The sequence below is a fragment of the Vicugna pacos genome, chromosome 31, assembly GCF_048564905.1.
Source record: "Vicugna pacos chromosome 31, VicPac4, whole genome shotgun sequence".
Taxonomy (NCBI): domain Eukaryota; kingdom Metazoa; phylum Chordata; class Mammalia; order Artiodactyla; family Camelidae; genus Vicugna; species Vicugna pacos.
The window spans coordinates 9,442,561-9,514,261 of NC_133017.1; the positions used below are offsets into that span (position 1 = coordinate 9,442,561).

Genomic DNA, 71,701 nt, shown 5'->3' on the forward strand with positions numbered 1-71,701 from the left:
CTGGGCATGCACACTCCTGGGCCTGCACACTCCTGGATCTGTACACTCCTGGGCCTTCCCTGCATGGGCCTTCTCTGGCCTAGGCTTGCACACTGTTGGGCCCGCACACACCTGGATTGCACACTCATAGGCCTGCACACTCCAAGACATGCACAATGTTTAGCCTGAACACACCTGGGCCTGTATAATCCTGATTTTGCACACTCCTGGGCCTGAACACTGCTGGGCTGCACAGCCCAAGGCCTGTACAATCTTGGGCCTGCACAATCCTGTCTCTGCACACTGCGGAGTCTGCACACGCCTTGGCCTGCACACTCCTGGGCCTGTACACTCCAGGACCTACACCCTCCTTGGCCTGCACACACCTTTGTCTGCACACTCCTGGGCCTGCAATCTTCAGGACCTGCACACTCCTGGGACAGCAGACACCTGGGCCTTCATACTCCTGGACCTAAGAACACTCGGGCCTGCATGAACCTGGGCTTGTACACTCCTGGGCCTGCAAACTTCAGGACCTGCACACTCCTGGGACAGCAGACACCTGGGCCTTCACACTCCTGGACCTGCGCACACTTGGACCTGCATAAACCTGGGCTTGTACACTCCTGGGCCTGCTCCCATCTATGCCTGCACACTCCTAGCCCTGTTCCCACCTGTGCCGGCACACTCCTGGGCCTGCACACTCCTGTCTCTGCACACTCCAGTGTCTGCACACTCCTGCTCCTGCACACTCCTGGACCTGTACACTCCTGGGCCTTCCCTGGCATGGGCCTTCTCTGGCCTGGGCTTGCACACTACTGGACCCGCACACTCCTTGATTGCACACTCATGGGCCTGCACACTCCAGGACAGGCACAATCTTGAGCCTGAACACACCTGGGCCTGTATACTCCTGATTCTGCACACTCCTGGGCCTGAACACTGCTGGGACTCACAGCCCTGGGCATGCATACTCCTGGGCCTGCACACTCCAGGGTCTGTACCCTCTTAGGCCTGCCCTGGCCTGGGCCTGCACCCTCCTTGGCCTGCACACTCCTCTGTCTGCACATTCCTGGGCCTGCACAAGGTTGGTCCTGCACACACCTCGGCCTGTATACTCCTGGATCTGCACACTCCTGTGACTGATCCCTCCTGTGTCTGCACACTCCTGGGCCTGCACACTGCTGGGCCTGCCCTCTCCTGGGCCCGCACAATCCCTCGAGTGCACACTCTGGGCCTGCACACTCATGGGCCTGCACACCCCTGGATATGTACACTCCTGGGCCTTCCCTGGTATGGGCCTTCTCTGGCCCTGGCTTGCACACTACTGGGCCCGCACACTCCTGGATTGCACACTCATGGGCCTGCACACTCCAGGACATGCACAATCTTGAGCCTGAACACACCTGGGCCTGTATACTCCTGATTTTGCACACTCCTGGGCCTGGACACTGCTAGGCCTGCACAGCCCTAACCTGTACAGTCCTGGGCCTGCACACCCCTGTGTCTGCACACTCCGGAGTCTGCACACGCCTGGGGCTGCACACTCCTGGGCCTGTACACTCCTGGGCCTACACACTCCTGGGGGTGCTCACTGCTTGGCCTGCACACTCCTGGGCCTGCACATTCGAGGGCCTGTCCTCTCCAGGGCCTGCACTCTCCTGGGACTGCACACACCTGGGCCTGCATGCTCCTGGACCTGCGCACACCTGGGCCTGCACAAACCTGGGCTTCTACACTCCTGGGCCTGCACACTCCTGTACATGCTCACTCCTGGGACTGTATAATCCTCGGCAAGCACAGTCTTGACCTACACACCCCTGGCCATGCCCTATCCCGGGCCAGCCCCCACTTCGGCCGACCCTCTCATGGACCAGCACACTCCTGGCGCTGCACACTCCAGGGCCTGCTCGCATCTGTCCCTACACACTCCTTCGTCTGCAAACTCCTGGGCCTGCTCCCTCCTGTACCTACACACTCCTGGGCCTGCACATTCCAGGGCATGCCCTCTCCTGGGCCTGCACACTCCAAGGACTGCACACACCTGGGCCTGCTCACTCCTGTGACCGCATACTCCTCGGCCTACAAACTCCTTGTCCTGCACACTCCTTGGCCTGCCCCATTTGGCCCTGCCCTCTCCTGTGATGGCCCTCACCTTTCCTGCACTCTCCGGGGCCTGAACACTACTGGCCCTGCACACTCCTGGGCCTGCACACTTCTGTCCCTGCACACTCCTAGGCCTGCCCTCTCCTGGGCCCACACAATGCCTCGTCTGCACAGTCCTGGGCCTGCACACTCCTTGGCCTGCACACCAGCCCTCTGTGGGGCCCTTCCTTTGCTGAGTCTGTGCATGAGCTCCCTGTGATGCCAGCCCGCAGAGGTGACAGGTGCAGTAGGTGTTTGTGGTTCTAGAGACATGATGGCTTTCCTAGGAAGCCGGGTCCAGAATGATCCCCACTGCGCCGATGGGGGATTGGGGAGACCCTGAGAAGCAGGTGGCTTGTCCAGGGTGACAGCACTGCTGGCGGGGGAGCTGGGTCTGAAGCCAGCTGTGTCATCAGAGCTGTGACCCTGGCTGCATCCAGGCCTCCCCAGGGCTATAGGAGGGGCCGTGTTGGTGTCACTGGGTGGACATGGCATGGGGTGGGAAGTGAGCCATCAGCAGCCCAGAGAGGCCCTTGGGGAGCTTTGTGTAAGGAGGAAGCTTGGGGAAGGGGACCCCAGGAAGTGACCTCACTTCCCTGGCAACAGAGCCCAACAGAACTTGGGACCCAGGTCACCAGGCACCCGCTGTGTAGAGAAGGACACTTCTCAACCTACTTGGCTGGTGAACTCAGCTCAGCTCAGACATGTTTTGTTGCATCCCAAGATCCCGAGGTCGCGGCCCCCGGAAAGCCCGCAGCAACGGCCTTTGCCAACAGTGCCGACAGTGGGTCGGGTCTCACCCCAGGCGCCTCTGGCCTTTTGGCCAGAGGGACCGAAAGGTAACACAGGGAGGCCCAGGGCAGGCCCGCCCAGGCCAGGCCACCACTCAGACCCCACCCGGGTGGCCCCACAGCCCCTTCCTGACTGGTGGCGGTGGGGCAGTCATGTTGGGGGGGTCCTGCCTCAAGCAAGAGCAGGCTGAGGAAGGGTCAGAGGCCTGGGGGGCCGATCACGTCACCAACCTGGGTCCAAGCGGGCTGGCTGGGATGTGGAGAACCGGGGCAGGGCCCTGCTGCCCGAGGTGGCGCCCATGCCCTAGGGTGTGTCTCTTGCCTCCCGGGTGACTGAGATGACCAAGGTCCCAGTCTGATCAGGCAGCAGACGGTCGAGTGGGGCAGAAGCAGGAGTGGTCCTGGCCAGGCAGGGCTCTGAGACCTCCGGGCCGGGCCGGCTGCCGGTCACTGTCATTGCAGAGCCAGACACCGCAGGATCCGGGGAACCAGGACACTCATGCCAGCTCCCCAAGTGAGGGGCTGGTGTGCCACACTGTGGAAGGCCAGCACAGGCTCCGGAAGAGTCTGGGTATGAAGGGCTCCCCACCACCACGGCCTCCTGCCCAGACGTCGCCCAGGTCTCTCCCCAGGATCTTGCCCAGGGCTGAGGGGCAGCTCAGCACCCCCGGCTCTGACCTGGAGCACCGGGCCCACCACCCGGGGATTCAGGTAGAGGGCCAGGAGCCCCCCGAAGCACAGCCCAAAGGTGAGAAGGGCAGGGCCGGTGCGGGTGTGTAGGTGAGGGAGGGCGGAGGGCTGGGCCACACAGGGAGGCATTCCCAAAGTCTGCTGTTGGGACCAGAACAAAGACGGGCCTCAGACCACCTGTCTGGAAGAATTCAGTCACAGAACAAGTGCCTGTGGGCACTTGCTCGGTGGGAGCTGTCTGCAAAGCTCTGGGAAGATTTCTGTCCTTGAAAAGGCACGTGGAAAGGGAGCCATGTGGGTACCTTTTTCCAGGTTGTGCCTGAGCACAACCACTAGACTTAAAGCTCTCTCCACGTCCAACAGTTACAGGTCCAGAGCAGGCAGGGGCAGGGGAAGACGCCAGAGAACAAAAACAGGACCACCAGGGTCCAGCAGGAGAACGCGAACTCCCTCCAGCTGCTCCTGCTGAACATGAAGATCCTGCTGCTCCAACTGCATATGAAGAGCCCGCCGTTCCTGCTGATCTAGCCGCTCCTGAAGAGCCCGCTGCTCCTGAAGAGCCTGCCGCTCCTGCTGATCTAGCCGCTCCTGAAGAGCCTGCCTCTCCTGAAGAGCCTGCCTCTCCTGCTGATCTAGCCGCTCCTGAAGAGCCCACGGCTCCTGAAGAGCCTGCCATTCCTGAAGAGCCCGCCGCTCCTGAAGCGCCTGCCGTTCCTGCTGATCTAGACACTCCTGAAGAGCCCGCCATTCCTGCTGATCTAGCCGCTCCTGAAGAACCTGCCGTTCCTGCTGATCTAGCCGATCCTGAAGAGCCTGCAGCTCCTGAAGAGCCTGCCGCTCCTGCTGATCTTGCCACTCCTGAAGAGCCTGCAGCTCCTGCTGATCTTGCCACTCCTGAAGAGCCTGCAGCTCCTGCTGATCTTGCCACTCCTGAAGAGCCTGCTGCTCCTGCTGATCTTGCTGCTCCTGAGAAGCCTGCAGTTCCTGCACCTGCACCTGGGCCGCTGGGCAGTGGAGAACCATTTTAGGCATCATCACCCACTAGGGCTGTGCCCCTCTGCACCCTCCTACACCTTCTCCAAAATCCCACCATAAATCCCCTCCCCTACCCGAAGTTGACTTCCCTACCCCTGAATTTGCTTTTGTTTTGTTTTTCTTTAGTTTAGGTTATTTGTTTTACATCATTTATGGCATCCTATATTTTTCAATTTTCCACCTCCTTTAATAAAATACAGATTTTTTTCCCTTTTAAATTGTGCATTTCAGGAACATTAAGTGCATTCCCATGCTGTCCGACCATCACTATCATGTAGTTTTATGCTCTTTACGCTATTTATGCCTGTGAAGTACATCCCACCACGGCCTCAAACCCCTCCTCTGGACACTCCTGGGCATGCACACTCCTGGGCCTGCACACTCCTGGATCTGTACACTCCTGGGCCTTCCCTGGCATGGGCCTTCTCTGGCCCTGGCTTGCACACTACTGGGCCTGCACACTCCTGGATTGCACACTCATGGGCCTGCACACTCCAGGACATGCACAATCTTGAGCCTGAACACACCTGGACCTGTATAATCCTGATTTTGCACACTCCTGGGCCTGAACACTACTGGGCCTGCACACTGCTCGAACTGCACACTCATGGGTCTGCACACAACAGGACCTGCACAATCTTGGGCATTAACACACCTTGGCCTGTATACACCTGATTCTGTACACTCCAGGGCCTGAAAAATGCTGGGCCTCACAGCCCTGGGCATGCATACTCCTGGGTCTGCACACTCCAGGGTCTGTACCCTCCTGGGCCAGCCATGGCCTGGGCCTGCACATACCTGGGCCTGCACACTCCTGGGACTGCACAATGTTGGGCCTGCACACACCTGGGCCGGCACACTCCTGGACCTGCACACTCCTGTGACTGATCCCTACTGTGTCAGCACACTCCTGGGCCTGCAAACTTCAGGACCTGCACACTCCTGGGACAGCAGACACCTGGGCCTTCATACTCCTGGACCTGCGCACACTTGGACCTGCATAAACCTGGGCTTGTACACTCCTGGGCCTGCTCCCATCTATGCCTGCACACTCCTAGCCCTGTTCCCACCTGTGCCGGCACACTCCTGGGCCTGCACACTCCTGTCTCTGCACACTCCAGTGTCTGCACACTCCTGGTCCTGCACACTCCTGGGCCTGTACACTCCTCTGTCTGCTCACTCCTGGGCCTGCCCTCTCCTGGGTCCGCACAAATCCTCGTGTGCACATTCCAGAGCCTGCAAACTCCTGGGCCTTCCCTCTCCTGGGCCTGCCCCCTATTCGGCCGGCCCTCTCCAGGACCTACACATTCTTGGGCCTTCACACTACTGGGCCTGCTCCCACTTGTGCCTGCACACACCTGGCACTGCACACTCCTCGGCCTGCTCCCTCCTGTGCCTGCACACTCCTGGGCATGCACACTCCTGGGCCTGCACACTCCTGGATCTGTACACTCCTGGGCCTTCCCTGCATGGGCCTTCTCTGGCCTAGGCTTGCACACTGTTGGGCCCGCACACACCTGGATTGCACACTCATAGGCCTGCACACTCCAAGACATGCACAATGTTTAGCCTGAACACACCTGGGCCTGTATAATCCTGATTTTGCACACTCCTGGGCCTGAACACTGCTGGGCTGCACAGCCCAAGGCCTGTACAATCTTGGGCCTGCACAATCCTGTCTCTGCACACTGCGGAGTCTGCACACGCCTTGGCCTGCACACTCCTGGGCCTGTACACTCCAGGACCTACACCCTCCTTGGCCTGCACACACCTTTGTCTGCACACTCCTGGGCCTGCAATCTTCAGGACCTGCACACTCCTGGGACAGCAGACACCTGGGCCTTCATACTCCTGGACCTGCGAACACTCGGGCCTGCATGAACCTGGGCTTGTACACTCCTGGGCCTGCAAATTTCAGGACCTGCACACTCCTGGGACAGCAGACACCTGGGCCTTCACAATCCTGGACCTGCGCACACTTGGACCTGCATAAACCTGGGCTTGTACACTCCTGGGCCTGCTCCCATCTATGCCTGCACACTCCTAGCCCTGTTCCCACCGGTCCCGGCACACTCCTGGGCCTGCACACTCCTGTCTCTGCACACTCCAGTGTTTGCACACTCCTGGTCCTGCACACTCCTGGGCCTGTACACTCCTCTGTCTGCTCACTCCTGGGCCTGCCCTCTCCTGGGTCCGCACAAATCCTCGTGTGCACATTCCAGAGCCTGCAAACTCCTGGGCCTTCCCTCTCCTGGGCCTGCCCCCTATTCGGCCGGCCCTCTCCAGGACCTTCAATTTCTTGGGCCTTCACACTACTGGGCCTGCTCCCACTTGTGCCTGCACACACCTGGCACTGCACACTCCTCGGCCTGCTCCCTCCTGTGCCTGCACACTCCTGGGCATGCACACTCCTGGGCCTGCACCCTCCTGGATTTGTACACTCCTGGGCCTTCCCTGCATGGGCCTTCTCCGGCCTAGGCTTGCACACTGTTGGGCCCGCACACACCTGGATTGCACACTCATAGGCCTGCACACTCCAAGACATGCACAATGTTTAGCCTGAACACACCTGGGCCTGTATAATCCTGATTTTGCACACTCCTGGGCCTGAACACTGCTGGGCTGCACAGCCCAAGGCCTGTACAATCTTGGGCCTGCACAATCCTGTCTCTGCACACTGCGGAGTCTGCACACGCCTTGGCCTGCACACGCCTTGGCCTGTACACTCCAGGACCTACACCCTCCTTGGCCTGCACACACCTTTGTCTGCACACTCCTGGGCCTGCAATCTTCAGGACCTGCACACTCCTGGGACAGCAGACACCTGGGCCTTCATACTCCTGGACCTGCGAACACTCGGGCCTGCATGAACCTGGGCTTGTACACTCCTGGGCCTGCAAACTTCAGGACCTGCACACTCCTGGGACAGCAGACACCTGGGCCTTCATACTCCTGGACCTGCGCACACTAGGACCTGCATAAACCTGGGCTTGTACACGCCTGGGCCTGCTCCCATCTATGCCTGCACACTCCTAGCCCTGTTCCCACCTGTGCCGGCACACCCCTGGGCCTGCACACTCCTGTCTCTGCACACTCCAGTGTCTGCACACTCCTGGTCCTGCACACTCCTGGGCCTGTACACTCCTCTGTCTGCTCACTCCTGGGCCTGCCCTCTCCTAGGTCCACACAAATCCTCGTGTGCACATTCCAGAGCCTGCAAACTCCTGGGCCTTCCCTCTCCTGGGCCTGCCCCCTATTCGGCCGGCCCTCTCCAGGACCTACACATTCTTGGGCCTTCACACTACTGGGCCTGCTCCCACTTGTGCCTGCACACACCTGGCACTGCACACTCCTCGGCCTGCTCCCTCCTGTGCCTGCACACTCCTGGGCATGCACACTCCTGGGCCTGCACACTCCTGGATCTGTACACTCCTGGGCCTTCCGTGCATGGGCCTTCTCTGGCCTAGGCTTGCACACTGTTGGGCCCGCACACACCTGGATTGCACACTCATAGGCCTGCACACTCCAAGACATGCACAATGTTTAGCCTGAACACACCTGGGCCTGTATAATCCTGATTTTGCACACTCCTGGGCCTGAACACTGCTGGGCTGCACAGCCCAAGGCCTGTACAATCTTGGGCCTGCACAATCCTGTCTCTGCACACTGCGGAGTCTGCACACGCCTTGGCCTGCACACTCCTGGGCCTGTACACTCCAGGACCTACACCCTCCTTGGCCTGCACACACCTTTGTCTGCACACTCCTGGGCCTGCAATCTTCAGGACCTGCACACTCCTGGGACAGCAGACACCTGGGCCTTCATACTCCTGGACCTAAGAACACTCGGGCCTGCATGAACCTGGGCTTGTACACTCCTGGGCCTGCAAACTACAGGACCTGCACACTCCTGGGACAGCAGACACCTGGGCCTTCATACTCCTGGACCTGCGCACACTTGGACCTGCCTAAACCTGGGCTTGTACACTCCTGGGCCTGCTCCCATCTATGCCTGCACACTCCTAGCCCTGTTCCCACCTGTGCCGACACACTCCTGGGCCTGCACACTTCTGGGCCTGTACACTCCTCTGTCTGCTCACTCCTGGGCCTGCCCTCTCCTGGGTCCGCACAAATCCTCGTGTGCACATTCCAGAGCCTGCAAACTCCTGGGCCTTCCCTCTCCTGGGCCTGCCCCCTATTCGGCCGGCCCTCTCCAGGACCTGCACATTCTTGGGCCTTCACACTACTGGGCCTGCTCCCACTTTTGCCTGCACACACCTGGCACTGCACACTCCTCGGCCTGCTCCCTCCTGTGCCTGCACACTCCTGGGCATGCACACTCCTGGGCCTGCACACTCCTGGATCTGTACACTCCTGGGCCTTCCCTGCATGGGCCTTCTCTGGCCTAGGCTTGCACACTGTTGGGCCCGCACACACCTGGATTGCACACTCATAGGCCTGCACACTCCAAGATATGCACAATGTTTAGCCTGAACACACCTGGGCCTGTATAATCCTGATTTTGCACACTCCTGGGCCTGAACACTGCTGGGCTGCACAGCCCAAGGCCTGTACAATCTTGGGCCTGCACAATCCTGTCACTGCACACTGCGGAGTCTGCACACGCCATGGCCTGCACACTCCTGGGCCTGTACACTCCAGGACCTACACCCTCCTTGGCCTGCACACACCTTTGTCTGCACACTCCTGGGCCTGCAATCTTCAGGACCTGCACACTCCTGGGACAGCAGACACCTGGGCCTTCATAGTCCTGGACCTGAGAACACTCGGGCCTGCATGAACCTGGGCTTGTACACTCCTGGGCCTGCAAACATCAGGACCTGCACACTCCTGGGACAGCAGACACCTGGGCCTTCACACTCCTGGACCTGCGCACACTTGGACCTGCATAAACCTGGGCTTGTACACTCCTGGGCCTGCTCCCATCTATGCCTGCACACTCCTAGCCCTGTTCCCACCTGTGCCGGCACACTCCTGGGCCTGCACACTCCTGTCTCTGCACACTCCAGTGTCTGCACACTCCTGGTCCTGCACACTCCTGGGCCTGTACACTCCTGTCTGCTCACTCCTGGGCCTGCCCTCTCCTGGGTCCGCACAAATCCTCGTGTGCACATTCCAGAGCCTGCAAACTCCTGGGCCTTCCCTCTCCTGGGCCTGCCCCCTATTCGGCCGGCCCTCTCCAGGACCTGCACATTCTTGGGCCTTCACACTACTGGGCCTGCTCCCACTTGTGCCTGCACACACCTGGCACTGCACACTCCTCTGCCTGCTCCCTCCTGTGCCTGCACACTCCTGGGCATGCACACTCCTGGGCCTGCACACTCCTGGATCTGTACACTCCTGGGCCTTCCGTGCATGGGCCTTCTCTGGCCTAGGCTTGCACACTGTTGGGCCCGCACACACCTGGATTGCACACTCATAGGCCTGCACACTCCAAGACATGCACAATGTTTAGCCTGAACACACCTGGGCCTGTATAATCCTGATTTTGCACACTCCTGGGCCTGAACACTGCTGGGCTGAACAGCCCAAGGCCTGTACAATCTTGGGCCTGCACAATCCTGTCTCTGCACACTGCGGAGTCTGCACACGCCTTGGCCTGCACACTCCTGGGCCTGTACACTCCAGGACCTACACCCTCCTTGGCCTGCACACACCTTTGTCTGCACACTCCTGGGCCTGCAATCTTCAGGACCTGCACACTCCTGGGACAGCAGACACCTGGGCCTTCATACTCCTGGACCTAAGAACACTCGGGCCTGCATGAACCTGGGCTTGTACACTCCTGGGCCTGCAAACTTCAGGACCTGCACACTCCTGGGACAGCAGACACCTGGGCCTTCACACTCCTGGACCTGCGCACACTTGGACCTGCATAAACCTGGGCTTGTACACTCCTGGGCCTGCTCCCATCTATGCCTGCACACTCCTAGCCCTGTTCCCACCTGTGCCGGCACACTCCTGGGCCTGCACACTCCTGTCTCTGCACACTCCAGTGTCTGCACACTCCTGGTCCTGCACACTCCTGGGCCTGTACACTCCTCTGTCTGCTCACTCCTGGGCCTGCCCTCTCCTGGGTCCGCACAAATCCTCGTGTGCACATTCCAGAGCCTGCAAACTCCTGGGCCTTCCCTCTCCTGGGCCTGCCCCCTATTCGGCCGGCCCTCTCCAGGACCTGCACATTCTTGGGCCTTCACACTACTGGGCCTGCTCCCACTTGTGCCTGCACACACCTGGCACTGCACACTCCTCGGCCTGCTCCCTCCTGTGCCTGCACACTCCTGGGCATGCACACTCCTGGGCCTGCACACTCCTGGATCTGTACACTCCTGGGCCTTCCCTGCATGGGCCTTCTCTGGCCTAGGCTTGCACACTGTTGGGCCCGCACACACCTGGATTGCACACTCATAGGCCTGCACACTCCAAGACATGCACAATGTTTAGCCTGAACACACCTGGGCCTGTATAATCCTGATTTTGCACACTCCTGGGCCTGAACACTGCTGGGCTGCACAGCCCAAGGCCTGTACAATCTTGGGCCTGCACAATCCTGTCTCTGCACACTGCGGAGTCTGCACACGCCTTGGCCTGCACACTCCTGGGCCTGTACACTCCAGGACCTACACCCTCCTTGGCCTGCACACACCTTTGTCTGCACACTCCTGGGCCTGCAATCTTCAGGACCTGCACACTCCTGGGACAGCAGACACCTGGGCCTTCATACTCCTGGACCTGCGAACACTCGGGCCTGCATGAACCTGGGCTTGTACACTCCTGGGCCTGCAAACTTCAGGACCTGCACACTCCTGGGACAGCAGACACCTGGGCCTTCACACTCCTGGACCTGCGCACACTTGGACCTGCATAAACCTGGGCTTGTACACTCCTGGGCCTGCTCCCATCTATGCCTGCACACTCCTAGCCCTGTTCCCACCTGTGCCGGCACACTCCTGGGCCTGCACACTCCTGTCTCTGCACACTCCAGTGTCTGCACACTCCTGCTCCTGCACACTCCTGGACCTGTACACTCCTGGGCCTTCCCTGGCATGGGCCTTCTCTGGCCTGGGCTTGCACACTACTGGACCCGCACACTCCTTGATTGCACACTCATGGGCCTGCACACTCCAGGACAGGCACAATCTTGAGCCTGAACACACCTGGGCCTGTATACTCCTGATTCTGCACACTCCTGGGCCTGAACACTGCTGGGACTCACAGCCCTGGGCATGCATACTCCTGGGCCTGCACACTCCAGGGTCTGTACCCTCTTAGGCCTGCCCTGGCCTGGGCCTGCACCCTCCTTGGCCTGCACACTCCTCTGTCTGCACATTCCTGGGCCTGCACAAGGTTGGTCCTGCACACACCTCGGCCTGTATACTCCTGGATCTGCACACTCCTGTGACTGATCCCTCCTGTGTCTGCACACTCCTGGGCCTGCACACTGCTGGGCCTGCCCTCTCCTGGGCCCGCACAATCCCTCGAGTGCACACTCTGGGCCTGCACACTCATGGGCCTGCACACCCCTGGATATGTACACTCCTGGGCCTTCCCTGGTATGGGCCTTCTCTGGCCCTGGCTTGCACACTACTGGGCCCGCACACTCCTGGATTGCACACTCATGGGCCTGCACACTCCAGGACATGCACAATCTTGAGCCTGAACACACCTGGGCCTGTATACTCCTGATTTTGCACACTCCTGGGCCTGGACACTGCTAGGCCTGCACAGCCCTAACCTGTACAGTCCTGGGCCTGCACACCCCTGTGTCTGCACACTCCGGAGTCTGCACACGCCTGGGGCTGCACACTCCTGGGCCTGTACACTCCTGGGCCTACACACTCCTGGGGGTGCTCACTGCTTGGCCTGCACACTCCTGGGCCTGCACATTCGAGGGCCTGTCCTCTCCAGGGCCTGCACTCTCCTGGGACTGCACACACCTGGGCCTGCATGCTCCTGGACCTGCGCACACCTGGGCCTGCACAAACCTGGGCTTCTACACTCCTGGGCCTGCACACTCCTGTACATGCTCACTCCTGGGACTGTATAATCCTGGGCAAGCACAGTCTTGACCTACACACCCCTGGCCATGCCCTATCCCGGGCCAGCCCCCACTTCGGCCGACCCTCTCATGGACCAGCACACTCCTGGCGCTGCACACTCCAGGGCCTGCTCGCATCTGTCCCTACACACTCCTTCGTCTGCAAACTCCTGGGCCTGCTCCCTCCTGTACCTACACACTCCTGGGCCTGCACATTCCAGGGCATGCCCTCTCCTGGGCCTGCACACTCCAAGGACTGCACACACCTGGGCCTGCTCACTCCTGTGACCGCATACTCCTCGGCCTACAAACTCCTTGTCCTGCACACTCCTTGGCCTGCCCCATTTGGCCCTGCCCTCTCCTGTGATGGCCCTCACCTTTCCTGCACTCTCCGGGGCCTGAACACTACTGGCCCTGCACACTCCTGGGCCTGCACACTTCTGTCCCTGCACACTCCTAGGCCTGCCCTCTCCTGGGCCCACACAATGCCTCGTCTGCACAGTCCTGGGCCTGCACACTCCTTGGCCTGCACACCAGCCCTCTGTGGGGCCCTTCCTTTGCTGAGTCTGTGCATGAGCTCCCTGTGATGCCAGCCCGCAGAGGTGACAGGTGCAGTAGGTGTTTGTGGTTCTAGAGACATGATGGCTTTCCTAGGAAGCCGGGTCCAGAATGATCCCCACTGCGCCGATGGGGGATTGGGGAGACCCTGAGAAGCAGGTGGCTTGTCCAGGGTGACAGCACTGCTGGCGGGGGAGCTGGGTCTGAAGCCAGCTGTGTCATCAGAGCTGTGACCCTGGCTGCATCCAGGCCTCCCCAGGGCTATAGGAGGGGCCGTGTTGGTGTCACTGGGTGGACATGGCATGGGGTGGGAAGTGAGCCATCAGCAGCCCAGAGAGGCCCTTGGGGAGCTTTGTGTAAGGAGGAAGCTTGGGGAAGGGGACCCCAGGAAGTGACCTCACTTCCCTGGCAACAGAGCCCAACAGAACTTGGGACCCAGGTCACCAGGCACCCGCTGTGTAGAGAAGGACACTTCTCAACCTACTTGGCTGGTGAACTCAGCTCAGCTCAGACATGTTTTGTTGCATCCCAAGATCCCGAGGTCGCGGCCCCCGGAAAGCCCGCAGCAACGGCCTTTGCCAACAGTGCCGACAGTGGGTCGGGTCTCACCCCAGGCGCCTCTGGCCTTTTGGCCAGAGGGACCGAAAGGTAACACAGGGAGGCCCAGGGCAGGCCCGCCCAGGCCAGGCCACCACTCAGACCCCACCCGGGTGGCCCCACAGCCCCTTCCTGACTGGTGGCGGTGGGGCAGTCATGTTGGGGGGGTCCTGCCTCAAGCAAGAGCAGGCTGAGGAAGGGTCAGAGGCCTGGGGGGCCGATCACGTCACCAACCTGGGTCCAAGCGGGCTGGCTGGGATGTGGAGAACCGGGGCAGGGCCCTGCTGCCCGAGGTGGCGCCCATGCCCTAGGGTGTGTCTCTTGCCTCCCGGGTGACTGAGATGACCAAGGTCCCAGTCTGATCAGGCAGCAGACGGTCGAGTGGGGCAGAAGCAGGAGTGGTCCTGGCCAGGCAGGGCTCTGAGACCTGCGGGCCGGGCCGGCTGCCGGTCACTGTCATTGCAGAGCCAGACACCGCAGGATCCGGGGAACCAGGACACTCATGCCAGCTCCCCAAGTGAGGGGCTGGTGTGCCACACTGTGGAAGGCCAGCACAGGCTCCGGAAGAGTCTGGGTATGAAGGGCTCCCCACCACCACGGCCTCCTGCCCAGACGTCGCCCAGGTCTCTCCCCAGGATCTTGCCCAGGGCTGAGGGGCAGCTCAGCACCCCCGGCTCTGACCTGGAGCACCGGGCCCACCACCCGGGGATTCAGGTAGAGGGCCAGGAGCCCCCCGAAGCACAGCCCAAAGGTGAGAAGGGCAGGGCCGGTGCGGGTGTGTAGGTGAGGGAGGGCGGAGGGCTGGGCCACACAGGGAGGCATTCCCAAAGTCTGCTGTTGGGACCAGAACAAAGACGGGCCTCAGACCACCTGTCTGGAAGAATTCAGTCACAGAACAAGTGCCTGTGGGCACTTGCTCGGTGGGAGCTGTCTGCAAAGCTCTGGGAAGATTTCTGTCCTTGAAAAGGCACGTGGAAAGGGAGCCATGTGGGTACCTTTTTCCAGGTTGTGCCTGAGCACAACCACTAGACTTAAAGCTCTCTCCACATCCAACAGTTACAGGTCCAGAGCAGGCAGGGGCAGGGGAAGACGCCAGAGAACAAAAACAGGACCACCAGGGTCCAGCAGGAGAACGCGAACTCCCTCCAGCTGCTCCTGCTGAACATGAAGATCCTGCTGCTCCAACTGCATATGAAGAGCCTGCCATTCCTGCTGATCTAGCTGCTCCTGAAGAGCCCGCCGTTCCTGCTGATCTAGCCGCTCCTGAAGAGCCCGCCGCTCCTGAAGAGCCTGCCGCTCCTGCTGATCTAGCCGCTCCTGAAGAGCCTGCCTCTCCTGAAGAGCCTGCCTCTCCTGCTGATCTAGCCGCTCCTGAAGAGCCCACGGCTCCTGAAGAGCCTGCCATTCCTGAAGAGCCCGCCGCTCCTGAAGCGCCTGCCGTTCCTGCTGATCTAGACACTCCTGAAGAGCCCGCCATTCCTGCTGATCTAGCCGCTCCTGAAGAACCTGCCGTTCCTGCTGATCTAGCCGATCCTGAAGAGCCTGCAGCTCCTGAAGAGCCTGCCGCTCCTGCTGATCTTGCCACTCCTGAAGAGCCTGCAGCTCCTGCTGATCTTGCCACTCCTGAAGAGCCTGCAGCTCCTGCTGATCTTGCCACTCCTGAAGAGCCTGCTGCTCCTGCTGATCTTGCTGCTCCTGAGAAGCCTGCAGTTCCTGCACCTGCACCTGGGCCGCTGGGCAGTGGAGAACCATTTTAGGCATCATCACCCACTAGGGCTGTGCCCCTCTGCACCCTCCTACACCTTCTCCAAAATCCCACCATAAATCCCCTCCCCTACCCGAAGTTGACTTCCCTACCCCTGAATTTGCTTTTGTTTTGTTTTTCTTTAGTTTAGGTTATTTGTTTTACATCATTTATGGCATCCTATATTTTTCAATTTTCCACCTCCTTTAATAAAATACAGATTTTTTTCCCTTTTAAATTGTGCATTTCAGGAACATTAAGTGCATTCCCATGCTGTCCGACCATCACTATCATGTAGTTTTATGCTCTTTACGCTATTTATGCCTGTGAAGTACATCCCACCACGGCCTCAAACCCCTCCTCTGGACACTCCTGGGCATGCACACTCCTGGGCCTGCACACTCCTGGATCTGTACACTCCTGGGCCTTCCCTGGCATGGGCCTTCTCTGGCCCTGGCTTCCACACTACTGGGCCTGCACACTCCTGGATTGCACACTCATGGGCCTGCACACTCCAGGACATGCACAATCTTGAGCCTGAACACACCTGGACCTGTATAATCCTGATTTTGCACACTCCTGGGCCTGAACACTACTGGGCCTGCACACTGCCCGAACTGCACACTCATGGGTCTGCACACAACAGGACCTGCACAATCTTGGGCATTAACACACCTTGGCCTGTATACACCTGATTCTGTACACTCCAGGGCCTGAAAAATGCTGGGCCTCACAGCCCTGGGCATGCATACTCCTGGGTCTGCACACTCCAGAGTCTGTACCCTCCTGGGCCTGCCATGGCCTGGGCCTGCACATACCTGGGCCTGCACACTCCTGGGACTGCACAATGTTGGGCCTGCACACACCTGGATCTGTACACTCCTGGGCCTTCCCTGCATGGGCCTTCTCCGGCCTATGCTTGCACACTGTTGGGCCCGCACACACCTGGATTGCACACTCATAGGCCTGCACACTCCAAGACATGCACAATGTTTAGCCTGAACACACCTGGGCCTGTATAATCCTGATTTTGCACACTCCTGGGCCTGAACACTGCTGGGCTGCACAGCCCAAGGCCTGTACAATCTTGGGCCTGCACAATCCTGTCTCTGCACACTGCGGAGTCTGCACACGCCTTGGCCTGCACACTCCAGGACCTACACCCTCCTTGGCCTGCACACACCTTTGTCTGCACACTCCTGGGCCTGCAATCTTCAGGACCTGCACACTCCTGGGACAGCAGACACCTGGGCCTTCATACTCCTGGACCTGCGAACACTCGGGCCTGCATGAACCTGGGCTTGTACACTCCTGGGCCTGCAAACTTCAGGACCACCACACTCCTGGGACAGCAGACACCTGGGCCTTCATACTCCTGGACCTGCGCACACTTGGTCCTGCATAAACCTGGGCTTGTACACTCCTGGGCCTGCTCCCATCTATGCCTGCACAATCCTAGCCCTGTTCACACCTGTGCCGGCACACTCCTGGGCCTGCACACTCCTGTCTCTGCACACTCCAGTGTCTGCACACTCCTGGTCCTGCACACTCCTGGGCCTGTACACTCCTCTGTCTGCCCACTCCTGGGCCTGCCCTCTCCTGGGTCCGCACAAATCCTCGTGTGCACATTCCAGAGCCTGCAAACTCCTGGGCCTTCCCTCTCCTGGGCCTGCCCCCTATTCGGCCGGCCCTCTCCAGGACCTGCACATTCTTGGGCCTTCACACTACTGGGCCTGCTCCCACTTGTGCCTGCACACACCTGGCACTGCACACTCCTCGGCCTGCTCCCTCCTGTGCCTGCACACTCCTGGGCATGCACACTCCTGGGCCTGCACACTCCTGGATCTGTACACTCCTGGGCCTTCCCTGCATGGGCCTTCTCTGGCCTAGGCTTGCACACTGTTGGGCCCGCACACACCTGGATTGCACACTCATAGGCCTGCACACTCCAAGACATGCACAATATTTAGCCTGAACACACCTGGGCCTGTATAATCCTGATTTTGCACACTCCTGGGCCTGAACACTGCTGGGCTGCACAGCCCAAGGCCTGTACAATCTTGGGCCTGCACAATCCTGTCTCTGCACACTGCGGAGTCTGCACACGCCTTGGCCTGCACACTCCTGGGCCTGTACACTCCAGGACCTACACCCTCCTTGGCCTGCACACACCTTTGTCTGCACACTCCTGGGCCTGCAATCTTCAGGACCTGCACACTCCTGGGACAGCAGACACCTGGGCCTTCATACTCCTGGACCTGCGAACACTCGGGCCTGCATGAACCTGGGCTTGTACACTCCTGGGCCTGCAAACTTCAGGACCTGCACACTCCTGGGACAGCAGACACCTGGGCCTTCATACTCCTGGACCTGCGAACACTCGGGCCTGCATGAACCTGGGCTTGTACACTCCTGGGCCTGCAAACTTCAGGACCTGCACACTCCTGGGACAGCAGACACCTGGGCCTTCATACTCCTGGACCAGCGCACACTTGGACCTGCATAAACCTGGGCTTGTACACTCCTGGGCCTGCTCCCATCTATGCCTGCACACTCCTAGCCCTGTTCCCACCTGTGCCGGCACACTCCTGGGCCTGCACACTCCTGTCTCTGCACACTCCAGTGTCTGCACACTCCTGGTCCTGCACACTCCTGGGCCTGTACACTCCTCTGTCTGCTCACTCCTGGGCCTGCCCTCTCCTGGGTCCGCACAAATCCTCGTGTGCACATTCCAGAGCCTGCAAACTCCTGGGCCTTCCCTCTCCTGGGCCTGCCCCCTATTCGGCCGGCCCTCTCCAGGACCTGCACATTCTTGGGCCTTCACACTACTGGGCCTGCTCCCTCCTGTGCCTGCACACTCCTGGGCATGCACACTCCTGGGCCTGCACACTCCTGGATCTGTACACTCCTGGGCCTTCCCTGCATGGGCCTTCTCTGGCCTAGGCTTGCACACTGTTGGGCCCGCACACACCTGGATTGCACACTCATAGGCCTGCACACTCCAAGACATGCACAATATTTAGCCTGAACACACCTGGGCCTGTATAATCCTGATTTTGCACACTCCTGGGCCTGAACACTGCTGGGCTGCACAGCCCAAGGCCTGTACAATCTTGGGCCTGCACAATCCTTTCTCTGCACACTGCGGAGTCTGCACACGCCTTGGCCTGCACACTCCTGGGCCTGTACACTCCAGGACCTACACCCTCCTTGGCCTGCACACACCTTTGTCTGCACACTCCTGGGCCTGCAATCTTCAGGACCTGCACACTCCTGGGACAGCAGACACCTGGGCCTTCATACTCCTGGACCTGCGAACACTCGGGCCTGCATGAACCTGGGCTTGTACACTCCTGGGCCTGCAAACTTCAGGACCTGCACACTCCTGGGACAGCAGACACCTGGGCCTTCATACTCCTGGACCTGCGAACACACGGGCCTGCATGAACCTGGGCTTGTACACTCCTGGGCCTGCAAACTTCAGGACCTGCACACTCCTGGGACAGCAGACACCTGGGCCTTCATACTCCTGGACCTGCGCACACTTGGACCTGCATAAACCTGGGCTTGTACACTCCTGGGCCTGCTCCCATCTATGCCTGCACACTCCTAGCCCTGTTCCCACCTGTGCCGGCACACTCCTGGGCCTGCACACTCCTGTCTCTGCACACTCCAGTGTCTGCACACTCCTGGTCCTGCACACTCCTGGGCCTGTACACTCCTCTGTCTGCTCACTCCTGGGCCTGCCCTCTCCTGGGTCCGCACAAATCCTCGTGTGCACATTCCAGAGCCTGCAAACTCCTGGGCCTTCCCTCTCCTGGGCCTGCCCCCTATTCGGCCGGCCCTCTCCAGGACCTGCACATTCTTGGGCCTTCACACTACTGGGCCTGCTCCCACTTGTGCCTGCACACACCTGGGACTGCACCCTCCTCGGCCTACTCCCTCTTGTGCGTGCACAGTCCTGCGCATGCACACTCCTGGGCCAGCACAATCCTGGATGTGTACACTCCTGGGCCTTCCCTGGCATGGGCCTTCTCTGGCCTGGGCTTGCACACTACTGGACCCGCACACTCCTTGATTGCACACTCATGGGCCTGCACACTCCAGGACAGGCACAATCTTGAGCCTGAACACACCTGGGCCTGTATACTCCTGATTCTGCACACTCCTGGGCCTGAACACTGCTGGGACTCACAGCCCTGGGCATGCATACTCCTGGGCCTGCACACTCCAGGGTCTGTACCCTCTTAGGCCTGCCCTGGCCTGGGCCTGCACCCTCCTTGGCCTGCACACTCCTCTGTCTGCACATTCCTGGGCCTGCACAAGGTTGGGCCTGCACACACCTGGGCCTGTATACTCCTGGATCTGCACACTCCTGTGACTGATCCCTCCTGTGTCTGCACACTCCTGGGCCTGCACACTGCTGGGCCTGCACACTGCTCGAACTGCACACTCATGGGTCTGCACACAACAGGACCTGCACAATCTTGGGCATTAACACACCTTGGCCTGTATACACCTGATTCTGTACACTCCAGGGCCTGAAAAATGCTGGGCCTCACAGCCCTGGGCATGCATACTCCTGGGTCTGCACACTCCAGGGTCTGTACCCTCCTGGGCCTGCCATGGCCTGGGCCTGCACATACCTGGGCCTGCACACTCCTGGAACTGCACAATGTTGGGCCTGCACACACCTGGGCTGGCACACTCCTGGACCTGCACACTCCTGTGACTGATCCCTACTGTGTCAGCACACTCCTGGGCCTGCAAACTTCAGGACCTGCACACTCCTGGGACAGCAGACACCTGGGCCTTCACACTCCTGGACCTGCGCACACTTGGACCTGCATAAACCTGGGCTTGTACACTCCTGGGCCTGCTCCCATCTATGCCTGCACACTCCTAGCCCTGTTCCCACCTGTGCCGGCACACTCCTGGGCCTGCACACTCCTGTCTCTGCACACTCCAGTGTCTGCACACTCCTGGTCCTGCACACTCCTGGGCCTGTACACTCCTCTGTCTGCTCACTCCTGGGCCTGCCCTCTCCTGGGTCCGCACAAATCCTCGTGTGCACATTCCAGAGCCTGCAAACTCCTGGGCCTTCCCTCTCCTGGGCCTGCCCCCTATTCGGCCGGCCCTCTCCAGGACCTGCACATTCTTGGGCCTTCACACTACTGGGCCTGCTCCCACTTGTGCCTGCAAACACCTGGCACTGCACACTCCTCGGCCTGCTCCCTCCTGTGCCTGCACACTCCTGGGCATGCACACTCCTGGGCCTGCACACTCCTGGATCTGTACACTCCTGGGCCTTCCCTGCATGGGCCTTCTCTGGCCTAGGCTTGCACACTGTTGGGCCCCCACACACCTGGATTGAACACTCATAGGCCTGCACACTCCAAGACATGCACAATGTTTAGCCTGAACACACCTGGGCCTGTATAATCCTGATTTTGCACACTCCTGGGCCTGAACACTGCTGGGCTGCACAGCCCAAGGCCTGTACAATCTTGGGCCTGCACAATCCTGTCTCTGCACACTGCGGAGTCTGCACACACCTTGGCCTGCACACTCCTGGGCCTGTACACTCCAGGACCTACACCCTCCTTGGCCTGCACACACCTTTGTCTGCACACTCCTGGGCCTGCAATCTTCAGGACCTGCACACTCCTGGGACAGCAGACACCTGGGCCTTCATACTCCTGGACCTGCGAACACTCGGGCCTGCGTGAACCTGGGCTTGTACACTCCTGGGCCTGCAAACTTCAGGACCTGCACACTCCTGGGACAGCAGACACCTGGGCCTTCACACTCCTGGACCTGCGCACACTTGGACCTGCATAAACCTGGGCTTGTACACTCCTGGGCCTGCTCCCATCTATGCCTGCACACTCCTAGCCCTGTTCCCACCTGTGCCGGCACACTCCTGGGCCTGCACACTCCTGTCTCTGCACACTCCAGTGTCTGCACACTCCTGGTCCTGCACACTCCTGGGCCTGTACACTCCTCTGTCTGCTCACTCCTGGGCCTGCCCTCTCCTGGGTCCGCACAAATCCTCGTGTGCACATTCCAGAGCCTGCAAACTCCTGGGCCTTCCCTCTCCTGGGCCTGCCCCCTATTCGGCCGGCCCTCTCCAGGACCTGCACATTCTTGGGCCTTCACACTACTGGGCCTGCTCCCACTTGTGCCTGCACACACCTGGGACTGCACCCTCCTCGGCCTGCTCCCTCTTGTGCGTGCACAGTCCTGCGCATGCACACTCCTGGGCCAGCACAATCCTGGATCTGTACACTCCTGGGCCTTCCCTGGCATGGGCCTTCTCTGGCCTGGGCTTGCACACTACTGGACCCGCACACTCCTTGATTGCACACTCATGGGCCTGCACACTCCAGGACAGGCACAATCTTGAGCCTGAACACACCTGGGCCTGTATACTCCTGATTCTGCACACTCCTGGGCCTGAACACTGCTGGGACTCACAGCCCTGGGCATGCATACTCCTGGGCCTGCACACTCCAGGGTCTGTACCCTCTTAGGCCTGCCCTGGCCTGGGCCTGCACCCTCCTTGGCCTGCACACTCCTCTGTCTGCACATTCCTGGGCCTGCACAAGGTTGGGCCTGCACACACCTGGGCCTGTATACTCCTGGATCTGCACACTCCTGTGACTGATCCCTCCTGTGTCTGCACACTCCTGGGCCTGCACACTGCTGGGCCTGCCCTCTCCTGGGCCCGCACAATCCCTCGAGTGCACACTCTGGGCCTGCACACTCATGGGCCTGCACACCCCTGGATATGTACACTCCTGGGCCTTCCCTGGTATGGGCCTTCTCTGGCCCTGGCTTGCACACTACTGGGCCCGCACACTCCTGGATTGCACACTCATGGGCCTGCACACTCCAGGACATGCACAATCTTGAGCCTGAACACACCTGGGCCTGTATACTCCTGATTTTGCACACTCCTGGGCCTGGACACTGCTAGGCCTGCACAGCCCTAACCTGTACAGTCCTGGGCCTGCACACCCCTGTGTCTGCACACTCCGGAGTCTGCACACGCCTGGGGCTGCACACTCCTGGGCCTGTACACTCCTGGGCCTACACACTCCTGGGGGTGCTCACTGCTTGGCCTGCACACTCCTGGGCCTGCACATTCGAGGGCCTGTCCTCTCCAGGGCCTGCACTCTCCTGGGACTGCACACACCTGGGCCTGCATGCTCCTGGACCTGCGCACACCTGGGCCTGCACAAACCTGGGCTTCTACACTCCTGGGCCTGCACACTCCTGTACATGCTCACTCCTGGGACTGTATAATCCTGGGCAAGCACAGTCTTGACCTACACACCCCTGGCCATGCCCTATCCCGGGCCAGCCCCCACTTCGGCCGACCCTCTCATGGACCAGCACACTCCTGGCGCTGCACACTCCAGGGCCTGCTCGCATCTGTCCCTACACACTCCTTCGTCTGCAAACTCCTGGGCCTGCTCCCTCCTGTACCTACACACTCCTGGGCCTGCACATTCCAGGGCATGCCCTCTCCTGGGCCTGCACACTCCAAGGACTGCACACACCTGGGCCTGCTCACTCCTGTGACCGCATACTCCTCGGCCTACAAACTCCTTGTCCTGCACACTCCTTGGCCTGCCCCATTTGGCCCTGCCCTCTCCTGTGATGGCCCTCACCTTTCCTGCACTCTCCGGGGCCTGAACACTACTGGCCCTGCACACTCCTGGGCCTGCACACTTCTGTCCCTGCACACTCCTAGGCCTGCCCTCTCCTGGGCCCACACAATGCCTCGTCTGCACAGTCCTGGGCCTGCACACTCCTTGGCCTGCACACCAGCCCTCTGTGGGGCCCTTCCTTTGCTGAGTCTGTGCATGAGCTCCCTGTGATGCCAGCCCGCAGAGGTGACAGGTGCAGTAGGTGTTTGTGGTTCTAGAGACATGATGGCTCTCCTAGGAAGCCGGGTCCAGAATGATCCCCACTGCGCCGATGGGGGATTGGGGAGACCCTGAGAAGCAGGTGGCTTGTCCAGGGTGACAGCACTGCTGGCGGGGGAGCTGGGTCTGAAGCCAGCTGTGTCATCAGAGCTGTGACCCTGGCTGCATCCAGGCCTCCCCAGGGCTATAGGAGGGGCCGTGTTGGTGTCACTGGGTGGACATGGCATGGGGTGGGAAGTGAGCCATCAGCAGCCCAGAGAGGCCCTTGGGGAGCTTTGTGTAAGGAGGAAGCTTGGGGAAGGGGACCCCAGGAAGTGACCTCACTTCCCTGGCAACAGAGCCCAACAGAACTTGGGACCCAGGTCACCAGGCACCCGCTGTGTAGAGAAGGACACTTCTCAACCTACTTGGCTGGTGAACTCAGCTCAGCTCAGACATGTTTTGTTGCATCCCAAGATCCCGAGGTCGCGGCCCCCGGAAAGCCCGCAGCAACGGCCTTTGCCAACAGTGCCGACAGTGGGTCGGGTCTCACCCCAGGCGCCTCTGGCCTTTTGGCCAGAGGGACCGAAAGGTAACACAGGGAGGCCCAGGGCAGGCCCGCCCAGGCCAGGCCACCACTCAGACCCCACCCGGGTGGCCCCACAGCCCCTTCCTGACTGGTGGCGGTGGGGCAGTCATGTTGGGGGGGTCCTGCCTCAAGCAAGAGCAGGCTGAGGAAGGGTCAGAGGCCTGGGGGGCCGATCACGTCACCAACCTGGGTCCAAGCGGGCTGGCTGGGATGTGGAGAACCGGGGCAGGGCCCTGCTGCCCGAGGTGGCGCCCATGCCCTAGGGTGTGTCTCTTGCCTCCCGGGTGACTGAGATGACCAAGGTCCCAGTCTGATCAGGCAGCAGACGGTCGAGTGGGGCAGAAGCAGGAGTGGTCCTGGCCAGGCAGGGCTCTGAGACCTCCGGGCCGGGCCGGCTGCCGGTCACTGTCATTGCAGAGCCAGACACCGCAGGATCCGGGGAACCAGGACACTCATGCCAGCTCCCCAAGTGAGGGGCTGGTGTGCCACACTGTGGAAGGCCAGCACAGGCTCCGGAAGAGTCTGGGTATGAAGGGCTCCCCACCACCACGGCCTCCTGCCCAGACGTCGCCCAGGTCTCTCCCCAGGATCTTGCCCAGGGCTGAGGGGCAGCTCAGCACCCCCGGCTCTGACCTGGAGCACCGGGCCCACCACCCGGGGATTCAGGTAGAGGGCCAGGAGCCCCCCGAAGCACAGCCCAAAGGTGAGAAGGGCAGGGCCGGTGCGGGTGTGTAGGTGAGGGAGGGCGGAGGGCTGGGCCACACAGGGAGGCATTCCCAAAGTCTGCTGTTGGGACCAGAACAAAGACGGGCCTCAGACCACCTGTCTGGAAGAATTCAGTCACAGAACAAGTGCCTGTGGGCACTTGCTCGGTGGGAGCTGTCTGCAAAGCTCTGGGAAGATTTCTGTCCTTGAAAAGGCACGTGGAAAGGGAGCCATGTGGGTACCTTTTTCCAGGTTGTGCCTGAGCACAACCACTAGACTTAAAGCTCTCTCCACGTCCAACAGTTACAGGTCCAGAGCAGGCAGGGGCAGGGGAAGACGCCAGAGAACAAAAACAGGACCACCAGGGTCCAGCAGGAGAACGCGAACTCCCTCCAGCTGCTCCTGCTGAACATGAAGATCCTGCTGCTCCAACTGCATATGAAGAGCCCGCCGTTCCTGCTGATCTAGCCGCTCCTGAAGAGCCCGCTGCTCCTGAAGAGCCTGCCGCTCCTGCTGATCTAGCCGCTCCTGAAGAGCCTGCCTCTCCTGAAGAGCCTGCCTCTCCTGCTGATCTAGCCGCTCCTGAAGAGCCCACGGCTCCTGAAGAGCCTGCCATTCCTGAAGAGCCCGCCGCTCCTGAAGCGCCTGCCGTTCCTGCTGATCTAGACACTCCTGAAGAGCCCGCCATTCCTGCTGATCTAGCCGCTCCTGAAGAACCTGCCGTTCCTGCTGATCTAGCCGATCCTGAAGAGCCTGCAGCTCCTGAAGAGCCTGCCGCTCCTGCTGATCTTGCCACTCCTGAAGAGCCTGCAGCTCCTGCTGATCTTGCCACTCCTGAAGAGCCTGCAGCTCCTGCTGATCTTGCCACTCCTGAAGAGCCTGCTGCTCCTGCTGATCTTGCTGCTCCTGAGAAGCCTGCAGTTCCTGCACCTGCACCTGGGCCGCTGGGCAGTGGAGAACCATTTTAGGCATCATCACCCACTAGGGCTGTGCCCCTCTGCACCCTCCTACACCTTCTCCAAAATCCCACCATAAATCCCCTCCCCTACCCGAAGTTGACTTCCCTACCCCTGAATTTGCTTTTGTTTTGTTTTTCTTTAGTTTAGGTTATTTGTTTTACATCATTTATGGCATCCTATATTTTTCAATTTTCCACCTCCTTTAATAAAATACAGATTTTTTTCCCTTTTAAATTGTGCATTTCAGGAACATTAAGTGCATTCCCATGCTGTCCGACCATCACTATCATGTAGTTTTATGCTCTTTACGCTATTTATGCCTGTGAAGTACATCCCACCACGGCCTCAAACCCCTCCTCTGGACACTCCTGGGCATGCACACTCCTGGGCCTGCACACTCCTGGATCTGTACACTCCTGGGCCTTCCCTGGCATGGGCCTTCTCTGGCCCTGGCTTGCACACTACTGGGCCTGCACACTCCTGGATTGCACACTCATGGGCCTGCACACTCCAGGACATGCACAATCTTGAGCCTGAACACACCTGGACCTGTATAATCCTGATTTTGCACACTCCTGGGCCTGAACACTACTGGGCCTGCACACTGCTCGAACTGCACACTCATGGGTCTGCACACAACAGGACCTGCACAATCTTGGGCATTAACACACCTTGGCCTGTATACACCTGATTCTGTACACTCCAGGGCCTGAAAAATGCTGGGCCTCACAGCCCTGGGCATGCATACTCCTGGGTCTGCACACTCCAGGGTCTGTACCCTCCTGGGCCAGCCATGGCCTGGGCCTGCACATACCTGGGCCTGCACACTCCTGGGACTGCACAATGTTGGGCCTGCACACACCTGGGCCGGCACACTCCTGGACCTGCACACTCCTGTGACTGATCCCTACTGTGTCAGCACACTCCTGGGCCTGCAAACTTCAGGACCTGCACACTCCTGGGACAGCAGACACCTGGGCCTTCATACTCCTGGACCTGCGCACACTTGGACCTGCATAAACCTGGGCTTGTACACTCCTGGGCCTGCTCCCATCTATGCCTGCACACTCCTAGCCCTGTTCCCACCTGTGCCGGCACACTCCTGGGCCTGCACACTCCTGTCTCTGCACACTCCAGTGTCTGCACACTCCTGGTCCTGCACACTCCTGGGCCTGTACACTCCTCTGTCTGCTCACTCCTGGGCCTGCCCTCTCCTGGGTCCGCACAAATCCTCGTGTGCACATTCCAGAGCCTGCAAACTCCTGGGCCTTCCCTCTCCTGGGCCTGCCCCCTATTCGGCCGGCCCTCTCCAGGACCTACACATTCTTGGGCCTTCACACTACTGGGCCTGCTCCCACTTGTGCCTGCACACACCTGGCACTGCACACTCCTCGGCCTGCTCCCTCCTGTGCCTGCACACTCCTGGGCATGCACACTCCTGGGCCTGCACACTCCTGGATCTGTACACTCCTGGGCCTTCCCTGCATGGGCCTTCTCTGGCCTAGGCTTGCACACTGTTGGGCCCGCACACACCTGGATTGCACACTCATAGGCCTGCACACTCCAAGACATGCACAATGTTTAGCCTGAACACACCTGGGCCTGTATAATCCTGATTTTGCACACTCCTGGGCCTGAACACTGCTGGGCTGCACAGCCCAAGGCCTGTACAATCTTGGGCCTGCACAATCCTGTCTCTGCACACTGCGGAGTCTGCACACGCCTTGGCCTGCACACTCCTGGGCCTGTACACTCCAGGACCTACACCCTCCTTGGCCTGCACACACCTTTGTCTGCACACTCCTGGGCCTGCAATCTTCAGGACCTGCACACTCCTGGGACAGCAGACACCTGGGCCTTCATACTCCTGGACCTGCGAACACTCGGGCCTGCATGAACCTGGGCTTGTACACTCCTGGGCCTGCAAATTTCAGGACCTGCACACTCCTGGGACAGCAGACACCTGGGCCTTCACAATCCTGGACCTGCGCACACTTGGACCTGCATAAACCTGGGCTTGTACACTCCTGGGCCTGCTCCCATCTATGCCTGCACACTCCTAGCCCTGTTCCCACCGGTCCCGGCACACTCCTGGGCCTGCACACTCCTGTCTCTGCACACTCCAGTGTTTGCACACTCCTGGTCCTGCACACTCCTGGGCCTGTACACTCCTCTGTCTGCTCACTCCTGGGCCTGCCCTCTCCTGGGTCCGCACAAATCCTCGTGTGCACATTCCAGAGCCTGCAAACTCCTGGGCCTTCCCTCTCCTGGGCCTGCCCCCTATTCGGCCGGCCCTCTCCAGGACCTTCAATTTCTTGGGCCTTCACACTACTGGGCCTGCTCCCACTTGTGCCTGCACACACCTGGCACTGCACACTCCTCGGCCTGCTCCCTCCTGTGCCTGCACACTCCTGGGCATGCACACTCCTGGGCCTGCACCCTCCTGGATTTGTACACTCCTGGGCCTTCCCTGCATGGGCCTTCTCCGGCCTAGGCTTGCACACTGTTGGGCCCGCACACACCTGGATTGCACACTCATAGGCCTGCACACTCCAAGACATGCACAATGTTTAGCCTGAACACACCTGGGCCTGTATAATCCTGATTTTGCACACTCCTGGGCCTGAACACTGCTGGGCTGCACAGCCCAAGGCCTGTACAATCTTGGGCCTGCACAATCCTGTCTCTGCACACTGCGGAGTCTGCACACGCCTTGGCCTGCACACGCCTTGGCCTGTACACTCCAGGACCTACACCCTCCTTGGCCTGCACACACCTTTGTCTGCACACTCCTGGGCCTGCAATCTTCAGGACCTGCACACTCCTGGGACAGCAGACACCTGGGCCTTCATACTCCTGGACCTGCGAACACTCGGGCCTGCATGAACCTGGGCTTGTACACTCCTGGGCCTGCAAACTTCAGGACCTGCACACTCCTGGGACAGCAGACACCTGGGCCTTCATACTCCTGGACCTGCGCACACTAGGACCTGCATAAACCTGGGCTTGTACACGCCTGGGCCTGCTCCCATCTATGCCTGCACACTCCTAGCCCTGTTCCCACCTGTGCCGGCACACCCCTGGGCCTGCACACTCCTGTCTCTGCACACTCCAGTGTCTGCACACTCCTGGTCCTGCACACTCCTGGGCCTGTACACTCCTCTGTCTGCTCACTCCTGGGCCTGCCCTCTCCTAGGTCCACACAAATCCTCGTGTGCACATTCCAGAGCCTGCAAACTCCTGGGCCTTCCCTCTCCTGGGCCTGCCCCCTATTCGGCCGGCCCTCTCCAGGACCTACACATTCTTGGGCCTTCACACTACTGGGCCTGCTCCCACTTGTGCCTGCACACACCTGGCACTGCACACTCCTCGGCCTGCTCCCTCCTGTGCCTGCACACTCCTGGGCATGCACACTCCTGGGCCTGCACACTCCTGGATCTGTACACTCCTGGGCCTTCCGTGCATGGGCCTTCTCTGGCCTAGGCTTGCACACTGTTGGGCCCGCACACACCTGGATTGCACACTCATAGGCCTGCACACTCCAAGACATGCACAATGTTTAGCCTGAACACACCTGGGCCTGTATAATCCTGATTTTGCACACTCCTGGGCCTGAACACTGCTGGGCTGCACAGCCCAAGGCCTGTACAATCTTGGGCCTGCACAATCCTGTCTCTGCACACTGCGGAGTCTGCACACGCCTTGGCCTGCACACTCCTGGGCCTGTACACTCCAGGACCTACACCCTCCTTGGCCTGCACACACCTTTGTCTGCACACTCCTGGGCCTGCAATCTTCAGGACCTGCACACTCCTGGGACAGCAGACACCTGGGCCTTCATACTCCTGGACCTAAGAACACTCGGGCCTGCATGAACCTGGGCTTGTACACTCCTGGGCCTGCAAACTACAGGACCTGCACACTCCTGGGACAGCAGACACCTGGGCCTTCATACTCCTGGACCTGCGCACACTTGGACCTGCCTAAACCTGGGCTTGTACACTCCTGGGCCTGCTCCCATCTATGCCTGCACACTCCTAGCCCTGTTCCCACCTGTGCCGACACACTCCTGGGCCTGCACACTTCTGGGCCTGTACACTCCTCTGTCTGCTCACTCCTGGGCCTGCCCTCTCCTGGGTCCGCACAAATCCTCGTGTGCACATTCCAGAGCCTGCAAACTCCTGGGCCTTCCCTCTCCTGGGCCTGCCCCCTATTCGGCCGGCCCTCTCCAGGACCTGCACATTCTTGGGCCTTCACACTACTGGGCCTGCTCCCACTTTTGCCTGCACACACCTGGCACTGCACACTCCTCGGCCTGCTCCCTCCTGTGCCTGCACACTCCTGGGCATGCACACTCCTGGGCCTGCACACTCCTGGATCTGTACACTCCTGGGCCTTCCCTGCATGGGCCTTCTCTGGCCTAGGCTTGCACACTGTTGGGCCCGCACACACCTGGATTGCACACTCATAGGCCTGCACACTCCAAGATATGCACAATGTTTAGCCTGAACACACCTGGGCCTGTATAATCCTGATTTTGCACACTCCTGGGCCTGAACACTGCTGGGCTGCACAGCCCAAGGCCTGTACAATCTTGGGCCTGCACAATCCTGTCACTGCACACTGCGGAGTCTGCACACGCCATGGCCTGCACACTCCTGGGCCTGTACACTCCAGGACCTACACCCTCCTTGGCCTGCACACACCTTTGTCTGCACACTCCTGGGCCTGCAATCTTCAGGACCTGCACACTCCTGGGACAGCAGACACCTGGGCCTTCATAGTCCTGGACCTGAGAACACTCGGGCCTGCATGAACCTGGGCTTGTACACTCCTGGGCCTGCAAACATCAGGACCTGCACACTCCTGGGACAGCAGACACCTGGGCCTTCACACTCCTGGACCTGCGCACACTTGGACCTGCATAAACCTGGGCTTGTACACTCCTGGGCCTGCTCCCATCTATGCCTGCACACTCCTAGCCCTGTTCCCACCTGTGCCGGCACACTCCTGGGCCTGCACACTCCTGTCTCTGCACACTCCAGTGTCTGCACACTCCTGGTCCTGCACACTCCTGGGCCTGTACACTCCTGTCTGCTCACTCCTGGGCCTGCCCTCTCCTGGGTCCGCACAAATCCTCGTGTGCACATTCCAGAGCCTGCAAACTCCTGGGCCTTCCCTCTCCTGGGCCTGCCCCCTATTCGGCCGGCCCTCTCCAGGACCTGCACATTCTTGGGCCTTCACACTACTGGGCCTGCTCCCACTTGTGCCTGCACACACCTGGCACTGCACACTCCTCTGCCTGCTCCCTCCTGTGCCTGCACACTCCTGGGCATGCACACTCCTGGGCCTGCACACTCCTGGATCTGTACACTCCTGGGCCTTCCGTGCATGGGCCTTCTCTGGCCTAGGCTTGCACACTGTTGGGCCCGCACACACCTGGATTGCACACTCATAGGCCTGCACACTCCAAGACATGCACAATGTTTAGCCTGAACACACCTGGGCCTGTATAATCCTGATTTTGCACACTCCTGGGCCTGAACACTGCTGGGCTGAACAGCCCAAGGCCTGTACAATCTTGGGCCTGCACAATCCTGTCTCTGCACACTGCGGAGTCTGCACACGCCTTGGCCTGCACACTCCTGGGCCTGTACACTCCAGGACCTACACCCTCCTTGGCCTGCACACACCTTTGTCTGCACACTCCTGGGCCTGCAATCTTCAGGACCTGCACACTCCTGGGACAGCAGACACCTGGGCCTTCATACTCCTGGACCTAAGAACACTCGGGCCTGCATGAACCTGGGCTTGTACACTCCTGGGCCTGCAAACTTCAGGACCTGCACACTCCTGGGACAGCAGACACCTGGGCCTTCACACTCCTGGACCTGCGCACACTTGGACCTGCATAAACCTGGGCTTGTACACTCCTGGGCCTGCTCCCATCTATGCCTGCACACTCCTAGCCCTGTTCCCACCTGTGCCGGCACACTCCTGGGCCTGCACACTCCTGTCTCTGCACACTCCAGTGTCTGCACACTCCTGGTCCTGCACACTCCTGGGCCTGTACACTCCTCTGTCTGCTCACTCCTGGGCCTGCCCTCTCCTGGGTCCGCACAAATCCTCGTGTGCACATTCCAGAGCCTGCAAACTCCTGGGCCTTCCCTCTCCTGGGCCTGCCCCCTATTCGGCCGGCCCTCTCCAGGACCTGCACATTCTTGGGCCTTCACACTACTGGGCCTGCTCCCACTTGTGCCTGCACACACCTGGCACTGCACACTCCTCGGCCTGCTCCCTCCTGTGCCTGCACACTCCTGGGCATGCACACTCCTGGGCCTGCACACTCCTGGATCTGTACACTCCTGGGCCTTCCCTGCATGGGCCTTCTCTGGCCTAGGCTTGCACACTGTTGGGCCCGCACACACCTGGATTGCACACTCATAGGCCTGCACACTCCAAGACATGCACAATGTTTAGCCTGAACACACCTGGGCCTGTATAATCCTGATTTTGCACACTCCTGGGCCTGAACACTGCTGGGCTGCACAGCCCAAGGCCTGTACAATCTTGGGCCTGCACAATCCTGTCTCTGCACACTGCGGAGTCTGCACACGCCTTGGCCTGCACACTCCTGGGCCTGTACACTCCAGGACCTACACCCTCCTTGGCCTGCACACACCTTTGTCTGCACACTCCTGGGCCTGCAATCTTCAGGACCTGCACACTCCTGGGACAGCAGACACCTGGGCCTTCATACTCCTGGACCTGCGAACACTCGGGCCTGCATGAACCTGGGCTTGTACACTCCTGGGCCTGCAAACTTCAGGACCTGCACACTCCTGGGACAGCAGACACCTGGGCCTTCACACTCCTGGACCTGCGCACACTTGGACCTGCATAAACCTGGGCTTGTACACTCCTGGGCCTGCTCCCATCTATGCCTGCACACTCCTAGCCCTGTTCCCACCTGTGCCGGCACACTCCTGGGCCTGCACACTCCTGTCTCTGCACACTCCAGTGTCTGCACACTCCTGCTCCTGCACACTCCTGGACCTGTACACTCCTGGGCCTTCCCTGGCATGGGCCTTCTCTGGCCTGGGCTTGCACACTACTGGACCCGCACACTCCTTGATTGCACACTCATGGGCCTGCACACTCCAGGACAGGCACAATCTTGAGCCTGAACACACCTGGGCCTGTATACTCCTGATTCTGCACACTCCTGGGCCTGAACACTGCTGGGACTCACAGCCCTGGGCATGCATACTCCTGGGCCTGCACACTCCAGGGTCTGTACCCTCTTAGGCCTGCCCTGGCCTGGGCCTGCACCCTCCTTGGCCTGCACACTCCTCTGTCTGCACATTCCTGGGCCTGCACAAGGTTGGTCCTGCACACACCTCGGCCTGTATACTCCTGGATCTGCACACTCCTGTGACTGATCCCTCCTGTGTCTGCACACTCCTGGGCCTGCACACTGCTGGGCCTGCCCTCTCCTGGGCCCGCACAATCCCTCGAGTGCACACTCTGGGCCTGCACACTCATGGGCCTGCACACCCCTGGATATGTACACTCCTGGGCCTTCCCTGGTATGGGCCTTCTCTGGCCCTGGCTTGCACACTACTGGGCCCGCACACTCCTGGATTGCACACTCATGGGCCTGCACACTCCAGGACATGCACAATCTTGAGCCTGAACACACCTGGGCCTGTATACTCCTGATTTTGCACACTCCTGGGCCTGGACACTGCTAGGCCTGCACAGCCCTAACCTGTACAGTCCTGGGCCTGCACACCCCTGTGTCTGCACACTCCGGAGTCTGCACACGCCTGGGGCTGCACACTCCTGGGCCTGTACACTCCTGGGCCTACACACTCCTGGGGGTGCTCACTGCTTGGCCTGCACACTCCTGGGCCTGCACATTCGAGGGCCTGTCCTCTCCAGGGCCTGCACTCTCCTGGGACTGCACACACCTGGGCCTGCATGCTCCTGGACCTGCGCACACCTGGGCCTGCACAAACCTGGGCTTCTACACTCCTGGGCCTGCACACTCCTGTACATGCTCACTCCTGGGACTGTATAATCCTGGGCAAGCACAGTCTTGACCTACACACCCCTGGCCATGCCCTATCCCGGGCCAGCCCCCACTTCGGCCGACCCTCTCATGGACCAGCACACTCCTGGCGCTGCACACTCCAGGGCCTGCTCGCATCTGTCCCTACACACTCCTTCGTCTGCAAACTCCTGGGCCTGCTCCCTCCTGTACCTACACACTCCTGGGCCTGCACATTCCAGGGCATGCCCTCTCCTGGGCCTGCACACTCCAAGGACTGCACACACCTGGGCCTGCTCACTCCTGTGACCGCATACTCCTCGGCCTACAAACTCCTTGTCCTGCACACTCCTTGGCCTGCCCCATTTGGCCCTGCCCTCTCCTGTGATGGCCCTCACCTTTCCTGCACTCTCCGGGGCCTGAACACTACTGGCCCTGCACACTCCTGGGCCTGCACACTTCTGTCCCTGCACACTCCTAGGCCTGCCCTCTCCTGGGCCCACACAATGCCTCGTCTGCACAGTCCTGGGCCTGCACACTCCTTGGCCTGCACACCAGCCCTCTGTGGGGCCCTTCCTTTGCTGAGTCTGTGCATGAGCTCCCTGTGATGCCAGCCCGCAGAGGTGACAGGTGCAGTAGGTGTTTGTGGTTCTAGAGACATGATGGCTTTCCTAGGAAGCCGGGTCCAGAATGATCCCCACTGCGCCGATGGGGGATTGGGGAGACCCTGAGAAGCAGGTGGCTTGTCCAGGGTGACAGCACTGCTGGCGGGGGAGCTGGGTCTGAAGCCAGCTGTGTCATCAGAGCTGTGACCCTGGCTGCATCCAGGCCTCCCCAGGGCTATAGGAGGGGCCGTGTTGGTGTCACTGGGTGGACATGGCATGGGGTGGGAAGTGAGCCATCAGCAGCCCAGAGAGGCCCTTGGGGAGCTTTGTGTAAGGAGGAAGCTTGGGGAAGGGGACCCCAGGAAGTGACCTCACTTCCCTGGCAACAGAGCCCAACAGAACTTGGGACCCAGGTCACCAGGCACCCGCTGTGTAGAGAAGGACACTTCTCAACCTACTTGGCTGGTGAACTCAGCTCAGCTCAGACATGTTTTGTTGCATCCCAAGATCCCGAGGTCGCGGCCCCCGGAAAGCCCGCAGCAACGGCCTTTGCCAACAGTGCCGACAGTGGGTCGGGTCTCACCCCAGGCGCCTCTGGCCTTTTGGCCAGAGGGACCGAAAGGTAACACAGGGAGGCCCAGGGCAGGCCCGCCCAGGCCAGGCCACCACTCAGACCCCACCCGGGTGGCCCCACAGCCCCTTCCTGACTGGTGGCGGTGGGGCAGTCATGTTGGGGGGGTCCTGCCTCAAGCAAGAGCAGGCTGAGGAAGGGTCAGAGGCCTGGGGGGCCGATCACGTCACCAACCTGGGTCCAAGCGGGCTGGCTGGGATGTGGAGAACCGGGGCAGGGCCCTGCTGCCCGAGGTGGCGCCCATGCCCTAGGGTGTGTCTCTTGCCTCCCGGGTGACTGAGATGACCAAGGTCCCAGTCTGATCAGGCAGCAGACGGTCGAGTGGGGCAGAAGCAGGAGTGGTCCTGGCCAGGCAGGGCTCTGAGACCTGCGGGCCGGGCCGGCTGCCGGTCACTGTCATTGCAGAGCCAGACACCGCAGGATCCGGGGAACCAGGACACTCATGCCAGCTCCCCAAGTGAGGGGCTGGTGTGCCACACTGTGGAAGGCCAGCACAGGCTCCGGAAGAGTCTGGGTATGAAGGGCTCCCCACCACCACGGCCTCCTGCCCAGACGTCGCCCAGGTCTCTCCCCAGGATCTTGCCCAGGGCTGAGGGGCAGCTCAGCACCCCCGGCTCTGACCTGGAGCACCGGGCCCACCACCCGGGGATTCAGGTAGAGGGCCAGGAGCCCCCCGAAGCACAGCCCAAAGGTGAGAAGGGCAGGGCCGGTGCGGGTGTGTAGGTGAGGGAGGGCGGAGGGCTGGGCCACACAGGGAGGCATTCCCAAAGTCTGCTGTTGGGACCAGAACAAAGACGGGCCTCAGACCACCTGTCTGGAAGAATTCAGTCACAGAACAAGTGCCTGTGGGCACTTGCTCGGTGGGAGCTGTCTGCAAAGCTCTGGGAAGATTTCTGTCCTTGAAAAGGCACGTGGAAAGGGAGCCATGTGGGTACCTTTTTCCAGGTTGTGCCTGAGCACAACCACTAGACTTAAAGCTCTCTCCACATCCAACAGTTACAGGTCCAGAGCAGGCAGGGGCAGGGGAAGACGCCAGAGAACAAAAACAGGACCACCAGGGTCCAGCAGGAGAACGCGAACTCCCTCCAGCTGCTCCTGCTGAACATGAAGATCCTGCTGCTCCAACTGCATATGAAGAGCCTGCCATTCCTGCTGATCTAGCTGCTCCTGAAGAGCCCGCCGTTCCTGCTGATCTAGCCGCTCCTGAAGAGCCCGCCGCTCCTGAAGAGCCTGCCGCTCCTGCTGATCTAGCCGCTCCTGAAGAGCCTGCCTCTCCTGAAGAGCCTGCCTCTCCTGCTGATCTAGCCGCTCCTGAAGAGCCCACGGCTCCTGAAGAGCCTGCCATTCCTGAAGAGCCCGCCGCTCCTGAAGCGCCTGCCGTTCCTGCTGATCTAGACACTCCTGAAGAGCCCGCCATTCCTGCTGATCTAGCCGCTCCTGAAGAACCTGCCGTTCCTGCTGATCTAGCCGATCCTGAAGAGCCTGCAGCTCCTGAAGAGCCTGCCGCTCCTGCTGATCTTGCCACTCCTGAAGAGCCTGCAGCTCCTGCTGATCTTGCCACTCCTGAAGAGCCTGCAGCTCCTGCTGATCTTGCCACTCCTGAAGAGCCTGCTGCTCCTGCTGATCTTGCTGCTCCTGAGAAGCCTGCAGTTCCTGCACCTGCACCTGGGCCGCTGGGCAGTGGAGAACCATTTTAGGCATCATCACCCACTAGGGCTGTGCCCCTCTGCACCCTCCTACACCTTCTCCAAAATCCCACCATAAATCCCCTCCCCTACCCGAAGTTGACTTCCCTACCCCTGAATTTGCTTTTGTTTTGTTTTTCTTTAGTTTAGGTTATTTGTTTTACATCATTTATGGCATCCTATATTTTTCAATTTTCCACCTCCTTTAATAAAATACAGATTTTTTTCCCTTTTAAATTGTGCATTTCAGGAACATTAAGTGCATTCCCATGCTGTCCGACCATCACTATCATGTAGTTTTATGCTCTTTACGCTATTTATGCCTGTGAAGTACATCCCACCACGGCCTCAAACCCCTCCTCTGGACACTCCTGGGCATGCACACTCCTGGGCCTGCACACTCCTGGATCTGTACACTCCTGGGCCTTCCCTGGCATGGGCCTTCTCTGGCCCTGGCTTCCACACTACTGGGCCTGCACACTCCTGGATTGCACACTCATGGGCCTGCACACTCCAGGACATGCACAATCTTGAGCCTGAACACACCTGGACCTGTATAATCCTGATTTTGCACACTCCTGGGCCTGAACACTACTGGGCCTGCACACTGCCCGAACTGCACACTCATGGGTCTGCACACAACAGGACCTGCACAATCTTGGGCATTAACACACCTTGGCCTGTATACACCTGATTCTGTACACTCCAGGGCCTGAAAAATGCTGGGCCTCACAGCCCTGGGCATGCATACTCCTGGGTCTGCACACTCCAGAGTCTGTACCCTCCTGGGCCTGCCATGGCCTGGGCCTGCACATACCTGGGCCTGCACACTCCTGGGACTGCACAATGTTGGGCCTGCACACACCTGGATCTGTACACTCCTGGGCCTTCCCTGCATGGGCCTTCTCCGGCCTATGCTTGCACACTGTTGGGCCCGCACACACCTGGATTGCACACTCATAGGCCTGCACACTCCAAGACATGCACAATGTTTAGCCTGAACACACCTGGGCCTGTATAATCCTGATTTTGCACACTCCTGGGCCTGAACACTGCTGGGCTGCACAGCCCAAGGCCTGTACAATCTTGGGCCTGCACAATCCTGTCTCTGCACACTGCGGAGTCTGCACACGCCTTGGCCTGCACACTCCAGGACCTACACCCTCCTTGGCCTGCACACACCTTTGTCTGCACACTCCTGGGCCTGCAATCTTCAGGACCTGCACACTCCTGGGACAGCAGACACCTGGGCCTTCATACTCCTGGACCTGCGAACACTCGGGCCTGCATGAACCTGGGCTTGTACACTCCTGGGCCTGCAAACTTCAGGACCACCACACTCCTGGGACAGCAGACACCTGGGCCTTCATACTCCTGGACCTGCGCACACTTGGTCCTGCATAAACCTGGGCTTGTACACTCCTGGGCCTGCTCCCATCTATGCCTGCACAATCCTAGCCCTGTTCACACCTGTGCCGGCACACTCCTGGGCCTGCACACTCCTGTCTCTGCACACTCCAGTGTCTGCACACTCCTGGTCCTGCACACTCCTGGGCCTGTACACTCCTCTGTCTGCCCACTCCTGGGCCTGCCCTCTCCTGGGTCCGCACAAATCCTCGTGTGCACATTCCAGAGCCTGCAAACTCCTGGGCCTTCCCTCTCCTGGGCCTGCCCCCTATTCGGCCGGCCCTCTCCAGGACCTGCACATTCTTGGGCCTTCACACTACTGGGCCTGCTCCCACTTGTGCCTGCACACACCTGGCACTGCACACTCCTCGGCCTGCTCCCTCCTGTGCCTGCACACTCCTGGGCATGCACACTCCTGGGCCTGCACACTCCTGGATCTGTACACTCCTGGGCCTTCCCTGCATGGGCCTTCTCTGGCCTAGGCTTGCACACTGTTGGGCCCGCACACACCTGGATTGCACACTCATAGGCCTGCACACTCCAAGACATGCACAATATTTAGCCTGAACACACCTGGGCCTGTATAATCCTGATTTTGCACACTCCTGGGCCTGAACACTGCTGGGCTGCACAGCCCAAGGCCTGTACAATCTTGGGCCTGCACAATCCTGTCTCTGCACACTGCGGAGTCTGCACACGCCTTGGCCTGCACACTCCTGGGCCTGTACACTCCAGGACCTACACCCTCCTTGGCCTGCACACACCTTTGTCTGCACACTCCTGGGCCTGCAATCTTCAGGACCTGCACACTCCTGGGACAGCAGACACCTGGGCCTTCATACTCCTGGACCTGCGAACACTCGGGCCTGCATGAACCTGGGCTTGTACACTCCTGGGCCTGCAAACTTCAGGACCTGCACACTCCTGGGACAGCAGACACCTGGGCCTTCATACTCCTGGACCTGCGAACACTCGGGCCTGCATGAACCTGGGCTTGTACACTCCTGGGCCTGCAAACTTCAGGACCTGCACACTCCTGGGACAGCAGACACCTGGGCCTTCATACTCCTGGACCAGCGCACACTTGGACCTGCATAAACCTGGGCTTGTACACTCCTGGGCCTGCTCCCATCTATGCCTGCACACTCCTAGCCCTGTTCCCACCTGTGCCGGCACACTCCTGGGCCTGCACACTCCTGTCTCTGCACACTCCAGTGTCTGCACACTCCTGGTCCTGCACACTCCTGGGCCTGTACACTCCTCTGTCTGCTCACTCCTGGGCCTGCCCTCTCCTGGGTCCGCACAAATCCTCGTGTGCACATTCCAGAGCCTGCAAACTCCTGGGCCTTCCCTCTCCTGGGCCTGCCCCCTATTCGGCCGGCCCTCTCCAGGACCTGCACATTCTTGGGCCTTCACACTACTGGGCCTGCTCCCTCCTGTGCCTGCACACTCCTGGGCATGCACACTCCTGGGCCTGCACACTCCTGGATCTGTACACTCCTGGGCCTTCCCTGCATGGGCCTTCTCTGGCCTAGGCTTGCACACTGTTGGGCCCGCACACACCTGGATTGCACACTCATAGGCCTGCACACTCCAAGACATGCACAATATTTAGCCTGAACACACCTGGGCCTGTATAATCCTGATTTTGCACACTCCTGGGCCTGAACACTGCTGGGCTGCACAGCCCAAGGCCTGTACAATCTTGGGCCTGCACAATCCTTTCTCTGCACACTGCGGAGTCTGCACACGCCTTGGCCTGCACACTCCTGGGCCTGTACACTCCAGGACCTACACCCTCCTTGGCCTGCACACACCTTTGTCTGCACACTCCTGGGCCTGCAATCTTCAGGACCTGCACACTCCTGGGACAGCAGACACCTGGGCCTTCATACTCCTGGACCTGCGAACACTCGGGCCTGCATGAACCTGGGCTTGTACACTCCTGGGCCTGCAAACTTCAGGACCTGCACACTCCTGGGACAGCAGACACCTGGGCCTTCATACTCCTGGACCTGCGAACACACGGGCCTGCATGAACCTGGGCTTGTACACTCCTGGGCCTGCAAACTTCAGGACCTGCACACTCCTGGGACAGCAGACACCTGGGCCTTCATACTCCTGGACCTGCGCACACTTGGACCTGCATAAACCTGGGCTTGTACACTCCTGGGCCTGCTCCCATCTATGCCTGCACACTCCTAGCCCTGTTCCCACCTGTGCCGGCACACTCCTGGGCCTGCACACTCCTGTCTCTGCACACTCCAGTGTCTGCACACTCCTGGTCCTGCACACTCCTGGGCCTGTACACTCCTCTGTCTGCTCACTCCTGGGCCTGCCCTCTCCTGGGTCCGCACAAATCCTCGTGTGCACATTCCAGAGCCTGCAAACTCCTGGGCCTTCCCTCTCCTGGGCCTGCCCCCTATTCGGCCGGCCCTCTCCAGGACCTGCACATTCTTGGGCCTTCACACTACTGGGCCTGCTCCCACTTGTGCCTGCACACACCTGGGACTGCACCCTCCTCGGCCTACTCCCTCTTGTGCGTGCACAGTCCTGCGCATGCACACTCCTGGGCCAGCACAATCCTGGATGTGTACACTCCTGGGCCTTCCCTGGCATGGGCCTTCTCTGGCCTGGGCTTGCACACTACTGGACCCGCACACTCCTTGATTGCACACTCATGGGCCTGCACACTCCAGGACAGGCACAATCTTGAGCCTGAACACACCTGGGCCTGTATACTCCTGATTCTGCACACTCCTGGGCCTGAACACTGCTGGGACTCACAGCCCTGGGCATGCATACTCCTGGGCCTGCACACTCCAGGGTCTGTACCCTCTTAGGCCTGCCCTGGCCTGGGCCTGCACCCTCCTTGGCCTGCACACTCCTCTGTCTGCACATTCCTGGGCCTGCACAAGGTTGGGCCTGCACACACCTGGGCCTGTATACTCCTGGATCTGCACACTCCTGTGACTGATCCCTCCTGTGTCTGCACACTCCTGGGCCTGCACACTGCTGGGCCTGCACACTGCTCGAACTGCACACTCATGGGTCTGCACACAACAGGACCTGCACAATCTTGGGCATTAACACACCTTGGCCTGTATACACCTGATTCTGTACACTCCAGGGCCTGAAAAATGCTGGGCCTCACAGCCCTGGGCATGCATACTCCTGGGTCTGCACACTCCAGGGTCTGTACCCTCCTGGGCCTGCCATGGCCTGGGCCTGCACATACCTGGGCCTGCACACTCCTGGAACTGCACAATGTTGGGCCTGCACACACCTGGGCTGGCACACTCCTGGACCTGCACACTCCTGTGACTGATCCCTACTGTGTCAGCACACTCCTGGGCCTGCAAACTTCAGGACCTGCACACTCCTGGGACAGCAGACACCTGGGCCTTCACACTCCTGGACCTGCGCACACTTGGACCTGCATAAACCTGGGCTTGTACACTCCTGGGCCTGCTCCCATCTATGCCTGCACACTCCTAGCCCTGTTCCCACCTGTGCCGGCACACTCCTGGGCCTGCACACTCCTGTCTCTGCACACTCCAGTGTCTGCACACTCCTGGTCCTGCACACTCCTGGGCCTGTACACTCCTCTGTCTGCTCACTCCTGGGCCTGCCCTCTCCTGGGTCCGCACAAATCCTCGTGTGCACATTCCAGAGCCTGCAAACTCCTGGGCCTTCCCTCTCCTGGGCCTGCCCCCTATTCGGCCGGCCCTCTCCAGGACCTGCACATTCTTGGGCCTTCACACTACTGGGCCTGCTCCCACTTGTGCCTGCAAACACCTGGCACTGCACACTCCTCGGCCTGCTCCCTCCTGTGCCTGCACACTCCTGGGCATGCACACTCCTGGGCCTGCACACTCCTGGATCTGTACACTCCTGGGCCTTCCCTGCATGGGCCTTCTCTGGCCTAGGCTTGCACACTGTTGGGCCCCCACACACCTGGATTGAACACTCATAGGCCTGCACACTCCAAGACATGCACAATGTTTAGCCTGAACACACCTGGGCCTGTATAATCCTGATTTTGCACACTCCTGGGCCTGAACACTGCTGGGCTGCACAGCCCAAGGCCTGTACAATCTTGGGCCTGCACAATCCTGTCTCTGCACACTGCGGAGTCTGCACACACCTTGGCCTGCACACTCCTGGGCCTGTACACTCCAGGACCTACACCCTCCTTGGCCTGCACACACCTTTGTCTGCACACTCCTGGGCCTGCAATCTTCAGGACCTGCACACTCCTGGGACAGCAGACACCTGGGCCTTCATACTCCTGGACCTGCGAACACTCGGGCCTGCATGAACCTGGGCTTGTACACTCCTGGGCCTGCAAACTTCAGGACCTGCACACTCCTGGGACAGCAGACACCTAGGCCTTCATACTCCTGGACCTGCGAACACTCGGGCCTGCATGAACCTGGGCTTGTACACTCCTGGGCCTGCAAACTTCAGGACCTGCACACTCCTGGGACAGCAGACACCTGGGCCTTCATACTCCTGGACCTGCGCACACTTGGACCTGCATAAACCTGGGCTTGTACACTCCTGGGCCTGCTCCCATCTATGCCTGCACACTCCTAGCCCTGTTCCCACCTGTGCCGGCACACTCCTGGGCCTGCACACTCCTGTCTCTGCACACTCCAGTGTCTGCACACTCCTGGTCCTGCACACTCCTGGGCCTGTACACTCCTCTGTCTGCTCACTCCTGGGCCTGCCCTCTCCTGGGTCCGCACAAATCCTCGTGTGCACATTCCAGAGCCTGCAAACTCCTGGGCCTTCCCTCTCCTGGGCCTGCCCCCTATTCGGCCGGCCCTCTCCAGGACCTGCACATTCTTGGGCCTTCACACTACTGGGCCTGCTCCCACTTGTGCCTGCACACACCTGGCACTGCACACTCCTCGGCCTGCTCCCTCCTGTGCCTGCACACTCCTGGGCATGCACACTCCTGGGCCTGCACACTCCTGGATCTGTACACTCCTGGGCCTTCCCTGCATGGGCCTTCTCTGGCCTAGGCTTGCACACTGTTGGGCCCGCACACACCTGGATTGCACACTCATAGGCCTGCACACTCCAAGACATGCACAATGTTTAGCCTGAACACACCTGGGCCTGTATAATCCTGATTTTGCACACTCCTGGGCCTGAACAATGCTGGGCTGCACAGCCCAAGGCCTGTACAATCTTGGGCCTGCACAATCCTGTCTCTGCACACTGCGGAGTCTGCACACGCCTTGGCCTGCACACTCCTGGGCCTGTACACTCCAGGACCTACACCCTCCTTGGCCTGCACACACCTTTGTCTGCACACTCCTGGGCCTGCAATCTTCAGGACCTGCACATTTCTGGGACAGCAGACACCTGGGCCTTCATACTCCTGGACCTGCGAACACTCGGGCCTGCATGAACCTGGGCTTGTACACTCCTGGGCCTGTAAACTTCAGGACCTGCACACTCCTGGGACAGCAGACACCTAGGCCTTCACACTCCTGGACCTGCGCACACTTGGACCTGCATAAACCTGGGCTTGTACACTACTGGGCCTGCTCCCACTTGTGCCTGCACACACCTGGCACTGCACACTCCTCGGCCTGCTCCCTCCTGTGCCTGCACACTCCTGGGCATGCACACTCCTGGGCCTGCACACTCCTGGATCTGTACACTCCTGGGCCTTCCGTGCATGGGCCTTCTCTGGCCTAGGCTTGCACACTGTTGGGCCCGCACACACCTGGATTGCACACTCATAGGCCTGCACACTCCAAGACATGCACAATGTTTAGCCTGAACACACCTGGGCCTGTATAATCCTGATTTTGCACACTCCTGGGCCTGAACACTGCTGGGCTGCACAGCCCAAGGCCTGTACAATCTTGGGCCTGCACAATCCTGTCTCTGCACACTGCGGAGTCTGCACACGCCTTGGCCTGCACACTCCTGGGCCAGTACACTCCAGGACCTACACCCTCCTTGGCCTGCACACACCTTTGTCTGCACACTCCTGGGCCTGCAATCTTCAGGACCTGCACACTCCTGGGACAGCAGACACCTGGGCCTTCATACTCCTGGACCTGCGAACACTCGGGCCTGCGTGAACCTGGGCTTGTACACTCCTGGGCCTGCAAACTTCAGGACCTGCACACTCCTGGGACAGCAGACACCTGGGCCTTCATACTCCTGGACCTGCGCACACTTGGACCTGCATAAACCTGGGCTTGTACACTCCTGGGCCTGCTCCCATCTATGCCTGCACACTCCTAGCCCTGTTCCCACCTGTGCCGGCACACTCCTGGGCCTGCACACTCCTGTCTCTGCACACTCCAGTGTCTGCACACTCCTGGTCCTGCACACTCCTGGGCCTGTACACTCCTCTGTCTGCTCACTCCTGGGCCTGCCCTCTCCTGGGTCCGCACAAATCCTCGTGTGCACATTCCAGAGCCTGCAAACTCCTGGGCCTTCCCTCTCCTGGGCCTGCCCCCTATTCGGCCGGCCCTCTCCAGGACCTGCACATTCTTGGGCCTTCACACTACTGGGCCTGCTCCCACTTGTGCCTGCACACACCTGGGACTGCACCCTCCTCGGCCTGCTCCCTCTTGTGCGTGCACAGTCCTGCGCATGCACACTCCTGGGCCAGCACAATCCTGGATCTGTACACTCCTGGGCCTTCCCTGGCATGGGCCTTCTCTGGCCTGGGCTTGCACACTACTGGACCCGCACACTCCTTGATTGCACACTCATGGGCCTGCACACTCCAGGACAGGCACAATCTTGAGCCTGAACACACCTGGGCCTGTATACTCCTGATTCTGCACACTCCTGGGCCTGAACACTGCTGTGACTCACAGCCCTGGGCATGCATACTCCTGGGCCTGCACACTCCAGGGTCTGTACCCTCTTAGGCCTGCCCTGGCCTGGGCCTGCACCCTCCTTGGCCTGCACACTCCTCTGTCTGCACATTCCTGGGCCTGCACAAGGTTGGGCCTGCACACACCTGGGCCTGTATACTCCTGGATCTGCACACTCCTGTGACTGATCCCTCCTGTGTCTGCACACTCCTGGGCCTGCACACTGCTGGGCCTGCCCTCTCCTGGGCCCGCACAATCCCTCGAGTGCACACTCTGGGCCTGCACACTCATGGGCCTGCACACCCCTGGATATGTACACTCCTGGGCCTTCCCTGGTATGGGCCTTCTCTGGCCCTGGCTTGCACACTACTGGGCCCGCACACTCCTGGATTGCACACTCATGGGCCTGCACACTCCAGGACATGCACAATCTTGAGCCTGAACACACCTGGGCCTGTATACTCCTGATTTTGCACACTCCTGGGCCTGGACACTGCTAGGCCTGCACAGCCCTAACCTGTACAGTCCTGGGCCTGCACACCCCTGTGTCTGCACACTCCGGAGTCTGCACACGCCTGGGGCTGCACACTCCTGGGCCTGTACACTCCTGGGCCTACACACTCCTGGGGGTGCTCACTGCTTGGCCTGCACACTCCTGGGCCTGCACATTCGAGGGCCTGTCCTCTCCAGGGCCTGCACTCTCCTGGGACTGCACACACCTGGGCCTGCATGCTCCTGGACCTGCGCACACCTGGGCCTGCACAAACCTGGGCTTCTACACTCCTGGGCCTGCACACTCCTGTACATGCTCACTCCTGGGACTGTATAATCCTGGGCAAGCACAGTCTTGACCTACACACCCCTGGCCATGCCCTATCCCGGGCCAGCCCCCACTTCGGCCGACCCTCTCATGGACCAGCACACTCCTGGCGCTGCACACTCCAGGGCCTGCTCGCATCTGTCCCTACACACTCCTTCGTCTGCAAACTCCTGGGCCTGCTCCCTCCTGTACCTACACACTCCTGGGCCTGCACATTCCAGGGCATGCCCTCTCCTGGGCCTGCACACTCCAAGGACTGCACACACCTGGGCCTGCTCACTCCTGTGACCGCATACTTCTCGGCCTACAAACTCCTTGTCCTGCACACTCCTTGGCCTGCCCCATTTGGCCCTGCCCTCTCCTGTGATGGCCCTCACCTTTCCTGCACTCTCCGGGGCCTGAACACTACTGGCCCTGCACACTCCTGGGCCTGCACACTTCTGTCCCTGCACACTCCTAGGCCTGCCCTCTCCTGGGCCCACACAATGCCTCGTCTGCACAGTCCTGGGCCTGCACACTCCTTGGCCTGCACACCAGCCCTCTGTGGGGCCCTTCCTTTGCTGAGTCTGTGCATGAGCTCCCTGTGATGCCAGCCCGCAGAGGTGACAGGTGCAGTAGGTGTTTGTGGTTCTAGAGACATGATGGCTCTCCTAGGAAGCCGGGTCCAGAATGATCCCCACTGCGCCGATGGGGGATTGGGGAGACCCTGAGAAGCAGGTGGCTTGTCCAGGGTGACAGCACTGCTGGCGGGGGAGCTGGGTCTGAAGCCAGCTGTGTCATCAGAGCTGTGACCCTGGCTGCATCCAGGCCTCCCCAGGGCTATAGGAGGGGCCGTGTTGGTGTCACTGGGTGGACATGGCATGGGGTGGGAAGTGAGCCATCAGCAGCCCAGAGAGGCCCTTGGGGAGCTTTGTGTAAGGAGGAAGCTTGGGGAAGGGGACCCCAGGAAGTGACCTCACTTCCCTGGCAACAGAGCCCAACAGAACTTGGGACCCAGGTCACCAGGCACCCGCTGTGTAGAGAAGGACACTTCTCAACCTACTTGGCTGGTGAACTCAGCTCAGCTCAGACATGTTTTGTTGCATCCCAAGATCCCGAGGTCGCGGCCCCCGGAAAGCCCGCAGCAACGGCCTTTGCCAACAGTGCCGACAGTGGGTCGGGTCTCACCCCAGGCGCCTCTGGCCTTTTGGCCAGAGGGACCGAAAGGTAACACAGGGAGGCCCAGGGCAGGCCCGCCCAGGCCAGGCCACCACTCAGACCCCACCCGGGTGGCCCCACAGCCCCTTCCTGACTGGTGGCGGTGGGGCAGTCATGTTGGGGGGGTCCTGCCTCAAGCAAGAGCAGGCTGAGGAAGGGTCAGAGGCCTGGGGGGCCGATCACGTCACCAACCTGGGTCCAAGCGGGCTGGCTGGGATGTGGAGAACCGGGGCAGGGCCCTGCTGCCCGAGGTGGCGCCCATGCCCTAGGGTGTGTCTCTTGCCTCCCGGGTGACTGAGATGACCAAGGTCCCAGTCTGATCAGGCAGCAGACGGTCGAGTGGGGCAGAAGCAGGAGTGGTCCTGGCCAGGCAGGGCTCTGAGACCTGCGGGCCGGGCCGGCTGCCGGTCACTGTCATTGCAGAGCCAGACACCGCAGGATCCGGGGAACCAGGACACTCATGCCAGCTCCCCAAGTGAGGGGCTGGTGTGCCACACTGTGGAAGGCCAGCACAGGCTCCGGAAGAGTCTGGGTATGAAGGGCTCCCCACCACCACGGCCTCCTGCCCAGACGTCGCCCAGGTCTCTCCCCAGGATCTTGCCCAGGGCTGAGGGGCAGCTCAGCACCCCCGGCTCTGACCTGGAGCACCGGGCCCACCACCCGGGGATTCAGGTAGAGGGCCAGGAGCCCCCCGAAGCACAGCCCAAAGGTGAGAAGGGCAGGGCCGGTGCGGGTGTGTAGGTGAGGGAGGGCGGAGGGCTGGGCCACACAGGGAGGCATTCCCAAAGTCTGCTGTTGGGACCAGAACAAAGACGGGCCTCAGACCACCTGTCTGGAAGAATTCAGTCACAGAACAAGTGCCTGTGGGCACTTGCTCGGTGGGAGCTGTCTGCAAAGCTCTGGGAAGATTTCTGTCCTTGAAAAGGCACGTGGAAAGGGAGCCATGTGGGTACCTTTTTCCAGGTTGTGCCTGAGCACAACCACTAGACTTAAAGCTCTCTCCACATCCAACAGTTACAGGTCCAGAGCAGGCAGGGGCAGGGGAAGACGCCAGAGAACAAAAACAGGACCACCAGGGTCCAGCAGGAGAACGCGAACTCCCTCCAGCTGCTCCTGCTGAACATGAAGATCCTGCTGCTCCAACTGCATATGAAGAGCCTGCCATTCCTGCTGATCTAGCTGCTCCTGAAGAGCCCGCCGTTCCTGCTGATCTAGCCGCTCCTGAAGAGCCCGCTGCTCCTGAAGAGCCTGCCGCTCCTGCTGATCTAGCCGCTCCTGAAGAGCCTGCCTCTCCTGAAGAGCCTGCCTCTCCTGCTGATCTAGCCGCTCCTGAAGAGCCCACGGCTCCTGAAGCGCCTGCCGTTCCTGCTGATCTAGACACTCCTGAAGAGCCCGCCATTCCTGCTGATCTAGCCGCTCCTGAAGAACCTGCCGTTCCTGCTGATCTAGCCGATCCTGAAGAGCCTGCAGCTCCTGCTGATCTTGCCACTCCTGAAGAGCCTGCCGCTCCTGAAGAGCCCATCGATCCTGAAGAGCCTGACGCTCCTGCTGATCTAGCTGCTCCTGAAGAGCCCGCCATTCCTGCTGATCTAGCTGCTCCTGAAGAGCCCGCCATTCCTGCTGATCTAGCCGCTCCTGAAGAGCCCGCCATTCCTGCTGATCTAGCCGCTCCTGAGGAGCCTGCAGCTCCTGAAGAGCCTGCCATTCCTGAAGAGCCTGCAGCTCCTGAAGAGCCTGCCATTCCTGCTCATCTAGTCGCTCCTGAAGAGCCCGCAGCTCCTGAAGAGCCTGCCATTCCTGAAGAGCCCGCCGCTCCTGAAGAGCCTGCCGCTCCTGCTGATCTTGCCACTCCTGAAGAGCCTGCCGCTCCTGCTGATCTTGCTGCTCCTGAGAAGCCTGCAGTTCCTGCACCTGCACCTGGGCCGCTGGGCAGTGGAGAACCATTTCAGGCATCATCACCCCCTAGGGCTCTGCCCCCTCTGCACCCTCCTACACCTTCTCCAAAATCCCACCATAAATCCCCTCCCCTACCCGAAGTTGACTTCCCTACCCCTGAATTTGCTTTTGTTTTGTTTTTCTTTAGTTTAGTTTATTTGTTTTACATCATTTATGGCATCCTGTATTTTTCCATTTTCCACTTCCTTTAATAAAATACAGATTTTTTTCCCTTTTAAATTGTGCATTTCAGGAACATTAAGTGCATTCCCATGCTGTCCGACCATCACTACCATGTAGTTTTATGCTCTTTACGCTATTTATGCCCGTGAAGTACATCCCACCACGGCCTCAAACCCCTCATCTGGACACTCCTGGGCATGCACACTCCTGGGCCTACACAATCCTGGATCTGTACACTCCTGGGCCTTCCCTGGCATGGGCCTTCTCTGGCCCTGGCTTGCACACTACTGGGCCTGCACACTCCTGGATTGCACACTCATGGGCCTGCACACTCCAGGACATGCACAATCTTGAGCCTGAACACACCTGGGCCTGTGTACTCCTGATTTTGCACACTCCTGGGCCTGAACACTGCTGGGCCTTCACAGCCCTAGGCCTGTACAATTCTGGGCCTGCACACTCCTGTCTCTGCACACTCCGGAGTCTGCACACGCCTGGGCCTGCACACTCCTGGGCCTGTACACCCCTGGGCCTGCACCCTCCTTGGCCTGCACACTCCTCTGTCTGCACACAGCTGGGCCTGCAAACTTCAGGGCCTGCACTCTACTTGGCCTGCACACTACTGGGCCTGCTCCCTCCTATGCCTGCACACTCCTGGGCATGCACACTCCTGGGCCTGCACACTCTTGGGCCTGCCCTGTCCCTGGCACCAGCCTCCTTCACCCCAACGGTGCCACTCACACGGCTGCGGCGTCTAGCCAGGAGCCCCCAACCGAAACCCCTCCCGAGGGACCCCCTTGCCGGCCCCCAGGGAAGCAGCGGGGCTCCTCTTACCTGCGAGGCGGAGACGTAGTCCAGCTGCAGCCTGACTTCCAGCTGCCGGGCGTGCAGGGCCAGCGTGCATGAGGGCAGCAGGCTGGCCGTGATCGGCTGGAAGCTGCCCCCCGAGCCTCTACCGCCCCTTGGGGAAGAGGAGGAGGAAAATCCACGTCAGTGCCAAGAACACAGGACCCGTCCACAGAGGGCCCCTCAGGTGTGACAACCCCAGAGGCGCCCGCAGCCGACCTGGACTGAGAGCCACTTTTCTCGCGGAAGCTCAAGGACCTATGCTGAGCCTCCCTCTCCCTCCCTAAAGAGGGAAAACCCAGAGGCTTTCTAACTTTGCACTCACTGTCCATGTATCAGCCATGTCTAGTTTACCTGCACACTCCAGGGCCTGTACGCATCTATCCTTACACACTCCTTGCCTGCAAACTCCTGGGCCTCCTCCCTCCTGTACCTACACACTCCTGGGCCTGCACCACCCAGGGCCTGCCCTCTCCTGGGCCCGCACAATCCCTCGAGTGCACACTCAGGGCCTGCACACTCATGGGCCTTCCCTCTCCTGGGCCTGCCTCCAATTCGCCCGGCCCTCTCATGGACCTCCACACTCCTGGGCCTGCACACTCCAGAGCCTGTGTTCTCCTAGGCCCGCACACTCCTGGGACAGCACACACCTGGGCCTACACACTCCTGGACCTGCGCACACCTCGGCCTGCATGAACCTGGGCTTGTACACTCCTGGGCCTGTTACCACTTATGCCTGTGCACAGCTAGGCTTGTTCCCATCTGTGCCGGCACACTCCTGGGGCTACACACGGATTGAAGTACACAGCCCTAGGCCTGTACAATACTGGGCCTGCACTCTCCTGTCTCTGCACACTCCGGTCTGCACACTCCTTGGCCTGCACACTCCTGAGCGTACTCCCTCCTGTGCCGGCACACTCCTAGGCATGTACACGCCTGGGCCTGCCCTCTGCTTGGTGGGTATGGTCATGGGACTCCCCATTCCTGCGCCTGAACACCCTTGGGCCTGCCCTTTCTTGGGCCTGCACACTCTGGGGCCTGACATCCCCTGGTTCCAGACACTACAGGGACTGAACACTCCTGGGCCTGCACACTGCTGGGTATGCACAGCCGTGGGCCGCACACTCCTGTCTCTGCACACTCCGGTGTCTGCACACTCCTGGGCCTGTACACTCCTGGACCTGCCCTGGACTGGGCTTGCACCCTCCTGGGCCTGCACACTCCAAGGCCTGCACACTCCTGGGTCTGCACACTACTGGGGCTGCTCCCACTTGTGCCTGCACACTCCTGGGCCTGCACACTCCTTGCCCTGCACACTCCTGGGGGTGCACACTGCTTGGTCTGCACACTCCTGGGCCTGCACATTCCAGGGATTGTCCTCTCCAGGGTCTGCACATTCCTTGGCCTGCACCTTCCTTGTCCTGTGCACTCCTCTGTCTGCACACTCCTGGGCCTGCACACTCCTTGGCCTGCAAACTCCAGGGCCTGCACACACATGGGCCTGTACACTCCTGGGCCTGCCCTGGCCTGGGCCTGCGTATTCCTTTTCCTGCACACTCCACTGTCTGCACACTCCTGGGCCTGCCCTCTCCTGGACCTACAAAATGTTGGGCCTGCACACACCTGGGCCTGTATACCCCTGGACCTGCACACAACTGTGACTGATCGCTCATGTGTCTGCACACTCCAGGTCCTGCACACTCCTGGGACTTCCCTCTCCTGGGCCTGCCCCAAATTCGGCCGGCCCTCTCCTGGACCTGTACATCCTTGGGCCTTCACACTACTGGGCCTGCTCCCACTTGTGCATGCACACACCTGGGCCTGCACACTACTCGGCCTGTAGACTCCAGGATATGAACTCCCCTGTCTCTGCACACTCCGGTGTCTGCACACTCCTTGGCTTTCACACTCATTAGCCTACTACCACCTGTGCCTGCACACTACTGGGCCTGCCCCAACCTATGCCGACACACTTCTTCGCCTGTCCCTCCTGTGCCGTCACAATCCTGGGACTGCACACTCCTGTCTCTGCACACTCCAGTGTCTGCACACTCCTGGTCCTGCACACTCCTGGGCCTGTACACTCCTCTGTCTGCTCACTCCTGGGCTTGCCCTCTCAGGGGTCCGCACAAATCCTCGTGTGCACATTCCAGAGCCTGCAAACTCCTGGGCCTTCCCTCTCCTGGGCCTGCCCCCTATTCGGCCTGCCCTCTCCAGGACCTGCACATTCTTGGGCCTTCACACTATTGGGCCTGCTTCCACTTGTGCCTGCACACACCTGGCACTGCACACTCCTCGGCCTGCTCCCTCCTGTGCCTGCACACTCCTGGGCATGCACACTCCTGGGCCTGCACACTCCTGGATCTGTACACTCCTGGGCCTTCCCTGCATGGGCCTTCTCTGGCCTAGGCTTGCACACTGTTGGGCCCGCACACACCTTGATTGCACACTCATAGGCCTGCACACTCCAAGACATGCACAATATTTAGCCTGAACACACCTGGGCCTGTATAATCCTGATTTTGCACACTCCTGGGCCTGAACACTGCTGGGCTGCACAGCCCAAGGCCTGTACAATCTTGGGCCTGCACAATCCTGTCTCTGCACACTGCGGAGTCTGCACACACCTTGGCCTGCACACTCCTGGGCCTGTACACTCCAGGACCTACACCCTCCTTGGCCTGCACACACCTTTGTCTGCACACTCCTGGGCCTGCAATCTTCAGGACCTGCACACTCCTGGGACAGCAGACACCTGGGCCTTCATACTCCTGGACCTGCGAACACTCGGGCCTGCGTGAACCTGGGCTTGTACACTCCTGGGCCTGCAAACTTCAGGACCTGCACACTCCTGGGACAGCAGACACCTGGGCCTTCATACTCCTGGACCTGCGCACACTTGGACCTGCATAAACCTGGGCTTGTACACTCCTGGGCCTGCTCCCATCTATGCCTGCACACTCCTAGCCCTGTTCCCACCTGTGCCGGCACACTCCTGGGCCTGCACACTCCTGTCTCTGCACACTCCATTGTCTGCACACTCCTGGTCCTGCACACTCCTGGGCCTGTACACTTCTCTGTCTGCTCACTCCTGGGCCTGCCCTCTCCTGGGTCCGCACAAATCCTCGTGTGCACATTCCAGAGCCTGCAAACTCCTGGGCCTTCCCTCTCCTGGGCCTGCCCCCTATTCGGCCGGCCCTCTCCAGGACCTGCACATTCTTGGGCCTTCACACTACTGGGCCTGCTCCCACTTGTGCCTGCACACACCTGGGACTGCACCCTCCTCGGCCTGCTCCCTCTTGTGCGTGCACAGTCCTGCGCATGCACACTCCTGGGCCAGCACAATCCTGGATGTGTACACTCCTGGGCCTTCCCTGGCATGGGCCTTCTCTGGCCTGGGCTTGCACACTACTGGACCCGCACACTCCTTGATTGCACACTCATGGGCCTGCACACTCCAGGACAGGCACAATCTTGAGCCTGAACACACCTGGGCCTGTATACTCCTGATTCTGCACACTCCTGGGCCTGAACACTGCTGGGACTCACAGCCCTGGGCATACATACTCCTGGGCCTGCACACTCCAGGGTCTGTACCCTCTTAGGCCTGCCCTGGCCTGGGCCTGCACCCTCCTTGGCCTGCACACTCCTCTGTCTGCACATTCCTGGGCCTGCACAAGGTTGGGCCTGCACACACCTGGGCCTGTATACTCCTGGATCTGCACACTCCTGTGACTGATCCCTCCTGTGTCTGCACACTCCTGGGCCTGCACACTGCTGGGCCTGCCCTCTCCTGGGCCCGCACAATCCCTCGAGTGCACACTCTGGGCCTGCACACTCATGGGCCTGCACACCCCTGGATATGTACACTCCTGGGCCTTCCCTGGTATGGGCCTTCTCTGGCCCTGGCTTGCACACTACTGGGCCCGCACACTCCTGGATTGCACACTCATGGGCCTGCACACTCCAGGACATGCACAATCTTGAGCCTGAACACACCTGGGCCTGTATACTCCTGATTTTGCACACTCCTGGGCCTGGACACTGCTAGGCCTGCACAGCCCTAACCTGTACAGTCCTGGGCCTGCACACCCCTGTGTCTGCACACTCCGGAGTCTGCACACGCCTGGGGCTGCACACTCCTGGGCCTGTACACTCCTGGGCCTACACACTCCTGGGGGTGCTCACTGCTTGGCCTGCACACTCCTGGGCCTGCACATTCGAGGGCCTGTCCTCTCCAGGGCCTGCACTCTCCTGGGACTGCACACACCTGGGCCTGCATGCTCCTGGACCTGCGCACACCTGGGCCTGCACAAACCTGGGCTTCTACACTCCTGGGCCTGCACACTCCTGTACATGCTCACTCCTGGGACTGTATAATCCTGGGCAAGCACAGTCTTGACCTACACACCCCTGGCCATGCCCTATCCCGGGCCAGCCCCCACTTCGGCCGACCCTCTCATGGACCAGCACACTCCTGGCGCTGCACACTCCAGGGCCTGCTCGCATCTGTCCCTACACACTCCTTCGTCTGCAAACTCCTGGGCCTGCTCCCTCCTGTACCTACACACTCCTGGGCCTGCACATTCCAGGGCATGCCCTCTCCTGGGCCTGCACACTCCAAGGACTGCACACACCTGGGCCTGCTCACTCCTGTGACCGCATACTCCTCGGCCTACAAACTCCTTGTCCTGCACACTCCTTGGCCTGCCCCATTTGGCCCTGTCCTCTCCTGTGATGGCCCTCACCTTTCCTGCACTCTCCGGGGCCTGAACACTACTGGCCCTGCACACTCCTGGGCCTGCACACTTCTGTCCCTGCACACTCCTAGGCCTGCCCTCTCCTGGGCCCACACAATGCCTCGTCTGCACAGTCCTGGGCCTGCACACTCCTTGGCCTGCACACCAGCCCTCTGTGGGGCCCTTCCTTTGCTGAGTCTGTGCATGAGCTCCCTGTGATGCCAGCCCGCAGAGGTGACAGGTGCAGTAGGTGTTTGTGGTTCTAGAGACATGATGGCTTTCCTAGGAAGCCGGGTCCAGAATGATCCCCACTGCGCCGATGGGGGATTGGGGAGACCCTGAGAAGCAGGTGGCTTGTCCAGGGTGACAGCACTGCTGGCGGGGGAGCTGGGTCTGAAGCCAGCTGTGTCATCAGAGCTGTGACCCTGGCTGCATCCAGGCCTCCCCAGGGCTATAGGAGGGGCCGTGTTGGTGTCACTGGGTGGACATGGCATGGGGTGGGAAGTGAGCCATCAGCAGCCCAGAGAGGCCCTTGGGGAGCTTTGTGTAAGGAGGAAGCTTGGGGAAGGGGACCCCAGGAAGTGACCTCACTTCCCTGGCAACAGAGCCCAACAGAACTTGGGACCCAGGTCACCAGGCACCCGCTGTGTAGAGAAGGACACTTCTCAACCTACTTGGCTGGTGAACTCAGCTCAGCTCAGACATGTTTTGTTGCATCCCAAGATCCCGAGGTCGCGGCCCCCGGAAAGCCCGCAGCAACGGCCTTTGCCAACAGTGCCGACAGTGGGTCGGGTCTCACCCCAGGCGCCTCTGGCCTTTTGGCCAGAGGGACCGAAAGGTAACACAGGGAGGCCCAGGGCAGGCCCGCCCAGGCCAGGCCACCACTCAGACCCCACCCGGGTGGCCCCACAGCCCCTTCCTGACTGGTGGCGGTGGGGCAGTCATGTTGGGGGGGTCCTGCCTCAAGCAAGAGCAGGCTGAGGAAGGGTCAGAGGCCTGGGGGGCCGATCACGTCACCAACCTGGGTCCAAGCGGGCTGGCTGGGATGTGGAGAACCGGGGCAGGGCCCTGCTGCCCGAGGTGGCGCCCATGCCCTAGGGTGTGTCTCTTGCCTCCCGGGTGACTGAGATGACCAAGGTCCCAGTCTGATCAGGCAGCAGACGGTCGAGTGGGGCAGAAGCAGGAGTGGTCCTGGCCAGGCAGGGCTCTGAGACCTGCGGGCCGGGCCGGCTGCCGGTCACTGTCATTGCAGAGCCAGACACCGCAGGATCCGGTGAACCAGGACACTCATGCCAGCTCCCCAAGTGAGGGGCTGGTGTGCCACACTGTGGAAGGCCAGCACAGGCTCCGGAAGAGTCTGGGTATGAAGGGCTCCCCACCACCACGGCCTCCTGCCCAGACGTCGCCCAGGTCTCTCCCCAGGATCTTGCCCAGGGCTGAGGGGCAGCTCAGCACCCCCGGCTCTGACCTGGAGCACCGGGCCCACCACCCGGGGATTCAGGTAGAGGGCCAGGAGCCCCCCGAAGCACAGCCCAAAGGTGAGAAGGGCAGGGCCGGTGCGGGTGTGTAGGTGAGGGAGGGCGGAGGGCTGGGCCACACAGGGAGGCATTCCCAAAGTCTGCTGTTGGGACCAGAACAAAGACGGGCCTCAGACCACCTGTCTGGAAGAATTCAGTCACAGAACAAGTGCCTGTGGGCACTTGCTCGGTGGGAGCTGTCTGCAAAGCTCTGGGAAGATTTCTGTCCTTGAAAAGGCACGTGGAAAGGGAGCCATGTGGGTACCTTTTTCCAGGTTGTGCCTGAGCACAACCACTAGACTTAAAGCTCTCTCCACATCCAACAGTTACAGGTCCAGAGCAGGCAGGGGCAGGGGAAGACGCCAGAGAACAAAAACAGGACCACCAGGGTCCAGCAGGAGAACGCGAACTCCCTCCAGCTGCTCCTGCTGAACATGAAGATCCTGCTGCTCCAACTGCATATGAAGAGCCTGCCATTCCTGCTGATCTAGCTGCTCCTGAAGAGCCCGCCGTTCCTGCTGATCTAGCCGCTCCTGAAGAGCCCGCTGCTCCTGAAGAGCCTGCCGCTCCTGCTGATCTAGCCGCTCCTGAAGAGCCCACGGCTCCTGAAGAGCCTGCCATTCCTGAAGAGCCCGCCGCTCCTGAAGCGCCTGCCGTTCCTGCTGATCTAGACACTCCTGAAGAGCCCGCCATTCCTGCTGATCTAGCCGCTCCTGAAGAACCTGCCGTTCCTGCTGATCTAGCCGATCCTGAAGAGCCTGCAGCTCCTGAAGAGCCTGCCGCTCCTGCTGATCTTGCCACTCCTGAAGAGCCTGCAGCTCCTGCTGATCTTGCCACTCCTGAAGAGCCTGCTGCTCCTGCTGATCTTGCTGCTCCTGAGAAGCCTGCAGTTCCTGCACCTGCACCTGGGCCGCTGGGCAGTGGAGAACCATTTTAGGCATCATCACCCACTAGGGCTGTGCCCCTCTGCACCCTCCTACACCTTCTCCAAAATCCCACCATAAATCCCCTCCCCTACCCGAAGTTGACTTCCCTACCCCTGAATTTGCTTTTGTTTTGTTTTTCTTTAGTTTAGGTTATTTGTTTTACATCATTTATGGCATCCTATATTTTTCAATTTTCCACCTCCTTTAATAAAATACAGATTTTTTTCCCTTTTAAATTGTGCATTTCAGGAACATTAAGTGCATTCCCATGCTGTCCGACCATCACTATCATGTAGTTTTATGCTCTTTACGCTATTTATGCCTGTGAAGTACATCCCACCACGGCCTCAAACCCCTCCTCTGGACACTCCTGGGCATGCACACTCCTGGGCCTGCACACTCCTGGATCTGTACACTCCTGGGCCTTCCCTGGCATGGGCCTTCTCTGGCCCTGGCTTGCACACTACTGGGCCTGCACACTCCTGGATTGCACACTCATGGGCCTGCACACTCCAGGACATGCACAATCTTGAGCCTGAACACACCTGGACCTGTATACTCCTGATTTTGCACACTCCTGGGCCTGAACACTACTGGGCCTGCACACTGCTCGAACTGCACACTCATGGGTCTGCACACAACAGGACCTGCACAATCTTGGGCATTAACACACCTTGGCCTGTATACACCTGATTCTGTACACTCCAGGGCCTGAAAAATGCTGGGCCTCACAGCCCTGGGCATGCATACTCCTGGGTCTGCACACTCCAGGGTCTGTACCCTCCTGGGCCTGCCATGGCCTGGGCCTGCACATACCTGGGCCTGCACACTCCTGGAACTGCACAATGTTGGGCCTGCACACACCTGGGCTGGCACACTCCTGGACCTGCACACTCCTGTGACTGATCCCTACTGTGTCAGCACACTCCTGGGCCTGCAAACTTCAGGACCTGCACACTCCTGGGACAGCAGACACCTGGGCCTTCACACTCCTGGACCTGCGCACACTTGGACCTGCATAAACCTGGGCTTGTACACTCCTGGGCCTGCTCCCATCTATGCCTGCACACTCCTAGCCCTGTTCCCACCTGTGCCGGCACACTCCTGGGCCTGCACACTCCTGTCTCTGCACACTCCAGTGTCTGCACACTCCTGGTCCTGCACACTCCTGGGCCTGTACACTCCTCTGTCTGCTCACTCCTGGGCCTGCCCTCTCCTGGGTCCGCACAAATCCTCGTGTGCACATTCCAGAGCCTGCAAACTCCTGGGCCTTCCCTCTCATGGGCCTGCCCCCTATTCGGCCGGCCCTCTCCAGGACCTGCACATTCTTGGGCCTTCACACTACTGGGCCTGCTCCCACTTGTGCCTGCACACACCTGGCACTGCACACTCCTCGGCCTGCTCCCTCCTGTGCCTGCACACTCCTGGGCATGCACACTCCTGGGCCTGCACACTCCTGGATCTGTACACTCTTGGGCCTTCCCGGCATGGGCCTTCTCTGGCCTAGGCTTGCACACTGTTGGGCCCCCACACACCTGGATTGAACACTCATAGGCCTGCACACTCCAAGACATGCACAATGTTTAGCCTGAACACACCTGGGCCTGTATAATCCTGATTTTGCACACTCCTGGGCCTGAACACTGCTGGGCTGCACAGCCCAAGGCCTGTACAATCTTGGGCCTGCACAATCCTGTCTCTGCACACTGCGGAGTCTGCACACACCTTGGCCTGCACACTCCTGGGCCTGTACACTCCAGGACCTACACCCTCCTTGGCCTGCACACACCTTTGTCTGCACACTCCTGGGCCTGCAATCTTCAGGACCTGCACACTCCTGGGACAGCAGACACCTGGGCCTTCATACTCCTGGACCTGCGAACACTCGGGCCTGCATGAACCTGGGCTTGTACACTCCTGGGCCTGCAAACTTCAGGACCTGCACACTCCTGGGACAGCAGACACCTAGGCCTTCATACTCCTGGACCTGCGAACACTCGGGCCTGCATGAACCTGGGCTTGTACACTCCTGGGCCTGCAAACTTCAGGACCTGCACACTCCTGGGACAGCAGACACCTGGGCCTTCATACTCCTGGACCTGCGCACACTTGGACCTGCATAAACCTGGGCTTGTACACTCCTGGGCCTGCTCCCATCTATGCCTGCACACTCCTAGCCCTGTTCCCACCTGTGCCGGCACACTCCTGGGCCTGCACACTCCTGTCTCTGCACACTCCAGTGTCTGCACACTCCTGGTCCTGCACACTCCTGGGCCTGTACACTCCTCTGTCTGCTCACTCCTGGGCCTGCCCTCTCCTGGGTCCGCACAAATCCTCGTGTGCACATTCCAGAGCCTGCAAACTCCTGGGCCTTCCCTCTCCTGGGCCTGCCCCCTATTCGGCCGGCCCTCTCCAGGACCTGCACATTCTTGGGCCTTCACACTACTGGGCCTGCTCCCACTTGTGCCTGCACACACCTGGCACTGCACACTCCTCGGCCTGCTCCCTCCTGTGCCTGCACACTCCTGGGCATGCACACTCCTGGGCCTGCACACTCCTGGATCTGTACACTCCTGGGCCTTCCCTGCATGGGCCTTCTCTGGCCTAGGCTTGCACACTGTTGGGTCCGCACACACCTGGATTGCACACTCATAGGCCTGCACACTCCAAGACATGCACAATGTTTAGCCTGAACACACCTGGGCCTGTATAATCCTGATTTTGCACACTCCTGGGCCTGAACACTGCTGGGCTGCACAGCCCAAGGCCTGTACAATCTTGGGCCTGCACAATCCTGTCTCTGCACACTGCGGAGTCTGCACACGCCTTGGCCTGCACACTCCTGGGCCTGTACACTCCAGGACCTACACCCTCCTTGGCCTGCACACACCTTTGTCTGCACACTCCTGGGCCTGCAATCTTCAGGACCTGCACATTTCTGGGACAGCAGACACCTGGGCCTTCATACTCCTGGACCTGCGAACACTCGGGCCTGCATGAACCTGGGCTTGTACACTCCTGGGCCTGTAAACTTCAGGACCTGCACACTCCTGGGACAGCAGACACCTAGGCCTTCACACTCCTGGACCTGCGCACACTTGGACCTGCATAAACCTGGGCTTGTACACTACTGGGCCTGCTCCCACATGTGCCTGCACACACCTGGCACTGCACACTCCTCGGCCTGCTCCCTCCTGTGCCTGCACACTCCTGGGCATGCACACTCCTGGGCCTGCACACTCCTGGATCTGTACACTCCTGGGCCTTCCCTGCATGGGCCTTCTCTGGCCTAGGCTTGCACACTGTTGGGCCCGCACACACCTGGATTGCACACTCATAGGCCTGCACACTCCAAGACATGCACAATGTTTAGCCTGAACACACCTGGGCCTGTATAATCCTGATTTTGCACACTCCTGGGCCTGAACACTGCTGGGCTGCACAGCCCAAGGCCTGTACAATCTTGGGCCTGCACAATCCTGTCTCTGCACACTGCGGAGTCTGCACACGCCTTGGCCTGCACACTCCTGGGCCTGTACACTCCAGGACCTACACCCTCCTTGGCCTGCACACACCTTTGTCTGCACACTCCTGGGCCTGCAATCTTCAGGACCTGCACACTCCTGGGACAGCAGACACCTGGGCCTTCATACTCCTGGACCTGTGAACACTCGGGCCTGCGTGAACCTGGGCTTGTACACTCCTGGGCCTGCAAACTTCAGGACCTGCACACTCCTGGGACAGCAGACACCTGGGCCTTCATACTCCTGGACCTGCGCACACTTGGACCTGCATAAACCTGGGCTTGTACACTCCTGGGCCTGCTCCCATCTATGCCTGCACACTCCTAGCCCTGTTCCCACCTGTGCCGGCACACTCCTGGGCCTGCACACTCCTGTCTCTGCACACTCCAGTGTCTGCACACTCCTGGTCCTGCACACTCCTGGGCCTGTACACTCCTCTGTCTGCTCACTCCTGGGCCTGCCCTCTCCTGGGTCCGCACAAATCCTCGTGTGCACATTCCAGAGCCTGCAAACTCCTGGGCCTTCCCTCTCCTGGGCCTGCCCCCTATTCGGCCGGCCCTCTCCAGGACCTGCACATTCTTGGGCCTTCACACTACTGGGCCTGCTCCCACTTGTGCCTGCACACACCTGGCACTGCACACTCCTCGGCCTGCTCCCTCCTGTGCCTGCACACTCCTGGGCATGCACACTCCTGGGCCTGCACACTCCTGGATCTGTACACTCCTGGGCCTTCCCTGCATGGGCCTTCTCTGGCCTAGGCTTGCACACTGTTGGGCCCGCACACACCTGGATTGCACACTCATAGGCCTGCACACTCCAAGACATGCACAATGTTTAGCCTGAACACACCTGGGCCTGTATAATCCTGATTTTGCACACTCCTGGGCCTGAACACTGCTGGGCTGCACAGCCCAAGGCCTGTACAATCTTGGGCCTGCACAATCCTGTCTCTGCACACTGCGGAGTCTGCACACGCCTTGGCCTGCACACTCCTGGGCCTGTACACTCCAGGACCTACACCCTCCTTGGCCTGCACACACCTTTGTCTGCACACTCCTGGGCCTGCAATCTTCAGGACCTGCACATTTCTGGGACAGCAGACACCTGGGCCTTCATACTCCTGGACCTGCGAACACTCGGGCCTGCATGAACCTGGGCTTGTACACTCCTGGGCCTGTAAACTTCAGGACCTGCACACTCCTGGGACAGCAGACACCTAGGCCTTCACACTCCTGGACCTGCGCACACTTGGACCTGCATAAACCTGGGCTTGTACACTACTGGGCCTGCTCCCACATGTGCCTGCACACACCTGGCACTGCACACTCCTCGGCCTGCTCCCTCCTGTGCCTGCACACTCCTGGGCATGCACACTCCTGGGCCTGCACACTCCTGGATCTGTACACTCCTGGGCCTTCCCTGCATGGGCCTTCTCTGGCCTAGGCTTGCACACTGTTGGGCCCGCACACACCTGGATTGCACACTCATAGGCCTGCACACTCCAAGACATGCACAATGTTTAGCCTGAACACACCTGGGCCTGTATAATCCTGATTTTGCACACTCCTGGGCCTGAACACTGCTGGGCTGCACAGCCCAAGGCCTGTACAATCTTGGGCCTGCACAATCCTGTCTCTGCACACTGCGGAGTCTGCACACGCCTTGGCCTGCACACTCCTGGGCCTGTACACTCCAGGACCTACACCCTCCTTGGCCTGCACACACCTTTGTCTACACACTCCTGGGCCTGCAATCTTCAGGACCTGCACACTCCTGGGACAGCAGACACCTGGGCCTTCATACTCCTGGACCTGTGAACACTCGGGCCTGCGTGAACCTGGGCTTGTACACTCCTGGGCCTGCAAACTTCAGGACCTGCACACTCCTGGGACAGCAGACACCTGGGCCTTCATACTCCTGGACCTGCGCACACTTGGACCTGCATAAACCTGGGCTTGTACACTCCTGGGCCTGCTCCCATCTATGCCTGCACACTCCTAGCCCTGTTCCCACCTGTGCCGGCACACTCCTGGGCCTGCACACTCCTGTCTCTGCACACTCCAGTGTCTGCACACTCCTGGTCCTGCACACTCCTGGGCCTGTACACTCCTCTGTCTGCTCACTCCTGGGCCTGCCCTCTCCTGGGTCCGCACAAATCCTCGTGTGCACATTCCAGAGCCTGCAAACTCCTGGGCCTTCCCTCTCCTGGGCCTGCCCCCTATTCGGCCGGCCCTCTCCAGGACCTGCACATTCTTGGGCCTTCACACTACTGGGCCTGCTCCCACTTGTGCCTGCACACACCTGGCACTGCACACTCCTCGGCCTGCTCCCTCCTGTGCCTGCACAGTCCTGCGTATGCACACTCCTGGGCCAGCACACTCCTGGATCTGTACACTCCTGGGCCTTCCCTGCATGGGCCTTCTCTGGCCTAGGCTTGCACACTGTTGGGCCCGCACACACCTGGATTGCACACTCATGGGCCTGCACACTCCAGGACAGGCACAATGTTTAGCCTGAACACACCTGGGTCTGTATAATCCTGATTTTGCACACTCCTGGGCCTGAACACTGCTGGGCTGCACAGCCCAAGGCCTGTACAATCTTGGGCCTGCACAATCCTGTCTCTGCACACTGCGGAGTCTGCACACGCCTTGGCCTGCACACTCCTGGGCCTGTACACTCCAGGACCTACACCCTCCTTGGCCTGCACACACCTTTGTCTGCACACTCCTGGGCCTGCAATCTTCAGGACCTGCACACTCCTGGGACAGCAGACACCTGGGCCTTCATACTCCTGGACCTGCGAACACTCGGGCCTGCATGAACCTGGGCTTGTACACTCCTGGGCCTGTAAACTTCAGGACCTGCACACTCCTGGGACAGCAGACACCTAGGCCTTCACACTCCTGGACCTGCGCACACTTGGACCTGCATAAACCTGGGCTTGTACACTACTGGGCCTGCTCTCACTTGTGCCTGCACACACCTGGCACTGCACACTCCTCGGCCTGCTCCCTCCTGTGCCTGCACACTCCTGGGCATGCACACTCCTGGGCCTGCACACTCCTGGATCTGTACACTCCTGGGCCTTCCGTGCATGGGCCTTCTCTGGCCTAGGCTTGCACACTGTTGGGCCCGCACACACCTGGATTGCACACTCATAGGCCTGCACACTCCAAGACATGCACAATGTTTAGCCTGAACACACCTGGGCCTGTATAATCCTGATTTTGCACACTCCTGGGCCTGAACACTGCTGGGCTGCACAGCCCAAGGCCTGTACAATCTTGGGCCTGCACAATCCTGTCTCTGCACACTGCGGAGTCTGCACACGCCTTGGCCTGCACACTCCTGGGCCTGTACACTCCAGGACCTACACCCTCCTTGGCCTGCACACACCTTTGTCTGCACACTCCTGGGCCTGCAATCTTCAGGACCTGCACAGTCCTGGGACAGCAGACACCTGGGCCTTCATACTCCTGGACCTGCGAACACTCGGGCCTGCGTGAACCTGGGCTTGTACACTCCTGGGCCTGCAAACTTCAGGACCTGCACACTCCTGGGACAGCAGACACCTGGGCCTTCATACTCCTGGACCTGCGCACACTTGGACCTGCATAAACCTGGGCTTGTACACTCCTGGGCCTGCTCCCATCTATGCCTGCACACTCCTAGCCCTGTTCCCACCTGTGCCGGCACACTCCTGGGCCTGCACACTCCTGTCTCTGCACACTCCAGTGTCTGCACACTCCTGGTCCTGCACACTCCTGGGCCTGTACACTCCTCTGTCTGCTCACTCCTGGGCCTGCCCTCTCCTGGGTCCGCACAAATCCTCGTGTGCACATTCCAGAGCCTGCAAACTCCTGGGCCTTCCCTCTCCTGGGCCTGCCCCCTATTCGGCCGGCCCTCTCCAGGACCTGCACATTCTTGGGCCTTCACACTACTGGGCCTGCTCCCACTTGTGCCTGCACACACCTGGGACTGCACCCTCCTCGGCCTGCTCCCTCTTGTGCGTGCACAGTCCTGCGCATGCACACTCCTGGGCCAGCACAATCCTGGATCTGTACACTCCTGGGCCTTCCCTGGCATGGGCCTTCTCTGGCCTGGGCTTGCACACTACTGGACCCGCACACTCCTTGATTGCACACTCATGGGCCTGCACACTCCAGGACAGGCACAATCTTGAGCCTGAACACACCTGGGCCTGTATACTCCTGATTCTGCACACTCCTGGGCCTGAACACTGCTGGGACTCACAGCCCTGGGCATGCATACTCCTGGGCCTGCACACTCCAGGGTCTGTACCCTCTTAGGCCTGCCCTGGCCTGGGCCTGCACCCTCCTTGGCCTGCACACTCCTCTGTCTGCACATTCCTGGGCCTGCACAAGGTTGGGCCTGCACACACCTGGGCCTGTATACTCCTGGATCTGCACACTCCTGTGACTGATCCCTCCTGTGTCTGCACACTCCTGGGCCTGCACACTGCTGGGCCTGCCCTCTCCTGGGCCTGCACAATCCCTCGAGTGCACACTCTGGGCCTGCACACTCATGGGCCTGCACACCCCTGGATATGTACACTCCTGGGCCTTCCCTGGTATGGGCCTTCTCTGGCCCTGGCTTGCACACTACTGGGCCCGCACACTCCTGGATTGCACACTCATGGGCCTGCACACTCCAGGACATGCACAATCTTGAGCCTGAACACACCTGGGCCTGTATACTCCTGATTTTGCACACTCCTGGGCCTGGACACTGCTAGGCCTGCACAGCCCTAACCTGTACAGTCCTGGGCCTGCACACCCCTGTGTCTGCACACTCCGGAGTCTGCACACGCCTGGGGCTGCACACTCCTGGGCCTGTACACTCCTGGGCCTACACACTCCTGGGGGTGCTCACTGCTTGGCCTGCACACTCCTGGGCCTGCACATTCGAGGGCCTGTCCTCTCCAGGGCCTGCACTCTCCTGGGACTGCACACACCTGGGCCTGCATGCTCCTGGACCTGCGCACACCTGGGCCTGCACAAACCTGGGCTTCTACACTCCTGGGCCTGCACACTCCTGTACATGCTCACTCCTGGGACTGTATAATCCTGGGCAAGCACAGTCTTGACCTACACACCCCTGGCCATGCCCTATCCCGGGCCAGCCCCCACTTCGGCCGACCCTCTCATGGACCAGCACACTCCTGGCGCTGCACACTCCAGGGCCTGCTCGCATCTGTCCCTACACACTCCTTCGTCTGCAAACTCCTGGGCCTGCTCCCTCCTGTACCTACACACTCCTGGGCCTGCACATTCCAGGGCATGCCCTCTCCTGGGCCTGCACACTCCAAGGACTGCACACACCTGGGCCTGCTCACTCCTGTGACCGCATACTCCTCGGCCTACAAACTCCTTGTCCTGCACACTCCTTGGCCTGCCCCATTTGGCCCTGCCCTCTCCTGTGATGGCCCTCACCTTTCCTGCACTCTCCGGGGCCTGAACACTACTGGCCCTGCACACTCCTGGGCCTGCACACTTCTGTCCCTGCACACTCCTAGGCCTGCCCTCTCCTGGGCCCACACAATGCCTCGTCTGCACAGTCCTGGGCCTGCACACTCCTTGGCCTGCACACCAGCCCTCTGTGGGGCCCTTCCTTTGCTGAGTCTGTGCATGAGCTCCCTGTGATGCCAGCCCGCAGAGGTGACAGGTGCAGTAGGTGTTTGTGGTTCTAGAGACATGATGGCTCTCCTAGGAAGCCGGGTCCAGAATGATCCCCACTGCGCCGATGGGGGATTGGGGAGACCCTGAGAAGCAGGTGGCTTGTCCAGGGTGACAGCACTGCTGGCGGGGGAGCTGGGTCTGAAGCCAGCTGTGTCATCAGAGCTGTGACCCTGGCTGCATCCAGGCCTCCCCAGGGCTATAGGAGGGGCCGTGTTGGTGTCACTGGGTGGACATGGCATGGGGTGGGAAGTGAGCCATCAGCAGCCCAGAGAGGCCCTTGGGGAGCTTTGTGTAAGGAGGAAGCTTGGGGAAGGGGACCCCAGGAAGTGACCTCACTTCCCTGGCAACAGAGCCCAACAGAACTTGGGACCCAGGTCACCAGGCACCCGCTGTGTAGAGAAGGACACTTCTCAACCTACTTGGCTGGTGAACTCAGCTCAGCTCAGACATGTTTTGTTGCATCCCAAGATCCCGAGGTCGCGGCCCCCGGAAAGCCCGCAGCAACGGCCTTTGCCAACAGTGCCGACAGTGGGTCGGGTCTCACCCCAGGCGCCTCTGGCCTTTTGGCCAGAGGGACCGAAAGGTAACACAGGGAGGCCCAGGGCAGGCCCGCCCAGGCCAGGCCACCACTCAGACCCCACCCGGGTGGCCCCACAGCCCCTTCCTGACTGGTGGCGGTGGGGCAGTCATGTTGGGGGGGTCCTGCCTCAAGCAAGAGCAGGCTGAGGAAGGGTCAGAGGCCTGGGGGGCCGATCACGTCACCAACCTGGGTCCAAGCGGGCTGGCTGGGATGTGGAGAACCGGGGCAGGGCCCTGCTGCCCGAGGTGGCGCCCATGCCCTAGGGTGTGTCTCTTGCCTCCCGGGTGACTGAGATGACCAAGGTCCCAGTCTGATCAGGCAGCAGACGGTCGAGTGGGGCAGAAGCAGGAGTGGTCCTGGCCAGGCAGGGCTCTGAGACCTGCGGGCCGGGCCGGCTGCCGGTCACTGTCATTGCAGAGCCAGACACCGCAGGATCCGGGGAACCAGGACACTCATGCCAGCTCCCCAAGTGAGGGGCTGGTGTGCCACACTGTGGAAGGCCAGCACAGGCTCCGGAAGAGTCTGGGTATGAAGGGCTCCCCACCACCACGGCCTCCTGCCCAGACGTCGCCCAGGTCTCTCCCCAGGATCTTGCCCAGGGCTGAGGGGCAGCTCAGCACCCCCGGCTCTGACCTGGAGCACCGGGCCCACCACCCGGGGATTCAGGTAGAGGGCCAGGAGCCCCCCGAAGCACAGCCCAAAGGTGAGAAGGGCAGGGCCGGTGCGGGTGTGTAGGTGAGGGAGGGCGGAGGGCTGGGCCACACAGGGAGGCATTCCCAAAGTCTGCTGTTGGGACCAGAACAAAGACGGGCCTCAGACCACCTGTCTGGAAGAATTCAGTCACAGAACAAGTGCCTGTGGGCACTTGCTCGGTGGGAGCTGTCTGCAAAGCTCTGGGAAGATTTCTGTCCTTGAAAAGGCACGTGGAAAGGGAGCCATGTGGGTACCTTTTTCCAGGTTGTGCCTGAGCACAACCACTAGACTTAAAGCTCTCTCCACATCCAACAGTTACAGGTCCAGAGCAGGCAGGGGCAGGGGAAGACGCCAGAGAACAAAAACAGGACCACCAGGGTCCAGCAGGAGAACGCGAACTCCCTCCAGCTGCTCCTGCTGAACATGAAGATCCTGCTGCTCCAACTGCATATGAAGAGCCTGCCATTCCTGCTGATCTAGCTGCTCCTGAAGAGCCCGCCGTTCCTGCTGATCTAGCCGCTCCTGAAGAGCCCGCTGCTCCTGAAGAGCCTGCCGCTCCTGCTGATCTAGCCGCTCCTGAAGAGCCTGCCTCTCCTGAAGAGCCTGCCATTCCTGAAGAGCCCGCCGCTCCTGAAGCGCCTGCCGTTCCTGCTGATCTAGACACTCCTGAAGAGCCCGCCATTCCTGCTGATCTAGCCGCTCCTGAAGAACCTGCCGTTCCTGCTGATCTAGCCGATCCTGAAGAGCCTGCAGCTCCTGCTGATCTTGCCACTCCTGAAGAGCCTGCCGCTCCTGAAGAGCCCACCGATCCTGAAGAGCCTGACGCTCCTGCTGATCTAGCTGCTCCTGAAGAGCCCGCCATTCCTGCTGATCTAGCCGCTCCTGAAGAGCCCGCCATTCCTGCTGATCTAGCCGCTCCTGAGGAGCCTGCAGCTCCTGAAGAGCCTGCCATTCCTGAAGAGCCTGCAGCTCCTGAAGAGCCTGCCATTCCTGCTCATCTAGTCGCTCCTGAAGAGCCCGCAGCTCCTGAAGAGCCTGCCATTCCTGAAGAGCCCGCCGCTCCTGAAGAGCCTGCCGCTCCTGCTGATCTTGCCACTCCTGAAGAGCCTGCCGCTCCTGCTGATCTTGCTGCTCCTGAGAAGCCTGCAGTTCCTCACCTGCACCTGGGCCGCTGGGCAGTGGAGAACCATTTCAGGCATCATCACCCCCTAGGGCTCTGCCCCCTCTGCACCCTCCTACACCTTCTCCAAAATCCCACCATAAATCCCCTCCCCTACCCGAAGTTGACTTCCCTACCCCTGAATTTGCTTTTGTTTTGTTTTTCTTTAGTTTAGTTTATTTGTTTTACATCATTTATGGCATCCTGTATTTTTCCATTTTCCACTTCCTTTAATAAAATACAGATTTTTTTCCCTTTTAAATTGTGCATTTCAGGAACATTAAGTGCATTCCCATGCTGTCCGACCATCACTATCATGTAGTTTTATGCTCTTTACGCTATTTATGCCCGTGAAGTACATCCCACCACGGCCTCAAACCCCTCATCTGGACACTCCTGGGCATGCACACTCCTGGGCCTACACAATCCTGGATCTGTACACTCCTGGGCCTTCCCTGGCATGGGCCTTCTCTGGCCCTGGCTTGCACACTACTGGGCCTGCACACTCCTGGATTGCACACTCATGGGCCTGCACACTCCAGGACATGCACAATCTTGAGCCTGAACACACCTGGGCCTGTGTACTCCTGATTTTGCACACTCCTGGGCCTGAACACTGCTGGGCCTGCACAGCCCTAGGCCTGTACAATTCTGGGCCTGCACACTCCTGTCTCTGCACACTCCGGAGTCTGCACACGCCTGGGCCTGCACACTCCTGGGCCTGTACACCCCTGGGCCTGCACCCTCCTTGGCCTGCACACTCCTCTGTCTGCACACAGCTGGGCCTGCAAACTTCAGGGCCTGCACTCTACTTGGCCTGCACACTACTGGGCCTGCTCCCTCCTATGCCTGCACACTCCTGGGCATGCACACTCCTGGGCCTGCACACTCTTGGGCCTGCCCTGTCCCTGGCACCAGCCTCCTTCACCCCAACGGTGCCACTCACACGGCTGCGGCGTCTAGCCAGGAGCCCCCAACCGAAACCCCTCCCGAGGGACCCCCTTGCCGGCCCCCAGGGAAGCAGCGGGGCTCCTCTTACCTGCGAGGCGGAGACGTAGTCCAGCTGCAGCCTGACTTCCAGCTGCCGGGCGTGCAGGGCCAGCGTGCATGAGGGCAGCAGGCTGGCCGTGATCGGCTGGAAGCTGCCCCCCGAGCCTCTACCGCCCCTTGGGGAAGAGGAGGAGGAAAATCCACGTCAGTGCCAAGAACACAGGACCCGTCCACAGAGGGCCCCTCAGGTGTGACAACCCCAGAGGCGCCCGCAGCCGACCTGGACTGAGAGCCACTTTTCTCGCGGAAGCTCAAGGACCTATGCTGAGCCTCCCTCTCCCTCCCTAAAGAGGGAAAACCCAGAGGCTTTCTAACTTTGCACTCACTGTCCATGTATCAGCCATGTCTAGTTTACCTGCACACTCCAGGGCCTGTACGCATCTATCCTTACACACTCCTTGCCTGCAAACTCCTGGGCCTCCTCCCTCCTGTACCTACACACTCCTGGGCCTGCACCACCCAGGGCCTGCCCTCTCCTGGGCCCGCACAATCCCTCGAGTGCACACTCAGGGCCTGCACACTCATGGGCCTTCCCTCTCCTGGGCCTGCCTCCAATTCGCCCGGCCCTCTCATGGACCTCCACACTCCTGGGCCTGCACACTCCAGAGCCTGTGTTCTCCTAGGCCCGCACACTCCTGGGACAGCACACACCTGGGCCTACACACTCCTGGACCTGCGCACACCTCGGCCTGCATGAACCTGGGCTTGTACACTCCTGGGCCTGTTACCACTTATGCCTGTGCACAGCTAGGCTTGTTCCCATCTGTGCCGGCACACTCCTGGGGCTACACACGGATTGAAATACACAGCCCTAGGCCTGTACAATACTGGGCCTGCACTCTCCTGTCTCTGCACACTCCGGTCTGCACACTCCTTGGCCTGCACACTCCTGAGCGTACTCCCTCCTGTGCCGGCACACTCCTAGGCATGTACACGCCTGGGCCTGCCCTCTGCTTGGTGGGTATGGTCATGGGACTCCCCATTCCTGCGCCTGAACACCCTTGGGCCTGCCCTTTCTTGGGCCTGCACACTCTGGGGCCTGACGTCCCCTGGTTCCAGACACTACAGGGACTGAACACTCCTGGGCCTGCACACTGCTGGGTATGCACAGCCGTGGGCCGCACACTCCTGTCTCTGCACACTCCGGTGTCTGCACACTCCTGGGCCTGTACACTCCTGGACCTGCCCTGGACTGGGCTTGCACCCTCCTGGGCCTGCACACTCCAAGGCCTGCACACTCCTGGGTCTGCACACTACTGGGGCTGCTCCCACTTGTGCCTGCACACTCCTGGGCCTGCACACTCCTTGCCCTGCACACTCCTGGGGGTGCACACTGCTTGGTCTGCACACTCCTGGGCCTGCACATTCCAGGGATTGTCCTCTCCAGGGTCTGCACATTCCTTGGCCTGCACCTTCCTTGTCCTGTGCACTCCTCTGTCTGCACACTCCTGGGCCTGCACACTCCTTGGCCTGCAAACTCCAGGGCCTGCACACACATGGGCCTGTACACTCCTGGGCCTGCCCTGGCCTGGGCCTGCGTATTCCTTTTCCTGCACACTCCACTGTCTGCACACTCCTGGGCCTGCCCTCTCCTGGACCTACAAAATGTTGGGCCTGCACACACCTGGGCCTGTATACCCCTGGACCTGCACACAACTGTGACTGATCGCTCATGTGTCTGCACACTCCAGGTCCTGCACACTCCTGGGACTTCCCTCTCCTGGGCCTGCCCCAAATTCGGCCGGCCCTCTCCTGGACCTGTACATCCTTGGGCCTTCACACTACTGGGCCTGCTCCCACTTGTGCATGCACACACCTGGGCCTGCACA

General features: G+C 60.3%; 2 protein-coding genes across 2 annotated transcripts; both read right to left on the reverse strand.

Moving 5' to 3' along the window:
• Positions 1–3,692: 3,692 nt before the first annotated feature.
• LOC140690596 (uncharacterized) lies at positions 3,693–50,040 on the reverse strand. Its single transcript, XM_072952463.1, has 5 exons — positions 49,971–50,040; positions 36,337–36,725; positions 25,360–25,683; positions 15,198–15,521; positions 3,693–4,544 (listed from the first exon to the last, which is right to left on the reverse strand). The coding sequence occupies exons 1-5, from the start codon at positions 50,038–50,040 to the stop codon at positions 3,969–3,971; spliced, it is 1,683 nt and encodes a 560-aa protein (XP_072808564.1). The 3' UTR covers positions 3,693–3,968.
• Positions 50,041–56,291: 6,251 nt separating this feature from the next.
• Positions 56,292–67,500, reverse strand: LOC140690649 (uncharacterized). The gene is made up of 2 exons (XM_072952535.1): positions 67,157–67,500; positions 56,292–57,151 (listed from the first exon to the last, which is right to left on the reverse strand). The coding sequence occupies exons 1-2, from the start codon at positions 67,224–67,226 to the stop codon at positions 56,565–56,567; spliced, it is 657 nt and encodes a 218-aa protein (XP_072808636.1). The 5' UTR covers positions 67,227–67,500; the 3' UTR covers positions 56,292–56,564.
• Between the last annotated feature and the right edge of the window lie 4,201 nt (positions 67,501–71,701).

Bases quoted from the DNA above. Each gene is read 5' to 3' on its own strand.
- LOC140690596 (XM_072952463.1), bottom strand. From the start codon at position 50,040: ATGCACGCTGGCCCTGCACGCCCGGCAGCTGGAAGTCAGGCTGCAGCT. The intron at 15,522-25,359 runs GCTCTTCAGGAG...CAGGAGCAGCAG, and splicing joins TAGATCAGCAGGAGAGGCAG to GCTCTTCAGGAGTGGCAAGA. The intron at 4,545-15,197 runs GCTCTTCAGGAG...CAGGAGCAGCAG, and splicing joins TAGATCAGCAGGAGAGGCAG to GCTCTTCAGGAGTGGCAAGA.
- LOC140690649 (XM_072952535.1), bottom strand. From the start codon at position 67,226: ATGGGCGCCACCTCGGGCAGCAGGGCCCTGCCCCGGTTCTCCACATCC. The intron at 57,152-67,156 runs GTTGGTGACGTG...TCCACTGCCCAG, and splicing joins GCCAGCCCGCTTGGACCCAG to CGGCCCAGGTGCAGGTGCAG.